At 36.5% G+C, this 72,089-nt stretch overlaps 3 protein-coding genes across 5 annotated transcripts in view; all 3 read right to left on the bottom strand.

The window, feature by feature from the left end:
- The window catches only part of LOC127256740 (F-box protein SKIP24), a 5,580-nt gene extending 1,428 nt beyond the window's left edge, over positions 1-4,152 (bottom strand). The window contains exons 1-5 of one of the 2 annotated variants that reach the window (XM_051282888.1): positions 3,790-4,143; positions 3,522-3,695; positions 2,876-3,038; positions 2,633-2,773; positions 2,385-2,527 (exon numbers count right to left, since the gene is read on the bottom strand). In XM_051282888.1, the coding sequence (XP_051138845.1) occupies positions 2,513-2,527; positions 2,633-2,773; positions 2,876-3,038; positions 3,522-3,695; positions 3,790-4,043 (747 nt within the window). In that variant the 5' untranslated portion in view covers positions 4,044-4,143 and the 3' untranslated portion in view covers positions 2,385-2,512. Of the gene's footprint in view, positions 1-2,384; positions 2,528-2,632; positions 2,774-2,875; positions 3,039-3,521; positions 3,696-3,789 lie in introns of those variants that run through there. The other variant, XM_051282889.1, reaches the window with a different exon arrangement.
- Positions 4,153-25,931: 21,779 nt separating this feature from the next.
- Positions 25,932-29,082, bottom strand: LOC127256800 (F-box protein SKIP24-like). 2 transcript variants are annotated; one of them, XM_051283002.1, is made up of 5 exons: positions 28,701-29,082; positions 28,412-28,582; positions 27,128-27,248; positions 26,925-27,025; positions 25,932-26,271 (listed from the first exon to the last, which is right to left on the bottom strand). In XM_051283002.1, the coding sequence occupies exons 1-4, from the start codon at positions 28,952-28,954 to the stop codon at positions 26,954-26,956; spliced, it is 618 nt and encodes a 205-aa protein (XP_051138959.1). In that variant the 5' UTR covers positions 28,955-29,082; the 3' UTR covers positions 25,932-26,271; positions 26,925-26,953. The 2 variants fall into 2 exon arrangements, with proteins under 2 accessions (XP_051138959.1, XP_051138958.1); XM_051283001.1 differs by having other exon boundaries at positions 25,933-26,271; positions 26,918-27,025.
- A 10,636-nt stretch (positions 29,083-39,718) lies between these two features.
- Positions 39,719-40,189, bottom strand: LOC127256631 (uncharacterized). The gene has a single exon (XM_051282740.1). The coding sequence runs from the start codon at positions 40,187-40,189 to the stop codon at positions 39,719-39,721; it is 471 nt and encodes a 156-aa protein (XP_051138697.1).
- Positions 40,190-72,089: the final 31,900 nt, after the last annotated feature.

Here is a 72,089-nt window from a genome sequence, read left to right on the forward strand (position 1 = left end):
ACCCTGAACGCTGTTTGCCGCCATTTTTCGGCCATCGCCTCGTCTCGCAGTCCTCTACGTTGTGGTCTGATTGAATTTTATTTTCGTCCCATACAGTAATATTTTTTCTTGGTTTGGTTCGCTGTTTCTTGCGCCGTTCATCATCTTGTGATCTTAATATCTTGTTTTGCATATTTTTGATATGGAGCATATGGATGCCTACTCTCCCACTACTATTATTTTGTCCGGAGACAATTATGATATTTGGATGCAGTTTATGAGAAATTTTCTGATTGATAGGAAGTTATGGCGTATTGTCACTGGCGATATCCGGTCACCAGTCTCTCAATCTCCTATTGTGAATATTAATCCTACCTCTCGGAAGAATGCAGATTATGTTGCCAAATTGGAAGATTGGAATTATAAGAATTGTCAAATCCTTACTTAGTTACGCAATACATCTGTACCTGCTATTCAACTACAATTAACTCCTTTTTATACCGCAAAGGAGGTATGGGATTTTCTTGCTGCTTGTTTTCTGACTAAAGATCTTGCTCATTATTATCAGCTTTGGACCACGCTGAGCTCCATCCGATAGCAACCTGGTCAGTCCGTCAATGAGTTTCTTGCATAGGTTCAGCCTATTCGCTATCGTCTTCGACAAGCACAAGTTAGTCAAGACCATCTTGACCTTATTCAGATCCCGATGGCTCTTCGACCTGAATATGAGGCTGTTCGTGCATCACTTCTACATTGACACCCATTGCCTACTCTTGATGCTATTATTCAGGAGATTATATTTGAGGAGACCCGACTCCAATTGGCTAAGACACCGAGTTATGATTCTGCTCTAGCTGTGTTTCGCCAGTCCCGATCTCCAAATAATAAATGTCGAGTTTGCAAGACTTCTTATCACACTTTTGCTACATGTCCAAAGACTAAGTGTCACTTCTGTCGTTTACGTGGCCATATTGCTCTGGCTTGTCCTACCAAATCTCAGCATTCAGGTAGTTCTGCTTCCAGATATTCCGATAGTTCTGCTCCCAGACATTTAGATGGTTCAGCTCCCAAACCTCAGGAGCCCAGTGGCCTTCTTCGACTGCTTCTTCTTCAGTTACAGCTGCTACTACTAATGAGCCTCAGCATTCATCTTACACTATTCACGATATAGAAGCCATTCTTAGACAGGTTATCCAATCCAATTATGCTCTGTTTACCACTTCAAGTACATCTACTTGGTATTTTGATTCTGGTTGTTGTCACCACATGACCTCAAACCCTCATAACTTGTCATCTATGTCTCTTGTCTCCCATTTACCACATATCCATACTGCCAATAGTACTACTATGCAGATTTACCCACAACGGCCTTGCGTGCTCCTTTTCTCTATATCTTCTTGATACATATTGCATTCTCACGTAGCCTTGAATTTTATCTTTGTTGGTCAAGTAGTTAAATAAGGCCTTCCTATTACATTTTCTTCTTGTGGTGTGCAGGTTCAGGTTTCTCATAAGCTTCTCGGGACGGGCTGCAAGGCCGGTTGTTTATTTGAGCTTGAGTCTTTTCGTACCTCTCGCACATATCCCCACTCTGCAGCTCTCACCTCTGATTCATCCTGTCTTCATGGGCATCTTCGTCTAAGTCATGCGTCTTTCGATAAGCTCCGGTCACTTCATACTAAAGGTCTTTTTAAGTCCAGGTCGTTTTGAATCTTTAATTGTGCCGACTGTAAACTTGCAACACCCTACTCTTAGTTTTTCAAAGAGTTCATCTACTGCTATTAAACCTTTTTCTTTAATGCATTCTCATATTTGGGGCCATTCTCCTATTGTGTCTATAAGTGGTTTTCAGTATTATATTCTCTTTATTGATGATTTAACAGTTTACTTAGATTTATTTTTAAAAAAATCGTTTGAATTGCCCACTATATATACTCAGTTTGCCCATATGATTCACATCAATTCTATTTCCTATATGCAACCAGCATATTGAGTTTGATTGTCACTTTATTCGATAGCATGTTGTCAGTGGGGCTGTCCATCTCGTTCCGGTCTCCTCTGCAGATCAGATAGCAGATATCTTCACCAAGTCTCTTATTCTCAGCCGCTTCTGCTTCCGCTTGCTCTGGGACAAACTCAAGTTTGCCTCTACTGTCCCACCCTTATTTTCATAATACAATTTTCATAATTTTCTCTCAAATTCTAACATCCCAAATCATAAATTATGGAAAAACTCAAAAGAAAACACATAATTTTGTTGTCTTTCTTATACATTGACACCCCTCATCAAAATAACATGGCATATATGCATTATCGAGCCCAATATCAAAGTTTTAAAACATAACCACCAAATAATTAGAATTACTGAAGGCAAGATGGAATTGGACGAAGGAATGATCATTTACCTGACTTTAAAAAGTTGACATGGACAGAAAATCTTTTCTTGCTAACTTCTTGCTCGTGATCTCTATGGGCAGTGATGTTTCGAGACATGCTCCACAGATATTTGACATTCACAACTGTTTAAAATTGTTTAATCCTCCTTTATCTATGTCCAAAATGTTGTAGGGGTAAAACATCAACTCGTGAATATAAAAATTTTGTTAAGTGTGTAAAATGTGAGAAAAACTGTGAAGAAAAAAGAAAAATTTACATTCGAGGTATGCTGAAACTTTTTACTTCTGACGATCCGTTCCATTGTCTGGAAACTAGCATTACGAAAATATTCCAGCGGGTGATATTTCACTGAAGCCAACTGTTCCTCAGCTTCATGAAGCCTTCTTTTTTCTAGGCGCTGCAATGAGGAATTGAGAAAATCAATCATTATTCTGTCGGAAGTTCAGTTTATATAAGTAGCAGCCTCTTAGAAGAATACACATGCTGCCTCATAACTTACGAGCGCCTTATCAAAACCTGCAATCTGTTGTTTGCAAAGACTGATCTCCATCTCAAGAGCATTAATCCGAAATTCAACAGGCACATTGCTTTGCTGAATCATCTCTTTTTGTTTGCCCCTAATAACCTCTGGCTGCCAAACGTTCATAGCAACCGAAGCTTGCCTGACAGTATCACATGTGTGTGTAAATCACAGGAAGACAGTCATGAAAAAGATATAATCATATTAGAATAACTATAACAACTGGAAGAAGGAAAAGGGTAAAATTGAATCAAATGAAATCATAACAAACTGCATTTGGAACAGCAGCCTCGGCACCCACAAAGAAGAATCGTTGGGTTCAAATTATTCCATTCAAAACCTCTTCAGAAGTTAAACTGAAATCAAATTTCAAAAACAAATTTCTAATATCATATCATATACACATAATAAGCTTTTTAGATACAATTTTCCTCCTTTCCTAGCAATAATTGGGAAAAAAATATCATGAAAATTTTCTCTACCATATACAAAATTCTCAATTCATTTCAACAAGGAAAATATGCAACAGCACCAGAAGATGTTCATATAAACATTTCACAACATCAGAAAGTACACAGAAATGCCTCCTGTAAAAAGTATATAAAGATAGACTTGTTGCGAATACCTGGCCTTACGCAAATTCCGTAACTCAGCAACCACCATATTCAATTTCTCTTTCTCCTCCGAAGACTGGAGCTCCAAATCCCGAATTTTCCTCAGACGCTCAGCTACTTCACTCTCCATTCTCAGAACAACTCTTCGACGCGCCAGGCGGTTTTTTTCCCTGTCCTTCTCATACCTACAGCAGTTGTTCTTTTAATCGTCGGGCTTCCGAATCCCCACTTATAACAACAATCCCTAAAAATAAAGGCGAAATCGAGCGAAAATATAACCTGATCTTGTAGAGGCTCTTAAACTTGCCGCTTTGAATTGAAGACGAGATGCTTCCGTTCTCCCTTTTTAAATCGTCGGCGGACAAAGAAAAATCGGTAAGGAGAAGAAACGACCAGAGAGAATCTTCGGAGGCAAGTCGACGGAGACGGCGGCAGCTTATGGAAAGCGAGCAGAGGTCTCTGTATTGTAGGGATTTGGTTTCGATGCCGATATCCATTACCGTTCTCCACATCTCGTCCGGCAGCGCCGACATAGCGTTCGGGATTTTTTGGGTCGACCTGAATCTTCGTTAAAGAACAAATTGACCATGTATTTAAAAATACAGACATATATGATGGGTTGGGAAAATAATACCAAAAATTTTGGTGTTACGATATCATATTTTATTTTGATTTTGGGTAATGATAAATGTATAAAATTTCGATATAGCCATATGCAATTATCATATCGTTTATGAAAAAATTAAGAATTGTTATATAATATATAATAATATTATATAGTGATGATAAATATAGATATATGTATGTATATATTATGTTATGTATAATATTTATATATATTAATATGGAGAGAGAAACAAGAGAGGGAGAGAGGCATTGATTGCTTGCATCCATCATTCAATTAATACATATGGGTATTTATAGGGAAAATAAAAGTACAAAAATGGCCACGAAGCATCCACACCATATGTACGTATATACTATGTAGTTTACAATACTTTCCCTTGGATGCTTTATACAAAGAATGTGTCTCGTTAAAACCTTATTATGAAAAAATCCTGCGGAAAAAAATCATAGTGAAGGAAAAAGAGTACATTATTCTTGTATTAATGTGCTCCCCCTGTTTTGGACTTTATTTGATGTCTTTCATTCGACGCATTCCAATTCCTTGCACCAGTTTGTTGAATGTTGCAGTCGGTAGCGCCTTCGTAAATAAATCTGCAAAATTTTCAGACGATCGAATTTGTTGCACATCAATTTCACCACTTTTCTAAAGATCGTGAGTGAAAAAGAACTTTGGAGATATGTGCTTTGTCCGATCGTCTTTAATATATCCTCCCTTTAATTGAGCTATACAAGCTGCATTATCTTCAAATAATATTGTAGGAGGTAATACACCATCAGAAATCAAGCCACAATTTTCTGAACATGATGAGTCATAGACCTCAACCAAATGCATTCATGACCGGCTTCGTGAATTGCTAAAACCTCAGCATGATTTGAAGAAGTTGTTGTTATCGTTTGTTTAGCAGATCTCCAAGAGATTGCGGTTCCACCACAAGTAAATAAATAGCCAGTTTAAGATTTTGCTTTGTGCGGATCAGACAAATAACCAGCATCAGCATAACCAGTTAATTCATTTCGAAATTCACTCGAATAAAATAAACTGAGGTCATGAGTTCCCTGAAGATAACGAAAAATGTGCTTGATACCATTCCAATGGCGCTTTGTGGGGGATACGCTAAACCTGGCCAGTAGATTTACTGAAAAAGATATATCTGGCATGGTACAATTTGCAAGGTACATTAATGCGCCAATAGCGCTGAGATATGGTACCTCGGGGCCAAGTATTTCTTCATTTTCTTCTCTTGGCCTAAATAGATCTTTACTAGGATCAAGGGATCTGACCACCATTGGTGTACTCAGAGAGTGAGATTTATCCATATAAAATTGTTTTAATACCTTCTGGGTATATTTGGATTGATGGATAAATATTCCATTGTTCGCATGATCCATTTGTAAACCCAGACAATATTTTGTCTTTCCAAAATGTTTGATCTCAAATTCTTTCTTTAGATATTCAACTGCAATTTGGATCTCTTCAGGAGTTCCAATTAAATTGAGATCATCAACATATATAGCAATAATGACAAAATTTGATCCATTTTTCTTTATAAAGACACATGGGCATATTGGATCATTAGTATAACCTTATTTTATTAAACATTCGCTCAGACGGTTATACCACATTCGCCCCGATTGTTTAAGTCCATACAATGACTTTTTCAATTTGATGAAATATGATTCCCTTGGGTTTAATTTGTATGCTTCGGGCATGTTGAATCCCTCAAGAACTTTCATATAAATATCAGTTTCCAATGAGTCATAAAGATATGCAGTGACTACGTCTAAAAGACGCATATCAAGTTTTTCTCGCACTGCTAGGCACACAAGGTATCTAAATGTTATTCCATCAACAACTGGAGAGTACCTTTCATCAAAATATACTCCAGGCCTTTGTGAGAATCTCTGAGCTACAAGACGGGCTTTATATCTCACAATTTCATTATGCTCATTTCTTTTTCGTACAACCACCCATTTGTATCCAACTGGTTTTATACCATCTGGTGTTTGAACAATTGGTCCGAAGACCTCTCTTTTGTTTAATGAGCCAAGCTCTGATTGAATCGCATTTTTCCATTTTGGCCAGTCATTTCTTTGTCGACATTCATAAACCGATTTTGGCTTTGAATCCTCGTTTTCTTCTATTATATCAAGTGCTAAGTTGTATACGAAGGCATTATCAATAATTGCCTCTTTACGGTTCCAACATTTTCTTGAAGTAACATAGTTAATTGAGTTTTCAATAATCTCATCATGTTCTTCAAGATCGTGCTCTTCTTGAGCAATTATTTCAGGATTGACTTCCTCATTAGATTGAAGTTTGTCAATGTCATTCCTGATATTTTCATGATTATCATCATTAATTCCTCTTTTCTTCCGAGGATGTTTGTTTTTGGAACCGAGTGGTCTACCACGCTTTAAGCGTGTCGCTGATTCATTAGCACTTGTAATTTGTCTATCAGGGACAATTATTTTAGCCGGAGCATTAGCAGCTTGGATATATGATCGAGTGACTTTGCTCGAGTCATTGAATGCATCCGGTAACTGATCTGCAATATTTTGCAAATGTATAATGCGTTGAACTTCTAGTTCACACTGCTTTGTACAAGGATCACAAAAATTCAATGGGATTTTCCAATTAATATCCCTTTTCGGTTCCTTTTTGTCTCCCCCTAATGTCAGAAAATATGATTCGTCAAAATGACAATCTGCAAATCTTGCAGTGAATAAATCACCCGTCATAGGCTCAAGATATTTTATAATTGACGGCGATTCATATCCGACATAAATGCCCAATCTACGTTGAGGACCCATTTTTATACGTTTGGGGGATGGAATAGGAACATAAAGAGCACACCCAAAAATACGTAGATGAGATATATTTGGTTCGTGACCAAATACTAACTGCATTGGGGAATAGCTATGATAGCTTGTCGGCCTCATTCTTATAAGTGTTCCTGCATGTAAGATTGCATGCCCCCAAGCTGAAACGGGCAACATAGACCTCATCAGTAATGGTCTAGAAATCAATTGCAATCTTTTAATAAGTGATTCTGCCAAGCCATTTTGTGTATGAACATGAGCAACTGGGTGCTCTACATTAATTCCAATCGACATACAATAATCATGAAATGCATTCGATGTATATTCACCAGCATTATCCAGACGTATAGTCTTAATTGGATTATCGGGGAATTGTGCCCGTAATTTAATAATTTGAGCAAGCAATCTCGCGAATGCCATATTGCGAGTAGATAATAAACAGACATGTGACCATCTGGTAGATGCATCAATAAGCACCATAAAATATTTAAATGGCCCACATGGTGGGTCTATTAGTCCACATATATCCCCGTGTATTCTTTCCAAAAATGTAGGTGATTCAATCCCTACTTTAGCTGGCGATGGCCTGTCTATCAATTTTCCCTGAGTGCAGGCAACACATGTTAACTCATTTGAGTTTAAAACTTTTTGATCTTTTAATGAATGGCCATGCAAATTCTCAATTATTCGCCTCATCATTATACTGCCAGGATGCCCAAGGCGATCATGCCATATTTGAAAATCGGTAGTCTTTTGATCTACCGTGAGGTGTGTTTCAACAATTCCTAATCTGGCATAATATAAGACAGTAAAGAGTGAGGATAATCTCTCAATGATGCATTTCCTTTTATCAATGATATTGGCGATCAATAAAAATTCACCATCGATATCACTCATAGTCTCAATGTGATAACTATATTTCCGAATGTCATGAAAGCTCAGTAGATTTCTTTGAGCTTTAGTAGCCAACAGTGCATACTGTATCACAATTTTCGTCCCCGCGGGGAGAAATATAATGGCTTCTCCAGAGCCTTCAATTAATTTTGCACTGCAACTTATTGTATTCACATTCATTCTTTCCCTTTTCAAATGGGAAAAATATTTTTCGTGTTTCAATATAGTATGTGTCGTTGCACTGTCAATGAAACACATATTTGCATCATTTTGATTGGCATCCATTTAACCTTCAAATATAAATACCGCAGTATTAATAAACGCAGATATAAGTATTACAAAATGCATTACAAAAAGGTAATATGCGATAATTTAAATATTACAAAACATAATGTAAAATGACATAATATGTCTATCACTGGGAGTTTGCTAGATCTACGACAAAATCCGCTATATCAAGATGCGTTGTGTCGTAATCCAAAAGATCATCATCGGGGTCGTCATCGTTATCAAAATGATTAGTCTCGACCTCCTTCCCCTTTTTCTGTAGTGAGGCTTGATAAAGATCGGCTAGGTGTTTGGCTGTTCTGCAGGTATTGGCCCAATGGCCTTCAATGCCACACCGATTACAACTGCCGATTTGCCTCTTTCCCTGTTTAGCCTTTTCGGCTATATCCCCATGTTGGGGTTTACTCTGCATCCTGTTAACGTCAAAATTGCGGCGATTTTAGGGGGTATATCGACCGCGTTGACTCTCACGACCGTGACCACGTCCACGACCTCTACTACGTCCTCGGCCTCATTCAGAAAATGTCACGTTCGCTTCAGGGAACGGACTGGAACCAGTGGGCCGGGACTAATGATTTTTCATCAGTAACTCATTATTTTGTTCAGCTAATAAAAGACATGCAATGAGCTGTGAGTACTTTTGAAAGTTTTTCTCACGATACTGCTGTTGCAGCACAACATTCGAAGCATGAAAGGTAGAGAGAGTCTTCTCTAATTTATCATTCTCAGTAACATTTTCTCCGCAGAGTTTCAACTGAGATGTAATCTGATGGATAGCAGAGTTGTACTCTGTAACAGTTTTAAAATCCTGCAACCGCAGGTTAAGCCAATCTTGTCGGGCTTTAGGGAGAGTGATATATTTCAAGTGCCCAAATCTCTCCCTCAATTCATTCCACAAATCAAGTGGATCTTTCACCGTCAAATATTCAAACTGTAGAAGAATGTCCAAATGATGACGGATGAAAATAATAGCCTTAGCCCGACCTTGACTTGTAGCCGTATTTTCACTGGCAATTGTATGAACAAGGCCCATTGAAACCAGATGCATTTCTACATCCAGGGACCAAGTCAGAAAATTGTTGCCGGTGAGAGATAGAGGTTTAAAAGAAATTTTGCAAGATTTTCCATAGTGTAGAAAATAGATAATATAGATAGTATAAAAATAAAACTTACCAAAAATAAAATAGGCAAGAGCCCTCGTGCTGATAAAATGTTATATAATATATAATAATATTATATAGTGATGATAAATATAGATATATGTACGTATATATTATGTTATGTATAATATTTATATATTAATATAGAGAGAGAAACAAGAGAGGGAGAGAGGGATTGATTGCCTGCATCCATCATTCAATGAATACATATGGGTATTTATAGGGATAATGAAAGTACAGAAATGGCCACAAAGCATCCACACCATATGTACGTATATACTACGTAGTTTACAACAAGAATCCATTAATTTTATTTCCAAAAAATCAAACGAAATACAAAATATTTGAATTTGGGAGGTTAAGCCCCAAATTACCCATAATATACAAAATCGATACAAACACAAGTAAATGGCGACAATCACAATCGAATTGGCTTAAAACCTTGACCTAAACCAACAAATAGTCCCCGCAGACAAGAATGGAAAGACTCGCAAAAAATAGTGGAAAAAAAAGTCTAATACAAATAATTATATATTAAAATTAAAATTACTAATTAACTTAATTAAAATTAAAAATTATTAAAAATTAAAAATATGATTATAGTGAATTTTTTAAAAAGAAAAAAAATATATGAGATGTGAAATATATTATGGTGTGTTTGTTTGGGGACTTGGATTTTTTTTCCACTATTCATTCAATTTTTTCCTCCGAAAACATCAAATCAAACATCTATTTTTTATTTTTTTTATTATACTAAAAATCAATTTTATATTCAAAACATCATATCAACACCTATTTATATCACATCATACAATTATTTAAATTTAAAATTTTTACTATTTAAATCCAAACTCAAAATCCGAACCTCCAAACAAATGGAGAGAGTGATATAATACTAAATATATGTTGATATATATATATATATATATATGTGTGAGAGAGCATAATACATATATATTAATACAGTTAATTCTAGCAGGGCTGTCATGCAAAAACATTAAAAAAAAAAATTAATAAAATGTTAATATTAATAAAAGACTTTTAGACTTTTAATTAAAACATTTTATTTATACTATCATAAATAATTGGATTATCATTGATATATTTTATTAATAATAATTAATTATAAATAAAGATATAATTATTAATATGGGGAATATTAATTCTATAGTTTATTAATATGTTATTGTATATATAGGGTGTATTTGGTTATGAGATTCTACTCAAAATCTATTTTTTTATACAATTTTTTTTTTTCAAAAAACATCTAATTAAACATTTATTTTTTTATTTTGTTATTATATTCTTATGTTTCATATAATTTGTTTTTATTTTCTATTTTTGTTCTCTGAAAATATAATTATACACTTTAATCTCATTTTTAAGTTTAAATTTTATATATATATTTTTTAATTTTAAGTAAACTATTTAGTTATCTTAAATCTTAATCTACAATTATTTTTACTATACAATAATTATTTTTACTAATACACTTCTTAATTACTTACTAATTACACTTTACCTAAATTTTTGTATTTGCAGTAACATGCCCATATTACATGGGACAGATGAAGTACTAAATATCAATTTTACATTTAAAAAAATCACATCAATGTCTATTTATATTATGATATCGTACAATTATTCCAATTCAAAATTTTTACTTTTCAAATTTCAACTCAAAATACAAACTCCCAAACAAACACACTCATAGTTTATTAATTCATTATACATCCACAGCGACAGCCGCCCACACAAGGTTTTTCTTCCTCCCTCATCTTTTACCCACCATCCCCACTTCCACCTTGTTGCTCCATCACCGTCTCTACTCTCCACTAGGTTAATATATATATATTTTTAAAATAAATAATACAATCTATCGGTTCAAACCGAATACTCTCCATTTTCGATTTTATTACAGAAAGGACAGATTAAGCTATATGCTATCTCAATAACAATTTCCATTTTCAATTTTCTAACCTACAAAAATCTTACTTAAAAATTTGAATCCGGATGGCTTAAGACCGATTTTACTTCAGTGAAAGAACAAAGTTCAAAATAACCGTGAAAGTAATGTTGTTTTTTATGCTATCAGAGTCTTACCATGTTCTAATGACTAAGCATCTTGCTTTTATTCACGAATGTATAATTTTATTTTCATTGAAGAAGAATAACAAAACATTTAATAACAACAAATTTTATTCATAATCACAGGAAAACGATACATTGTCAGAAAATAAACACAAGAGAAAAGACATCAGGAAGCTCTTCCAACAAATCTTCATAGAACATCATCGCCATAGATAGAAATTTCAGAAGTAATACTGGTGAAGAACAATAACATGAATTTTTTTTTTTCTTTTCTTCAACAACCTCCAGATATCAATCATTTGCATTAATCAGCGGTTCTTCTTCCAGAAGAATTTTGCTCACAGATTGCTTCCCATAGTATGGAATATTCCCGCTTCAATAACTCTAATATATATTTTTTAAAAATCAGCATGTTCAATCCTCGAGTCCTCGTACATGGTTTTTAAACTCTTTGGAGAATGAAACACTGCCCATTCTTTTTGAAGGATGAGTTGTTTTCTTGGAGTACCGGCCATTATTTTAGAAAATAAGATTAATTATTATTGTTCACAAAATAATGAATTTATAGACATTTAAATTTTTATTTTTTATTTTTTTTTAAATTCATATTGACACCTATTTTCATGTTCACACCTATTTGCAAAATTGAAATTCGATTTAATACTATACAAGTTCCTATGGTTGTATTTAATATGTTATGTATAGTTTCATAAAACATTAGATATTATGTGGAAAAAATTGAACAGTTGTATTTAATTTATAATTTTGATATTATTTTTTTCAATCAATGGATAAGTTTTTATTTAACAAAATATTTTATATATTTTAGTGAAAAAAATGCTATTATATAAAATATTTAATTGAATATGTTAAAATATTTAATATTAAAGTATCATACTACATATATGTCTTAATCCAAAAATGGCTACTAAAAATGACATAAATACCCATATGTTATAATAACCAGATACGAGACACATAAATGCTATGTAGTGTGTATGCTTTTATTTCCTTCAGCGTAGGGTTTTTGTGTATAAATACGGACAAGAATGAAATGAATTGTAGACCCCCTCATTCTCTCAATTCCTCTCTTACCTCTCTCTAATTAATACTCTCTCACACACACACATGCCTATACATCCATACACACACTGCTTACATTATACATATATCTACTGCAGTTATATATATATAATTTATATACACAATATATATAATATAATATACAATATAAAATAGTGGTTAGCGATAGAAATAATTAATATTTCTATTAGTTAATCCTATAATAATATTACAACACGTTATGAACACGATTATATATTTTATTTTTCGCAAGGTAATATTTTATATTTTATCTGTTTATTATGTCTAACTTTGCGAAACAGGAATTTCTCCCTCTCCTCGTTTCTGGCCAAAATTATATGGCATGGGTTCGCGATGTTAAAATGCATCTGGCATCAATGGGTTTGGATAATACCATTGCCCGGGATAAAAACTCCCCGAGCCAAGATCGTGCAAAGGCCATGATCTTTTTGTGTCATCACATCGATGAAGCACTGAAAATGCAGTATGTCACGCTGGAATCCCCACTTGAATTGTGGAAGTGATTGAAAGAAAGATATGATCATTTGAGGTTGACATTGTTGCCAAGGGCACGAAACGAATGGCAAAGCCTACGGCTTCAGGATTTTAAAACAGTTCAAGAATATAATTCTGCCATGTTTAAAATAACATCACAGTTGCGCCACTGTGTCGAAAATATATCTGAATCTGATATGATGGAGAAAACTTTCTCCACTTTTCATGCATCTAACATGGTTTTGCAGCAGCAATATGCAATACAACCGGCAAATCTGGTGTGTGGTCGTGGGCAAATCAGAAATCAACGAATTGATCACGATCGAAATCAGAATCGCGGACGGGGCCAGACAAACGCATACAGTCACAATAATTATCAAAACAGGCCCCGATATGTGCCAAATCGGCGTATAATGACAGAAGGCCGTAGACCTCAACAAATGTTCAACACCGGGAGAAACAGAAACAATGACGAGGAATGCACCCGGTGTGGAATCAAAGGCCATTGGGCCTATGTTTGTCGCACAGCCAGTCACTTGGCTGAACTGTATCGGGCCTTAAAAGAAATGCAAGGAAGAATTGCCCCCGAAATAAATAATGCTGCCCACGATGACACATTTGACAATGTGATGGATGAAAATATCACGCACCTGAATGCCGATGATTTGCTTGACATAGCTGATGATGTTAAATGATGACAAGTTGTTGTATCTCTTTTGTTGTTTTACTACTTGTTGCCCCCTTTTTGTATTACCCCCTATAATATAAGTCTATTTTTATTATGTTACTAATACATGTCTTTTATTATTTTTACCTTCTTGCAAAAATATGGATGCCAAATATTTTGGAGCCAATAACATCTGCCTTATCGACAGTGCTACGACTCACAACATTCTGAAAAACAAAAGTTATTTCTCCTATCTGAATATGGGAAAGACCACAATTGTTACTATCAGTGGTGTATAAAAAATTATTGAAGGCTCAGGAAAAGCTACTGTATTTCTCCCAAAGGGGACAAAATTGGCAATTGAAAATACCTTGTTCTCAAGCAAAGCTCGAAGGAATTTACTGAGCTTCACTGATATTCGGAAAAATGGGTATCACATTGAAACATTAAATGAGGCAGAAAATGAGTATCTCCTGATTACTCAGATTGTGAATGGCAAAAGAATTGTGAAAGAAAAATTGCCATCATTTTCTTCCGACTTATATTATTCAAAAATCAGTGCCATTGAAACATATCACCTAGTAGACAAAATGACTACTATCGAATTTAAAACTTGGCACGATCGACTTGGGCATCCTAACAATGTAATGCTGAGGCGAATTGTTGAAAATTCATATGGCCACTCATTGAAAAAGAAAAATATTTTAAGTCCGAATGAATTTTCTTGTGCTACCTGTTCCCAAGGGAAGTTAATAATCAGACCATCTTCAACAAAGGTTGGATTTGAATTCCCAACTTTTCTGGAAAGAATTCAGGTGATATTTGTGGATCAATAGATCCACCTTGTGGACCCTTCAAGTACTTTATGGTACTAATTGACGCGTCAATGCGATGGTCACACGTATGTCTGTTATCTACTCACAATCTAGCTTTCGCTAGACTACTTGCACAAATAATTAAATTGCGAGCACAATTTCCAGATCACCCGATAAAGAAAATACATCTAGATAATGCTGGAGAGTATTCATCACATACATTTGATGATTATTGCATGTCAATTGGGATTACTGTGGAACATCCTGTTCCCCATGTACATACGCAAAATGGCCTCGCTGAATCCCTTATCAAAAGATTGCAATTAATTGCTAGACCATTATTGATGATGTCTAAACTTCCTGTATCATGTTGGGGACATGCTATATTACATGCAACAACCATCGTTAAATAAGGCCGACAAGTTATCACTGTTATTTCCCTACTCAATTGGTATATGGAAAAATACCAAATATATCTCACCTGCGAATATTTGGGTGTGTTGTTTATGTGTCAATTGCGCCACCTCAACGCACGAAAATGAGACCTCAAAGAAGGTTGTGTATATATGTCGGGTATAAATCACCCTCGATTGCGAAATATCTTGAACCAACAACGGGTGATTTATTTACTGCAAGATTTGCATACTGTCATTTTGATGAATCTCATTTCCCGATATTAGGGGGAGACAGTAATCAACTGAACAAAGAAATTTCATGGAAAATACCACTTGAATTTGATCCTCGTACGAAACATAGTGAACTTGAAGTTCAAAGAATTGTGCATTTGAGAAAATTGCAAACTAATTGCCTGATGCTTTCGATGATACTGCCAGAGTTACAAAATCATATATTGCAGCAATAAATGCACCAACTAAAATAAATATCCCAGAAGCGAAGGTGCCGAGTGTTAATGAGCATAATGCCCGCGTAAAACGTGGTAGACCGTTGGGTTCAAAGGATAAGAATCCACGAAAGAAAAAATTGTAAATACTGGTGAAGAGATCAACAATGATCAGATACTTGAAAAGGTCAGTACAACCCCTGAAGAGGTTGATACTAAAAATTCTGATGAAAGTGTGGATGAAGTTACAGGAACTTCTGTTAACTATACCGCCAGTGGAAAATATTGGAACAAAAAGAAAACGAATATTGATAATGCATTTGCATATTCTATAGCACTCGATATAATGAAAGATGACGAGGATTATGAGCCAAAATCAGTTGATGAATGTCGGCAAAGAGATGATTGGGCAAAATAGAGAGACACAATTAAGTCTGAATTGGACTAATTGAATAAATTGCAAGTATTCGGACCTATAGTCCAAACACCTGAAAATGTGAAACATGTTGGCTACAGATGGGTGTTTGTAAGAAAAAGAAATGAAAATAAAGATATCACAATATATAAAGCATGGCTTGTAGCCCAGGGTTTTTTCCAGAGACCGGTGTGATACCCGAGTTTCTCACTACTCATTGGCCAATATATATTTCATATTTTAGTTGCTGGTAAATTACTTATATGTTAATTTGTGGTAGTATAAATATACTTCATGAGTTGCATACATTAGTTTATTTGAGTATTAATTGTTTAATTATATGTTCTATTTATATTATTTAATGTGTTAATTTATATTTAGTTGAGTATAATTCATAGTTTGAGTGTACTTTGTATTATTTATATGTCACTTGTGATGTTAGGTTATTTATTTTACTATTGAATGTTAAATTGTTTATAATTTGGTATATGTTTTACCTGTTTATTAATAAGAAAATATTATTATAATTTATCTGAGATTCTCGTAGGATACAAATAGGTTGGGTAAAATATTTGGATATTAGTGGTATAAATTAAATATAGATCACTTGAAAATTAATTGTAGTAATTAAATAAAAAGTAAAATAAATAGAATAAATAAATAAATAAATAAGTAAAATAATAGTAATGATAATAATAATAATAATAATAATAATAATAATAATAATAATAATAATAATAATAAAAAGTAAAGTAAGGCGATGGGGCGAGGTAATAATCCCCACCCCCACCTCATCCATATCAATTCAATTGCAGAAGAATAGGGAGAAAGGCAATGCGAAGAAAAAAAAAAAACCTTTTTACGTCGAATTCGTTAAAAGCCTACTTCAGGTATTTTTTTTCGTATTCACGAATTATTGCTATTTTTACTAAGTAGATGAAGTTTTGAGTATAAATAATTATTTAGTAAATTGGGGTAATATTTGTAATTAATTGTTGTTAGATATGATACTGGAATCGTGAAAAGGGCTGTAAGAGTTAGGTTATTGATGTTTTTGGCGAATTTCAAGTAAGTAGAAATTCATTTGCAACTACAATGCATAAATATATTATTTTTTGAGTTATATATGTTTGATTGATAATATGTGAATATCAGAAAACTGCAATATGTGATTAATATTCTGTGATTATGTGGTTTGAGCCTGCGAGCTCCGTATATAAATTAGTTTCAGCCTGTGAGCTCTGTATGTGATATGGTTGAGCCTGTGAACTCTATATTTGATGTTGAAGGAGTCAGTGAGCTCCAAAATTGATGTGGTTTGAACCAGTGAGTTCAATAATATCTGTATATTGTGAAATATGTTACATTGCATTTTCATTAAGCATGCATATAATGCATTGAAATGATATAAGATGGTTTTACTACGTTAGACCATTGACTATACACCGAGGGCGGGAGAGGCGACCTGGGAAGAAGCGACCTGAGGAAACCTGGTGTAGGCCAGCGTCTATTGTGATTTTACATACAATGCATAAACAATGCATAAACAATGACAAAGAAAGATGCAGAAGAAAATCCAGTTGTCACCGGTAAGCTTTCTATCTTCGGTACTTTGACTTATGTGTTATTTAATTCTGGGGCTACACATTCTTTTGCATCCACGGAGTATGTGAGAAAACTGGGTAGAACACCTAACTTAATTGAGGCTAAATTCGATGTAATGATTCATTCCGATGATACAAAACAAACAAATCAGATCCTGCGAGGATGTGTTATTCCTATAAAAGGTAGAGAATTATATGCTGATTTGATCGTGTTGGACATGAATGATTATGATGTGATATTTGGTATGGATTGGTTATCGAAATATGGTGCTACAATCGACTGTCAGAAAAAGAGTATTGTATTTCAGTCTAAAGGTGAAGAACCATTTTCTTTTATCGGGATGAAGAAGCGTTTCAAATTTCCTATAATATCAGCTGTTAAGGCACAAAGATTACTGAAAAGTGGTTGTGAAGGCTATTTGATAAGTGTGATGGGTGTCGAGGGGAAACAATGTCCTACTGTTGGTGATGTGCCAGTAGTGCGAGAATATCCTAAGGTATTTCCAGATGATCTTCCAGGGCTACCACTAGATCGCAAAATTGAATTTCTGATTGAGCTACAACTTGGAGTGTCACCTATTTCTAAATCACCATATCGCATGGCGCCAAATGAATTGAAAGAACTGAAAGTACAACTGCAAGAACTACTAGATAAAGGTTTCATTCGTCCTAGTTTCTCACCTTGGGGAGCACCAGTCTTGTTTGTTTGAAAGAAAGACGGCACGTTGAGGATGTGTATCGATTACCGAGAATTGAACAAAATCATGATCAGGAATAAATATCCTTTACCCCGAATCGATGATTTATTCGATCAGCTACAAGGTGCGACTATCTTTTCGAAGATTGATTTGCGATCTAGGTATCATCAATTGAAGATAAAGGCAGAAGACATTCCCAACACAACATTCAGTACGAGATACGGGCACTATGAATTTCTAGTAATGCCATTTGGACTGACAAATGCCCCAACAACGTTTATGGATCTAATGAATCGGGTGTTCAAAGACTTTCTAGACAAGTTCGTTATTGTATTTATTGACGATATTTTGATTTATTCCAAGACTGAAGAAGAGCATGCGATGCATCTGAGGAATATGTTAGAAGTTCTGAAAGAGAAACAGTTGTATTCAAAGTTCAAGAAATGTGAATTCTGGCTAGATCGAGTTGTATTCTTGGGACATATGATATCGGGAGCAAGAATTTCAGTTAACCCAAGCAAAGTTGAAGCCATTAATAACTGGCCACAACCTACAAATCCATCAGAAGTACATAGTTTTCTCGGACTGGCAGGATATTACCGTAGATTTGTGGAAGGCTTCTCTAAGATTGCTTCTCCTATGACACAATTGACCAGGAAGAATGTGATATATAAATGAACAGAATCATGTGAACAAAGCTTTCAAGAATTGAAGAGACGATTGACATCAGCTCCTATCTTAGCAATCCCAACCACGACTGGAGGTTTTAAAGTTCACAGTGATGCTTCGAAGAATGGTCTCGGGTGTGTATTGATGTAGAACGATAAAGTGATCGCTTATGCCTCTCGACGGTTGAAAGAGTACGAAAAGAACTGCCCTACACATGATCTGGAGTTAGCAGCCGTAGTGTTTGCGCTCAAAATCTGGAGACATTATTTTTACGGTGAACGTTGCGAGATCTATACCGATCAAAAGAGTCTGAAATATTTCTTCACTAAGAAAGAATTGAATATGAGACAATGGAGATGGTTAAAATTTGTGAAAGATTATGACTGTGTGATCAACTATCATCCTGGTAAAGCTAATGTTGTGTCAGGCGCATTAAGTCAAAAATCAGTAGAAAGAATGGCAGCTATGACTTTAATTCTGAAACCTGAACTCCTTGACCTACAAAGGATGAACATCGAACTTATTAAACCTAGACTTGTAACAGCAAAACTTGCAGCTTTAACACTCAGACCGACATTGCTAGATCGAATTCACACAGGACAATAGCATGACGAGTACTCTGCTAAGGTGAAGAAGGATATCACTTTAGGTAAACCCTCTGACTTCCAGTTGACAGAGAATGACGTACTCCGATACAAGAATCGATTATATGTCCCAGATACTGATAAAATTCGTGAAGATGTGATGGATGAAGCACATTTGACACCTTATTCCGTACATCCATGAGCCACTAAAATGTATAGGGACTTGAAATTGCATTATTGGTGGCCAGGTATGAAAAGGGACATTGCTCGATATGTAGAACAATGTTTGACTTGTCAGCAGGTCAAAGCAGAACATCAGAGACCAGCAGGAACTTTACAGCCCTTGTTTATTCCAGAGTGGAAATGGGAGAATATTACAATGGATTTGGTTACAGTGTTTCCCAAGACAATCAAGGGTTATGATGCAGTTTGGGTAATTGTTGATAGATTGACTAAATCAGCTCATTTTCTACCGACCTGCACTACATATTCTACGGACTGTTATGCTCAGATATATATACAAGAAATTGTTAGACTTCACGGTGTACCCCTCACTATCATTTCAGACAGAGACTCCAGATTTTTATCTAATTTCTGGAGGAGTTTGCATAAAGCATTAGGGACTCAGTTATCTTTCAGCATTGCGTACCACCCACAAACAAATGGACAGTAATGATACAAATTCTAGAAGATATGCTCAGAGCTTGTGAGTTAGATTTCCAAGGTCAGTGGAGCAAATTCTTGCATTTGATTGAGTTTTCTTACAATAAAAGTTATCAGTCTACTATCGCAATGGCACCATATGAAGCACTGTATGGTAGAAAGTGTCGATCTCTAGTACATTGGGATGAAGTTTGGGAACGAAAAATTTTGGGTCCAAATTTGATTCGAGAAATAAGTGAAACTGTAGTGCAAATTCGGGAAAGAATGAAAGCTGCTCAAAGCCGACAAAAGAGTTATGTTGATAAAAGAAAAAGAAAGCTAGAGTTTGAAGTGGGTGATCAGGTATTTCTAAAAGTTTCTCCAATGAAAGGGATAATGCGGTTCGGAAAGAAAGGAAAACTTAGTCCAATATACGTGGGTCCATTCTCCATTAGTGAAAGAATTGGTGAAGTGGCCTACAGACTTGATTTGCCTACATCCATGTCTCAAATACACAATGTGTTTCATGTATCAGCATTAAGGAAGTACATAGCAAATCCATTACATGTTTTGAAAAGTGAACCTACAGAGCTAAAATCAGATCTGAGTTATGAAAAAGTTCCAATATAAATTCTCATAAGAGAAGTGAAACAACTTAGAAATAAAGAAATTTCATTAGTCAAAGTACTATTGAGAAATCAATCAGTAGAAGAAGCTACTTGGGAAAGAGATGATGAAATGAGATCTAAGTACCCAGAACTCTTCAGGTAAGTTAAATTTCGAGGACAAAATTTTTATAAGGAATGGAGGATGTGATACCCGAGTTTCTCACTACTCATTTGCCAATATATATTTCATATTTTAGGTGTTGGTAAATTACTTATATTTTAATTTGTGGTAGTTTAAATATACTTTATGAGTTGCATACATTAGTTTACTTGAATATTAATTGTTTAATTATATGTTCTGTTTATATTATTTATGTGTTAATTTATATTTAGTTGAGTATAATTCATAGTTTGAGTATACTTTGTATTATTTATATGTCACTGGTGATGTTAGGTTATTTATTTTATTATTGAATGTTAAATTGTTTATAATTTGGTATATATTTTACCTGTTTATTAATAAGAAAATATTATTATAATTTATCTGAGATTCTCGTAGGATACAAATAGGTTGGGTAAAATATTTGGATATTAGTGGTATAAATTAAATATAGATCACTTGAAAATTAATTGTAGTAATTAAATAAAAAGTAAAATAAATAGAATAAATAAATAAATAAATAAGTAAAATAATAGTAGTAATAATAATAAATATATAATAATAAAAAAAAAAGTAAAGTAAGGCGGTGGGGCGGGGTAATAATCTCCACCCCGCACCTCATCCATATCAATTCAATTGCAGAAGAATATGGAGAAAGACAACGCGAAGAAAAAAAAAAAAAAAACTTTTTACGCCGAATTCGTTAAAAGCCTAGTTCAGGTATTTTTTCGTGTTCACGAATTATTGCTATTTTTACTAAATAGAGGAAGTTTTGAGTAGAAATAATTATTTAGTAAATTGGGGTAATATTTGTAATTAATTGTTTTTAGATACGATACTGGAATCGTGAAAAGGGTTGTAAGAGTTAGGGTTATTGACGTTTTTGGCGAATTTCAGGTAAGTAGAAATTCATTTACAACTACAATGCATATAAATATATTATTTTGTGTGTTATTTATGTTTGATTGATAATATGTGAATATCGGACAACTATAATATGAGATTAATATTCTGTGATTATGTGGTTTGAGCCTGTGAGCTCTAAAATTGATGTGGTTTGAACCAGTGAGTTCAATAATATCTGTATATTGTTAAATATGTTGCATTGCATTTTCATGAAGCATGCATATCATGCATTGAAATGAAATAAGATGGTTTTACTACGTTACACCGCTGAATATACACCGAGGGCGGGAGAGACGACCTAGGAAGAAGCAACCTGGGGAAACCTGGTGTAGGCCACCGTCTATTGTGACTTTACATACAATACATAAATAATGCATTCGGAAGAGGCGACCCGGGGAAACCTTGCGAGGAAACCCGGTGTAGGCTACCTGATGTAGGCCACCGTTTGATTTGAATATGTGGCTATTGAGCTCTTTCCAGTTTATAGCAATGTGTCTAGGGGCCCTGGAGAGTATTTTATAAATAAATTGGTGATTTCAAACGAGAGCACATTCTGCATATTGAGAATTTTGGGATAAACTTCACATCATGCATAATTTATACTTACGGAGATTTATAAATCTCACTCAGCTTATGCATTGTAGGTAATCGAGATAATATATGACTTGATGGTCAAACTGGAGTAGCTGGGGGGCTCTTACAGGCATTTTGAGTTACCGTGTACATAGATGACGACCTGCGGGCAGGACCGTGGCTTGTTTTGCTTCCGTTGTTCCATATTACGTCTGTTTTAGAAATTGTATGGTGTTGTTATAAATAGTATGTCGATTGTGTAGTTTTTGATATGATTTGAGATCCTTTTGGTGAATGTTAATAGGCTACTGTTGAGTTATGTTATGTTTTGCTGAGAAAAAATTTATAGCAGGTTAACAGGTTGTTATATATGTAAGTAATTAAAAGGGATTATAGCATGTTTATCGTTTACTTATATGTGAATTGGTGGTAGTAGTATAGTGTAAGTGTGGTCGTGTCAACAGGGTATTGATTTTGAAGAAACATATTCTCCGGTCATGGATGGAATAACATTAAGGTATCTGGTGAGCATAGCAGTACACAATAATCTTGATATGCGATTAATGGATATGGTTACTGTCTATCTTTATGGCTCCTTAGACAATGACGTCTACATGAAAATCCCAGAAGGGATTAACATACCTGAATCATTCAAATCAAAGCCAAAAGAATCATATTCCATCAAATTATAAAAATCTTTGTATCGGCTCAAGCAATCGGGCCAAATATGGTACAATCGTCTCAGCAAAAGCTTAACCAAAGAAGGTTATATAAATGACCCTATCTGTCCATGTATTTTTATAAAAAAAATGGGTCTAAATTTGTAATCATCGTTGTATATGTCGATGATCTCAATTTGATTGGAACTCCTGATGAAATCCAGAAAGCTGTTGAATATCTGAAAAAGGAGTTTGGGATCAAAGATTTTGGAAAAACTAAATTTTGCCTTGGTTTGCAAATTGAGCATTTGGAAAGTAGAACATTTATCCACCAATCAAATTATACCAAAAGGGTACTAAAACAGTTCCTGATGGATAAATCACATTCGCTAAACACCCCAATGATCTTCAGAGCACTCGATCCAGCAAAGGATCCTTTTAGACCAAAAGAGAAAAACAAAGAAACAATTGGCCTTGAAGTTCCATATATGAGTGCTATAGGCGCATTAATGTATCTTGCCAACAGCACCCGACATGATATATCATTTGTTGTAAATTTATTGGCAAGATTCAGTTCATCGTCTACTCGACGACATTAGAACGGGATTAAGCACATTTTTCGCTATCTCCAAGAAACAATTGATCTCGGGTTATTTTACTCGAAAGATTCTCGACATGAATTGATTGGTTTTGCCGATGTAGGATATTTATCGGATCCCCATAAAGCCAAGTCGCAAACTGGCTATATATTTACTTGTGGCGAAACAGTGATCTCTTGGAGATCGATGAAACAAACTTTAACTGTCACTTCTTCAAATCATGCTGAAATATTGGCAATACATGAAGCTAGTCGAGAATGTGTTTGGTTGAGGTCAATGACTCAACATATTCTGAAAAATTGCGGGTTAATACCTGACGATAAAATTCTTCCAACTACATTGTATGAAGATAATACAGCTTGTATAGCGCAATTAAAAGGGGGTTACATTAAATGAGATAGAACGAAACATATTTCACCAAAATTCTTTTTTACTCATGATCTGCAACAGAATGGTGAAATTAATGTGCAACAAATTCGATCAGATAATAATCTGGTGGATATATTAACCAAGGCATTGCCGACGACAACATTTGAAAAACTGGTGAAGAAAATTGAGATACATCGGTTAAGGGATCTCAAATAATGCTCAGATCAGGGGGAGCGAATCGATACAAGAATGTTGTACTCTTTTTCCTTCACTAGAATTTTTTGTCCCATAGGGTTTTTTCCTAGTAAGGTTTTAACGAGGCATATTCTTTATATAAAAGCATCAAATGGGGAGTGTTATAATAGCCACGTACGAGACACATAAATGCTACGTAGTGTGTATGCCTTTATTTCCTTCAGCGTGGGGTTTTCGTTGTGTATAAATACGGACAAAAATGAAATGAATTGTAGACCCCCTCATTCTCTCCATTCCTCTCTTACCTCTCTCTAATTAATACTCTCTCTCACACACACACACACACACCTATACATCCATACACACACTACTTACATTATACATTATGTACTTCAGTTATATATATATATAATTTATATACACAATATATATAATATAATACAAAATATAAAATAGTAGTTAGCGTAGAAATAATTACTATTTCTATTGGTTAATACTATAATAATATTACAACTCCATATACTTAATTATTTATTTTTTTTATCTCTATTTATTAACATAAAAATTTAATAGATATAACTATATATTTTATTATACTAGTAATTATTTTACATAACAATATTAAATTTTGTTTTGTTCTATTATATAATGATATTACATTTATTTTATGTATAAAATATAATTAATTTTATATTTAGGGTGTGTTTGTTTGGGAATTTGGATTTTGAGTTGGGATTTGAATAGTAAAATTTTTGAATTTGAATAGTTGTATGATGTGATATAAATAGGTGTTGATGTGATGTTTTAAATGTAAAATAGATTTTTAGTATAATATAAAGAATGAAAAATATGTGTTTGATTTGATCTTTTGAAGAGAAAAAATGGGATGAATAGTGGAAATCTAATCCACTACCCCAAACAAACATATCCTTAATGATTTTTTTTTTATTAAAGTACAAAAATTATAGAATTTTTCTATTTTAAAATTATTTTTTTACGGTTTATATAATACAAAATTAAAGTAAGTAATGCATTTTTTATTGTTTGTTTTTGTTTCTTTTGCTTTTCATGACCGTATTATTATTAAAATAATAGACAATTAATTGAAAAGGAAAAAAAATTAGGTTAACTTATATGTAAATAATATTAATACGTCTCTCAAAGTATAATTGAACTAATTATTTGTATAAATACTATATATTCTGAAATTAATCTAAAATATTTACTTACATTTCTTCCTACATATACAATATAGAAAATATTTATATTTACTTTTCGCAAAAGTTATATCTAAATTAATATTTGCATAAATATATTTATTATTATTTAATTATTCGTGCTCTAAGAAAAATTAATTAATTATATCAGATGCACATTGTTACTAATTTTGAAATTTTATTTTTTAAATCTTAATTTTTTATTAATAAATTTTTAAATTTAATTTTATAATATCTTTCTTTAAAATGAGTCAAACATATTATAATAAATATATTACCATTTTATTTTTAAAAATTATTTAAGCAATATCTGACCCTATCTACGTAGGGGTTGAAATTTTTTGTATAGTATTAAAAATTTCATAAAATTGGTAATATAAATTTTAAATTAAAGTAAATTGAAGATAGAAGTACATGAAAATCATGCGTGGCAACAGTATAAATAAATACTAATAATAGGAGTGTGACTTGCATGATATTAGATTCGGCTGGAGATTTACCTAGTGCGCGACTGCGGGTTCCCACGTCATATTAAAAAAAATACTAATAATAGCAAATAATTTATAGAACAATTGAACATTTTGAAGAATTTTTTTTTTTAATATGAGATATAAAAAATATGATAAATAATATAAAAATAATGAATGTGTATAGAATATTAATTTTTTGGAAAAATATGTTGAAAATTTTTTGTTAAAGAAACAAACTAGTATGAATACACTTTTAGAAACAATAGACAAACTCAAATAATAAAACATAAACATTTTTTCTCTTAGACAAGAGAGTAATATTTGTGTATCATTGTTAACAAGTTGTCTATCTAGCTCATCATCCATTAAGTTGTGAACACTGACGACTGGTCCTTTCAAACAAGGTTATGATGGGCTGTGAGCTAACTCGCACCAGAAACAATTCTAATCAAAACATCTGAAAACAATGAAATAAGTGATTCCGATCAGCTCAGTTCTCATCGAGCATCGGTTCGTGAATTATACAGCATCCATAAATGAGAGCATTGTCGATAAGAAATTCTGTGATATCGGTAGCTATTATGTTCAGGATTGGCCATTACAATTATGCACCTGCGACAAGAGTGTCGGAAGTTAGCATGCCTGCAACCTTTGAAGGTCAATCGTCGTGGAATTATAAGCAAATTCAAATTTAAGAGATTGGGAACCATATAGACATGGTAGGTAAACGAGTTTGTTCACTTTCACAAAATAAAATACTACGATTGTTCCTAATAAAAATACACTACATTTTACGGTACTGTAGCAAACAACAAAATCACCAAAAATTCCTAACCACTAAAGAACACGACAAAATGTAATAATTTATGCTAGATGGTTGTTCACGTCTTTAAAATTCCTTGGTTGCAAAACATTTTTGTAAACGCTCATGATACCCAACTACACAATTCACAAATACATCCTCCCTCAACAACTTATACATAGCAGCAGTAGTGATTATGACAATTATCATGGTCGACACACAGAATCAGATGTAAGCAAACAATTCAGAAACCATTTGTTAATGGCGTACATATACATGTAGTTTTGAATGCACGAATATATATATATATATAATTTCTACTGGGGGAATCCTCCTAGGATTAGGATTAGCAGAAAAACTAAAAAATCAGCTAGTTGAGGATGTCAAATGCAAAAAACAACTAAACAATAAAATACAAAAATATCGATAGAAATTGCACTGAAGGTATGCTACAACCTTTTACCTCTGGCCTTGCATTCAATTGTCCAGAAACTAGCATTTCCGGTGATATTTCACAGAAGCCAACCGTTTCCTAATCTCATGAAGCCTTTGTTTTTCTACATGCTGCAATGAGACATTATAAAAATCCATAATTATCCCGTACATAGTTCAACAATATCTTAGTAGCAGTCTTTCAATGAATGCATAGGCTGCTTCACAACTTACAATATCCATGTCAACACCTGCAATCTGTTCTTTGCAACGATTGATTTCCATCTCAAGAGCATTAATCCGAGATTCAATAGGCACATTGCCTTGCCGAAAATTCACTGCAATAGAACCTTCCCTGACAGTATAATATGTGTTATATAGTGCAGTAAGAGAATCACGAAAATACCAGTAATAATTTTTAGGTAGAACAAGTATACGGATAAGATTAATCAAATAACAAATGGAAGCCATGAAAAGAAAAAATTTAAACAAATGCAAGCATGCATTCTGAAACATGCTCGGCAGCCAAACAGCCAAATCATTGGGTTCAACTTATTCCAAAAATCCTGTTTCCAAGCACAACCTCTTCAGAAACTAAACTGAAACAATCTTTGAAAACGAAATACTTACAATCAAAGATCACATACACATAACAGGCTTTCTAGATACAGAATTTTCCTCCTTTCTTAGTGTTAGATTTTGCAGAATTTCAGAGTTGTGTATTATTAATACTAAAATCAGGTGGTTATAAATAAGTGTGATACAAACTCAATAAAGTTAACTAACAACATATTCCAGATATAAGAAATTTAATTAAAACCATAAACCAAATATCTAAAATATCTCAAATATTCTCTTCAAACTCAAGAGATGTTGCAAAAACAATCTGAGTTTGGTAAGATAGATCGAAGATGGCATAACCTTAATCATCCCAAGTCAATGTTAGAAGTCGTTCTCAATTTAATTAAAGTCAGAAATATGACTCGATCACAACAAATTAAAGTCGAAAACAAGACTCTCAATACAATTAGAGTCAAAAGCACGGCGTTGAACTGAACGGAATCCGTACAAACAATCGAAGGTTGTACATAAACTCTATTGAATCTGAAAAACAAATTTGACAAAAAACCAAATTGGGCATACAGACAAATGCAAACATCTCAAAATCGAGAAACCTCAGGCTACATTCCGACTTGAGTGTATCTTTTAATATCATATTACATTTTGTAAGAATTTCAAAATTACAATTTAATCTAATAGATATAACTAACAATCTAATATAACATAACAAAAATATAATCTAAACCATAAACTACACATCTAAAATTATCTCAAACACTTAGAAACATTGGAGCGAGAAATATCACACAAAAACTCTCTACCACATACAATACTCCAATTCATTTCAATTATCTAACAGCATCGCAATATGTTCATAGAAACATTTCACAGCATCAGAAAGTAGACAGAAAATGCCTCCTGCAGATATGTATATAGAGATAGACAAGTAGAGATTACCTAGCCTTGCCCAAATTCATCTTTTCATCAGCCATCATATTCGTTTTCTCTTTCCCCTCTGAGGATTGGAATTGTACATCTCGAATTTTCCTCAACCGCTCAGCTAATTCACTCTGCATTCTCAGAATAACAATTCGACGCGCCAAGCGTTTTCTTTCCCTGTCCTTGTACCTACAACAGTTGGTTTTTTTGGGACCATTCAATTCATATCATCAAACCATTCAGCAGAAGAAACACCATTTCTAAGAACAATTGTATAAAATAAAGGCGAAAGCAGTTAAATTATTGCCTGATTTTGTAGAGGCTTTTAAACTTTCCGCTGAGTATTGAAGATGAGGTGCTTTCTTTCTCCTTTTTTGAATCGTCGGTGGAAGATGAGAAATCGGAACGGAGAAGGAACGACCAAAGAGAATCTTCGGAAGCAAGTCGACGGAAACGGCTGCAGGCTACGGAAAGCGAGCAGAGGTCCTTGTATTCTAGGGTTTTGGATTCGATCCCGGCTTCCATTATCGTTATCCAGAGCTCGTCCGGCAGCACCGACATGATGTTCTTTGTTCTGGATTTAGGGCCGACGGTCGGCCGTCGATGATTTCGCCTCTCGGTCTTGGGCTTCGCAAAAGAATACTCCCTCCTCCTTCACATATACTTTGTCCAAATTAATGTAATATTGGAAAATATAAAGGTAAGTATATTTAAAAAAACTGAAAATAACAAATTAGCACTTGTATAGATGCATATGATTGGAAATAGTGACTCGCCAATCCTATTAAAAATAGCATTCAACAACATCTCAAAGCTTCACCGTTGATAGACATGATAAATATTCTCATCTTCATCTTTTAGTATGGATATTTTTTTTTTTTTTTTTTATTTTTATGACGTGGTAATCCACAGCCGTAACCTAGCCGAATCTAATACCCTGCAATAGTGGTGACGTGAAAATTCATAGCCGCTACCCGAAAGTGCGCACTGAGTAAATCCCAAGCCGAACCTAATACCCTGCAAACCAGGCCCGACGAGATCAGTATGGATATATTTTTTTTTTGATCGGAGGGATCAATATGGATATTTTGATCCATCCAATAGTGGTTCATCCTTTGACATGCTTCAAATATGATTTCTCTGAGCTAATCTTTTAAAAAGTATGCTCTAATGTCAATTGACGGTAGCATAATATGTATATCCAAGTAACTAACTACACTAGATCTGAGCAATACTAAAGTATTCGCAGTGGATAAATCAATCATCAAGGGTGAGTGAGAGCTCATATCAATTGTTCGTGTATTATTCAGACGATCGATGATCAGCAGTGAAAAAGTGCAGAAATTATAAAAAAAATTGAACACAAATTTTATTTATCCATTTTGGTCACCAACATGACCTTTATCTCGGAGCTTCCATCCGAAGAAATTCCACTAGATGGTAGGCAAGAGCAAGCAAGTTATATATTTCTTTTAAATTTTAATAATAATAATATAAAGTGAAAAAAATGCTATCAAATATGTTACTGAAATTTAAGTTATAATTTTGAAAACAAAACTAAATATATTTAATAAATAATAAAAATATATCAAATTATATATACATATTATATAAAATAAATTATATTACAATAATTTATAATAACATTATTAAGGATATTTTGGGTAAGAAAAAATAATTATACTATATAATAAAATAAAGTAAATATAATATAATTTTATCTAATATTTAATTATGCAAAGTAAATGTTATATTAATTAGTCCATTGATTATATAATTCATTGAAATAATATAGATATTATAATACAATCCTTCAAATTAAAAGCACTCTAATTGTACCTAAGGACTTTGATCAAACAATGCAACAAAACTTCTCAAGTTTTCACCAAAGCAATTCAAATTCTGAACCAAATTAAGAATATGAAAACCCTTTCGAGTTTAAACTCACTATAACTATATGTTCTACACCAAGAATATCTCACAAGAACCATGTATCTTTCAACCCGTGAAAACAGAAGATAAGAAATCAATATGATGCACAAATTAATCCCATCTTGATTTTATCCACAAATTCAAAATTTTCCAATAGGTGTAATATATAATCCTCTTGAAATTTCACAAAATCTTCCCCAAAACTCTATCCATTAGTTTCTCAACAAACTTGGAAACTTTCTTCCTTATCGAATTATATATCTCAATCCATAATAAATCTCATCAAATTATGCCATAATGACTTTATGCGGGTATTCATAATTTTTGTCAGTATTTTCAAATTTTGTTCCTCTAATATTAATTTTGTAAAAAATATCTTTAATTTTTACTAATCATACTAAAATATAGTCCAATTATCAATTACAAAATAATTATTGAAGAATTATGAATTTCTCTCTTCTCTCTCATTATTAATGTTTCTCTCATTCTTTTTTTTTTTTTATTATATATATATATTTAAGTTTATATTATTATAATAATTATTATTATTATAATATTAATAGTATATAGTAATATATTATTTATATGTTATAATGATATTTTTTTACAAAATAATTTATATCAATTATATTTTTATAAAAAAAATTGTTTTAAAATTATTTAAATATATAAATTTCATTAGAGTGATTTTATTTAATTTTTACTATTTATGAAAAATTTTCCCCCAATAAATATAAAATCACACACTTATTTTTAATTTTTATATTACACTAAAAACTAATTTTATATTTCAAATATCACATTAATTCTTATTTATATCATATCACAAAATTATTCAAATTCAAAACTTTACATTCAAATAAAAATTTTGAAAGTCAAAATCCCAAACAAATACACAATTTTTTTTTTTTTTTTCAAATGTATTAAATACTTAATCAATGAATATTGGTTATTATATCATAGTCTCCCTAAAAAAACAACTAAACATTCAAATATATTTCTAAAAAGCAAATCAAAAAATTCAAATTTTAAGTTATGCTTAGTTGCTTTTAGAAATATATTTGAAATGTGAAGAATTTTTTAAATTTAAAATTTTTTAAAATAAAATTATCAGAAAGTTGGAAAGTTTGAAATTATAATAATTATAGTAACGAATATTAATTGATGATATAAAAATAAAAATTGTATTTAATATATTCGATAAAAAAAATTGTGTTTGATTACGATTTTTGTTTTTGATTTTGATTTAAATAGTACAATGTTAAATTTGAATAATTGTACGATAAAATTTAAAATTAAATCAAATTACACAAATGAAATCAATGTATTTAATTATTTTAAAATATAGTATTTTACAAAAATATAATTAATATATAGTATTATTCTTTAAAAAATATCGTTATATTATACAAAAAAAATATATATACTATTAATATAAACTAATGCATATAATAATAATAAAAACAAAGAAAGAGATAAATATTAATACGGAGGGATGAAAGAGAAACTCATAGCTATTCGCTAATTATTCACTACTTGATAATTAGACTATATTTAACATTGATTAGTAAAAGTTAAGAATATATTTTACAAAATTAATATTAGGACATAATTTGAAAAGACGGTCAAATATAAGGACATAAATTGAGAATATCCTGACTCTATGCATATGATCATATGATCATATCGAAATTATTCAAATCTTATTGAAATCTTTAACTTTATTGTCAACGCAGTTAGATCGCCGGATGATCGTTCGGATAACATTCTCTCTCAAGTATGCTAGTCATCTGATGATCTTGTGGATTACCATATATCTAACAAAAGAACTTTCAACAATAGGAATAACAAGTAAGAGTGTATTCGTTTGAACAATTTCTCCAAAATTCTATTATTCACTAATTTTTTTTTTTTAAAAAAAATCAAATCAAATACTTATTTTTTATTTTTTATATCAACAAAAAATTAAATTTACATTCAAAATATTACATTTTATATCATATCATATAACTAATCCAGTTCGAAATTTATACTATTTAAATCTCAATTAAAAATCCAAACCCCTGAAGCCGAGAATTAATTATTCTTACAATTAAATACTATTATACTATATATTAATAATGTATATATATATATGTGTGTCTAAATATATATTATATAATATAGATAGATGTATATTTATGCATATATATAGATTATATTATTCGTTGCAAAATGTAATATCATAGCAATTTTTTTATTTTTTTTATTTTTTTTATTTTGCAACGAAACGAGCGTATACCACATTAGTAAAAGTCTTTGGTGATGAATATGACTTTCATAACAAAAAATAATTTTTTTGCAATAAAATTTAAGAAAATATATATAGCTACGAAAATATGATTTCATAGCTAAAGTTTTTTTGCTATAAAATTAAAATTTATATTAAAAGAGTTTTAGCAACAATATATGATTTTTGTATCCAAATGACTTTAGCTATAAAAAATAATTTTGTAGCCAAAACATTTTTGCTATAAAAATAAAATTTTCTATAAAAAATATTCTAGTGATGAAATTATTTTTGTAGTACATAATTTACTAAAAATATTATAGCTAATTAGATATTTTTATTGTAGTAGTTTTGTATATTTAGATATGTAATTAACAGAGAGACGGAGAGGAAATGTGCGAGATGTAAGAAAATTGGTGTATCCTTATTTTAGTAGCATTCAATATATTTATAGACATTTACATTGCCTCAATCAATGAATATAATCTAACTATTACTTCAGCATATGAGATTGTAGTATGTCTTTCAATCGGTAACATCCACGTAGTCTAATACACAACATATAGGTGTAGTCTCTATATGTATATTGTTGTATAATATTCTCCTTGGATGTTTTTAGACGAAAAAATATATCTCATTAAAACTTTATTAGGAAAGATTTTGTGAAAAAGAAAATTCTAGTGAAAAAAAGTATATCATCTTTATTCCGATTTGTTCATATGTTTTATGCATCATTTGAGATCTCCGAACCGATGCATTTCAATTTCCTTCATCAATTATTTGAATGTTGTTTTCGGTAAGACCTTGATATCTATAAAATTTTCAGATTATCGAATTTATTATACATCTATTTCATCATTCTTTTGAAAGTCATGAATAAACAAGAATTTTGATGAAATATGATTTGTTTTATAATATTTGATATATCCCCATTCAATTAAGCAATGAAAATTGCATTATTTTCATATATGGTTGTTGGATAATAATTATTTTCAGACATTAACCCATAGTTCTTTCTAATATGTTGGGTTATTGACATAAGTTAAACACATTATCAACTTACTTTATGAATAGTCAATACTTCTACATGATTTGATGATGTGGCATTTATTGTCTGTTTGGTTGATCTATAAGAGATCATAATATCATCAAATGTAAATATATAGTCGGTTTGAGATTTAGCTTTATGCGGATCAAACAAATATCTGACATCAGTGTAGCCTAACAAGTCATGTCGAGAATTACTCAGATAAAATACACCAAGATCATTTCTCCCTCGGAGATAGAGCAAAATATGTTTAACCCCATTCCAATATTATTTAGTATGAGATGAACTAAATCTGACCAATAACTTTACTGAAAATTCTATATCTGGTCTTGTATAATTATTTAATCTGCAAACCAAGACAGAACTTTGTGTTCCATATTTTTTTATCTTAAATTATTTTTTCGAGATATTATTGTTGATGCCGATTTTCAACAATTAAAAATAAAATCCAAAAATAGAAATTATCTTCGAATTTGATAAAATAAATGCCTGAGATTAAGAATCTCTAGACACTGTACGATACATAAATAAACTAGGAAAATAATTACTATAGAATGAAAAAGTAAATGGTGATCCCCAAAAGCAATTCACGGAATTTGATGTCGATTGAAGATGGTTTCTTTAGGTCATGAACAGACCTATTTAAAACCTATGTCAACCGCCACAACCAGGTCGTGCTTTCGTATCCGCTTGCCAGTTGTAGCTTTTTCTAACCGCCTTAGAACTGCTTCTCACCTGACTTGCATATCCACTGCTACGTCTCTTCTTGCCCGCCTTCCACTTGTCCGATCCGTTCGCCGGTTGTAACTTCTCAACCGTCTTAAAACTACTTTTCGTCTGACCGGCACACCTGCTACTATGTCTCCTCTTATCCGCTTTCCACTTGTCCGACCTCCGCGTCCGCCATCTCATCTTTCTTCGCCCGACCTTCTTTTGACCAACCTCCGTATCGGCCGTCTCATCTTTCTTCACCTGACCTTATCTTGTCCGACCTCAGTGTCTGCCCTCTCATCTTTCTTTGTCCGACCTTCTTTTGTTCGACCTCTGTATCGGTCGTCTCATTTTTCTTTGCCCGACTTTCGTATCGGCCCTTATCTTTCTTCGTCCGACTTCCTGTTGCCCGTCTTCCTTTTGCCCGACCTATATGTCGCCCAACCTGAGTGCATATTGTTTTCCCCTTTTCATCCGACTTTCTCTTGTCCGACCTCTTAATCACAGTTATCTCCCGAGGAGACCTTTTTCTTAATAGCGCTTGGACTTATATTTGGACCTTTTTTTAAGGTCCTACTACTATTAACAGGCCCATTAGATTCTACATTAATCCTTAACCCAATTTAATAGGCCCATGCTCGAAAACCCTACACATTGATTTTTTCTTGCTCAACAACTTGCCTCTTCCCGCCCGACTCCTAAGTGTCACTTCTCGGACTGCGCGAGACGTGACGTTTAGGGGTTTGTAACATAGTGCTATCATTACACTGTTTATGTCACATCGCGGGGTTTATGTAAAACCCTTCTCTTACTTTTCCATACTCATGCACTCAAAATCCTGAAACCCTCTTTTCTCTTCCCAGCGATCATCTTCCAAAAACCCCTGCTCATTCGATCTCGTTATTTCCTTTGAAAATGGCCAATCAATATGTTCCCGCTCTCCCTTTTGACGGAATTGACCCCTCGGTGCCATTTGTGGTTTCAAGGGTTCTCACCCCCATCGTTCGGCCTTATTGTACCACAAGTGAGTATGCAGATCGCATGAAATCTGTTATATCTCAAGTTTCTTCGATAATCATCAATGATGTGACGTTTAAGCCGGAACGTCTGCTGGACAACATCAGGACCCACCTTACTGATCCTAAAGACGCCTATCGTAGGTGGCACGCAAGACTTCTCCCTCATTTTGAAACGCAGTGGAGGAAGCAGGGCATAGACAAGGCCATCCTACTGTCAACCCAACCTCTTTACCTCCATGATAAAGCCCTGTTGGCGATGGCAGCTCTCTGGAACGCACATACGGGAGTTTTCTTTCTCCCTTCTGGTCCCATTGGTCCGACCCTTATGGACGTGGCCCTCGTCGCTCACTTACCCATAGTGGGCGATGATCCTGTTCTGGTCTCTTTCGAGGGTCGGAAGCGCTCGCCCAACCATGCTGGTTGGGCTCTCGCTAAACTTGCTGAGAAGGAGAGAAGCTGGACCAACTTTGTCTCCAAATTTTTGGGCGAGGAAGGCACCCCTGTGTCCGAGTTGGAACACACAGCGTTTCTCCTTTTTTGGCTATCCAGGTACATTTTCTTTCCCTTAAATTTTTCTATGTAAACTTGAAGTCAAATCTTTAATTGAGCTTTTCTCTCTTCACAGATATATAATTCTTTCTCCTTCCAAGCTTGTTCTTTCTTCCCAGGTTGATCTAGACATTCATCTGGCCAGTGGCCAATTTTTCTTTCTAGAAACCCTATTTTTAGCTAATCTTTTTTAGGGTTTATCCCGAGTGAGCACCAGCCTAACCGACACCAAGAAGGCGGACACAGCTGCTTCGGGACCATTTTGGTTCCTGGAGCTGTGGCTCCGCCTTTACTTCCCAAATGCCTTTTTTGGCCGACTACCTATCACCCCGAACCCCTAGAGGTCTATAGGTTACGTCTTGGCCAGGTTAACTCCTAGTTCCTCTAACCTCCATCCATCTGACCCTGTCATCAACCAAATTTTGACTGAAAACCGTAGCAATTCTCGCTTTTACGTATATGAAACCCTTATACAGTATGCTACCGAACTTTTTTGGCTTTTCCCTGACGCACCATATCCCCGACCTTATCCTGATCCTCTTCCCCATCCGACTTATCCCTTCTCCTGGGATTCCGCCATGAAACCCCGATCTCTATTTTCTGGTAAGAGGTCGGACAAGAAACATCATAGATCATTTTATACCTTTAATTATCAGCCCCAATTCTTGGCCCGACAATTTGGTTGTTGTCAGGGTCTGCCGGGACCACTAGCCCGACCTTACCTTATACCTCAGAACCCAGAAGGCCTGGTGATCCCTGAGCTCATCCCGACCTACCTTTCTCAACTCACTGACTACATTACCTCTAACTCTTACTTGCCCTTTCTCTGTAAACCCTCGGCGGCTGAAGCCTTCCTGTCCTGGTGGTCGGCCACTTGGTCCCTAATTGCTCCTTCAATCAACCAGTTGGTTGGGAAACTTGTCCCGCCCCAAACCTTGGCGTTAGGTTCCCCTCGATTAGCCGTTACTCCGAGAAGGAAAAGGCAGGCACCTGCCGCAGGCGGGTCCGGAATGAAAAAGAAGAAACAGAAGGCCGCCCCTGTCATCGACAGACAAGCCATCGAGGAGTACCTGGCGTCTCTTCCAGTAGACAGAAGCGGACTACCAAAATACTTGAGGGAGCAATTTGGTAAGTCTTTTTTCTTTCCATGTTTCCTTTTCGATGTATGCCCCTTTTAATTTTAATGGTTCCTATTCCAGAGGATCCTTCATTGCCACCGACCACGGCCCCGACTTTCTCCCAGCCGACCGAGACTCAGCCGACCACGGCTCAACCGACTGCGGCGCAATCGCCCATCACTCTGACTTCCTCCCAGTCAGCCGCGGTCCCGACCGCGGTCCGTAGTACTGCCAATGACCTGTCGGGGAGAGGACCCGACTGTGAGGCAAGTATCCTCATCAACTTCTACCCCGACTGCCAATCAACTGATAGCTGCACCACCGACCCCGGCCGAACAAGTACCCGCTTAACCTGTCGGTTCTCCAGAAAACCCCCCGACCGCTGGTTGACCGACCATCGCACAACCGACCCCTCTGCTGGCTGAGGTAAGTATTTCCTAATACCTTTAAGAAAAATAAAATACTTACCCAACCACTAATTTCAATTCCCCTGTAGGTCAACTTGAGTTTTTCGTCGGTTGCTCCTCAACCGACCCCCATTGTCGCAGAAGGGGAACTGCCAATGATCCACCGGCCGGAGGAGTCGGCGGGAAGGCAAATTTCTCCTCCAGTTTTGCCTTCACCTGCTCTTCCACTACCACAAGTAACTGATGTGGCAGCGGTGATGCCCGACCAACTTGTCGCCTTCCCCGACCAGGTTGCGGAACTACTTGCCCTAGTCGTGGCACTGCCCGACCCCGCTGCTGTGTTGCCTTTGCAGCCAGCTGCTCAGCCTGTGGGCGAGGTTCGTCTGGTCGCTCCTCAACTTGTCCAACCGATCCCGCCGCCTCACGACATAAAGGAGATTTCTTCCTCGAAGTCGGGCGAGGCTTCAGTCAACTTTGCCCTAAGGGGTTCGGTTAGTATTCTCTCACCTCTGCTTTCTAACTTTTCATCCTGCTCCGTAGTTTAATTTTTTCCTTTCAGGGCATGGAGCTGGCCGTCGCCCACCGTCTGCAACCGGGAGACGAGTCGGTAGCTGGTCCGACGACTCGTCATGGTGTCCCCACGATATTCCGACTCATGGCCCCTTCTGAAGCCACGGCCGCTCTAAATCAGGTAAACCCCATCTTTATATCGTAATGAGTTCACCACGTTTTTCCGTACTTGACATTTTCCTTTCGTCTCAGGCTGCCCAAGAGATGAACATTTTGGCCTGAGTGAACCTTCCGACTCCCGCCCGATCTATCATAGAATGCTGCGCCAACCTGTCTTTTGCCGACCTAAGTTTAGCTGACCTCGAAGCTCTAGTTCAGGTCGCGATAGACTTGCTAGTGCAGCCCACACTAGATTCAGAAGCTTCCCCCGTCCTCGATCCGATGATGGCAAGGATCACCGAACTTCGAGCCGAGCTGCCTCTGATCCGACCTCCATCGTCCGAGGCCACGTCATCTCAACCGACCGCTGATCCAACCAATCTTGAGACAACCTTGAAGAAGGTCGATCAAGACCTTAATCTTGCCAAGGCTACGCTAGAAGAACTCCGACAAGCGCGACACACGCTGGTGGCTGAGATTTCCCAAAAAACGGAAGAGCTCAGGCGCCTCCAAGAACAGTTGAAGTCCCTGGATGACAGCATCCAGGAAGGGATTCGCCTATTGGAGGCACATTGCCAGACCCAGATGAGTCTCTGTGAGCAACTCCAAACAGCCATGCGAATGCGACTCGTCCGGGGACACCAGGAGGCCTACCAGTGTCGGCGGGCCACAAAGTCAGAGCTAAAGTGGGCCGACCTCCAAACTGCCCTTAGGGGCCCTACTTTTTCTGTAAATCTAATGTAGTTTGTATATAACTCCTAAACTTAGTATATATATATATCCTACTTTTTATAACACAGATCCATGTTCTTTGCACTTTTACTAAGTCAGGAATTATACACCACAACACCTATATATACTCTATTTTCTTACTGCAAACATCATCTGCATCCACCACATCACACTCAAAAATGGTTTCTCCTCGTATTCGCGTCCTTTCTTCCAACTGGGAAGGTTCTTTGCAACCATTCCTTGTGGGAAAACACCCCATAGGTCATCATGCCAAAGACATGATACAGGTGCTCAAACAACTGGACTTTAAATTTAAATTTTCTGGCAGAGGAAGAAGAACCATACATCGCACAATCTGTTTAATGGAACGCGTATCTACCAGTTATGAACCCTTTACTGATATACTTACTCGCGTTTCCGATCTCGACCATCATCTAGATATGATAGACCATCATGTCTCGGTCATTCTCGCATACCTCAACTGGAACAACATTTTCCACCAGCAAAGATCAACACTCTCCAAGCTGCATGTTCTTGTTGAAAGAGAAAGCCAATCTCTGCAAGACATGAAAGTCCGCACCGAACAAGACCTTCAAGAAATGCAAGATCACTGGGATCGCTATTGCCTTGATCTAGACGACCTCTTGGATGAAGAACCCGAAATGGTCTCTGCGAGTCGGGATGAAACCTCTGATCCAGAAGACGATATCCCTTGTGTTACCTTTTCGGATGATGACTAAAGAACCCTTTTCAGTAGGTTCGAACCCTTTGAAGGGGTTCCTAGATTTTGTAATAAGATTTAATGACAATGTTCTGAAAAGGAAGGGTAATACCTTTTCAGATACTTAGCATCAATATTTTCATATACCAGCTATCGTTCTTGATTTACAATAATAAAAGCTCCATTTCCGATTACTCTGCGAACGATAAAAGGGCCTTCCCAATTGGGGAACCATTTCCCTAATTGGTCCACCTTCTTATACGTAGGCAGAATTGTTTTCCAAACCAAATCTCCTTCTGCAAAAACCTTTGGAGACACTCTTTTTCCATAATATTTTGCTCTAATCTCACTCTGTCTAACCACTTGATCCAGAGCATTTAACCGATCTGTGTCCACATCCTCCAGTTGTTGCCACATCCTTTGTGCATATGCCTCATCAATACATGTTGTTGTATTAACCACCCTGGGTGAAGATACAATAAACTCGGCAGGAAGCACAGCATCTTGCCCGAATGTTAATTGGTAGGGGGAGAATCCAGTAGAAGTATTTCTACTATTTCGGTGAGCGTACAATGCCTTTTGTAGCAATGTGTGCCATTTCCTTGGATTTTCTTCTACCATTTTCTAGATAATGCCGATGACAATTTTATTTTCCGCTTCGGCCAACCCATTAGCCTGTGGGTAATACGGTGAAGAGTGATGCAATTTGATGTTGAACTCGGCCAAAAATTCAACAAATTTCTCCCCTGTAAACATCAAACCCTGATCGGTTGTAAGGGTATGGGGAATCCCAAATCGATAAATAATGTGATTGAGTACAAACTCAATCACCTCTTTTTGCGTCGCATTCTTCAAAGGGACTGCCTCTACCCATTTGGTGAAGTAATCAGTTGCTACCAGAATGAATGAATGTTGCTTCAATGACGCTGGATGAATTTTCCCTATCACATCCAACGCCCAAGCCTTGAATGGCCATGGTTTAACTATCGCCTGGAGTTCCACCACTGGCAGATGATTTAATGGACCATGCCTCTGGCACTCCTTACACCCTTTAGCAAATATGATACAATCATAAAATATCTTTGGCTAATAAAACCCCATACGGTGGATAGCCCATTGCATGTTTAATCCTGCTCGGTGTGCTCCACAAATCCCGCCATGAACTTCCTCTATTACTTTGATGGATTCTTCTGGCCCCAAACACCTCAACAATATTCCTTCAAATGCTCTCTTATACAGAACCCCTTCAATAAACTGGAAACGTAATGCTTTCAGTCGAACGCTCACATGAGTCATAGAATTTGGTGATTCCAGATAGATCATAATTTCTATTCTCCAATCAGTATCGGTATCGATGCTACCAATCATTTGCTAGTAGGCATTCTGAGCCAGATTATTTGCTAGCCGATTCTCTGTTCTCGGTACACGCTCAATAACTACCTCCGCAATTTTATATAATAGGCGATATACCAAATCCCGATATTGACGCAAATGAGGATAATTACAAGCGTACCGTCTTAACACTTGATTGATGACCAGCTGCGAATCTCCACAAATTAGAACAGAAATCAGCACTTCGTATTCCGCAGAGTTATGAGTCATCTCTTCCATTTGAAGCTGCACTGGTCCTTCTAATATTACCCATGCTCCTGACTTCCCTTTTGAACGAGAACCATCAAAAAACATTTTCCAAGGACTAGTGCTTATATACGGCACTATTTTATTTTCCACTGGTTCGTCGTCAGCAAATTCAACCAACAAATCGGCCACAACCTACCCTTTCACCGCTTCGATAGGTCGATGTTGCAGCGCGAAAGGAGCTAATTTGATGGACCATTTCATTAACCTTCCCTGCATTGTAGGTCTCTGCAGAATTAATGTGATCAGATCCACTTTGGAAACCACCTCCGTTTCTCTTGGCAGAATATAATGCTCCAGCCGAGTACACGCAAAAACTAAAGAATAGCACATTTTCTCGGGCATAGTATAATTCAACTCTGGTCCTGCCAGAGTTTTGCTTAAATAATAAATAGCCCTTTGCTTACTCTCTTCCCATTCTTATGCTAACAAACTGCTCACTACATCAAAGTTGTTCGCTACATACAGTCAAACGGGTCGATCTCCTCTTGGGGGAACCAACACAGGTGTTTTGGTTAATGTCTGCTTGATTTCTTCTAATGCTTCTTGCTGCTCCAGACCCCAAGAGAAATCGGTTGCCTTATTCTTTAGCAACTTTGTGATGTGTTTTAACTTCCCTGCAACATTTGATATGAAACGCCTTAGGTAATTTACCTTCCCCAACAAGCTTTGCACTTCTTTGACCGACCGAGGTGGCCGCATTGTCAAAATAGCCTTGGTTTTGTTTGCATCGACCTCTATTCATTTTTCATGCACTAAAAAACCTAGGAGATTACCTGCCGAAACTCCAAAGGCACATTTCGTTGGGTTCATTTTCAGGTTGTACTGCTTCATCCGTAGAAAAGCATTTTTTAAATCAACCAGATGTGTATTAAAGTCAGTAGACTTAATAATCACATCATCAATATATACCTCCATGGACCGCCCGATTAGATTATGAAAGATAGTATTCATTGCCCGCTGATAGGTTGCTCCAGCATTCTTTAAACCGAATGGCATAACTGTCCACTCGTATATTCCCAAAGCTCCTGGGTATCTGAACGCGGTTTTGGGTATATCTTCTTCCGCTAGTGATATTTGATTATACCCTGCATAACCGTCCATCAGGCTCAAAATTCGATGCCCTGCCGCCGAATCGATCAACATATCGGCTATGGGCATCACATACTCATCTTTCAGAGTGGCTAAATTGAGATCTCTGAAATCAATGCAGGTCCGAATCTTTCCATTCTTTTGGTTACCGGAACAATATTGGCTAACCATTCTGCATACCGACAGGGTCGAATGAATCCCACCTTCAACAATTTCTCAATCTCTTCTTTGATCTGGGGCAGCAATTCTGGACTAACTCTTCTTGGTGGTTGCTTACATGGCCTAAACCCTTTCTTAATAGGCAACCTATATTCTATCAAATCGCGTGCCAATCCGGGCATCTCGGAGTAATCCCATGCCAGACACTCCATGTGGTCCCGAATTAGCGTTACCATTTGCTCATGCTGGTTTTTAGACAAAAAACCACTTACCTTGACCATCTTGGTTATCTGTTCGGTTCCTACATTGTATTCAATGAGAGGATCCTGAGTTGACAAGGAAGGTTCTGTCTTTTCCAAGAGATCAGGCCAGCGAAAACCTTGTCCTTCGTCAACATTATTGTTGGAACCCTCCATATTATGTAATCAAACCATTAATTGGTTTAAATAAAACTGCCTAATCAGCTCATCATATTTACTTATTTCTTCCATAATTAAACTTTAATAAATGTAAAGTTTTTTTTGGCTAACAACAGAACCATAAGACAGAAGAATGTTTCTAATGAACACATAACCCTGCGCAGTGAGCTTACAACCCTTCCAGGGATATTCGTCTACCATAGCTGTTTGTGAAATCGGAGGTACATACTCTGAATAAAGTACCGATTCTTCCACAATTTCTGTGGAGCCGAACGGATTAGTAATGACATCCATTCTGAATACCTGATCTCCTTCCTAAAATATGATCTGCTGATGGAGAGAAGAAGACAGCATTTGGAAGCGTGAATCCAATCTCGCCCCAACAAGACCGAATAAATGGTGTTGGCATCTACCACAAAGAATACCGTTGAAATCACCTTCGGTCCAACTTCAATGGGAGCCACCATAATCCCTTCTGGTTTCGTTGGTTGCCCCGTAAAACTTGTCATCTCGATATCTACTGGAGACAGATCATCAACTCATTTTCCCAACTTCTTCAGAGTTTTGAGAGGCATGACGTTGAAGACGGCTCCATTATCAATGAAAACCTTGTTAATTGGCTTACCACAGATGTGAGCGTTAACATATAATGGTTTCAAGTGTGGGATTGCTTATTCTGGTATAGGCGGAAAAACCATAGGTGGGGGGCTGCCAACCATTGCTGCCCATTCAGGTTCTTCCTCTTCCAGCCTTGCCCAGATGGGTTCATCTTCTTCATCGAACCTACGCATGCCAGTCATCCTGACCTCGAACCCGGCTTTATCGGTCTTTACTATCTTGCTGTGCAATGCCTTCGTTTCTTCTGGAGCAAATGTCCCAAAAACTATCTCAGGGACCTCTTCCTCGGCATCTCCTACTTCAGGATCAATGTTGATCCGTCTGCAGAATTGACACCGAAAGCACCTAGCCTTCTTGATAGGCCTTTCGATCTCCCCGTGCTCCTGTAGTCGGTCGCTCGAGCTTTTCCTTTTGGGTGACGCCTCCTCATTCTCCTTCCCTTTGTCTGCTCGCTTTTCGTGCCGAGCCGCATACCTGCGCTTAGCATTACGGATTTGTGTACGATTCATACGTGGAAATCAGGGATCTATATCTATTGGCAGAGGCTTTCTGTTCCAGCTCCACTTATCATGGGTTGGTTGTGGCTTGCGCGTTGGTCGATCTCACACTACCGCTTTATCTTTGAACTCCACTTCAAAGGAACCATTCTTTTTATCCCATTTCTCTGCCACTCTGGTTTCACAAACCTTGAACTTGTCTTCCTGATCAAGCTCCCGCTCGTTTGGCTTACGCTCCTTCACTTGGTATCTCCTTCATCATCTCTTTGCGTGTCTTGTGAAGAACGCACAGAGATTACAACAGTAGTTACCTTTGGGAAAGTCTGCTGCTTTACTCCCGTTGTCACGTACTTGAATCTCCCTGCTTTGATAGCCTTTTGTATTTCCTTTCAGAAATACGTACATTGATTAGTGTAATGCTTAAAAGAATTATGCTACTTACAGTATGGCCTCCCATTTATCTCATCTTTCGTTGCTAACCGTTGTCCTTTAAAGATGCGAATTTGCCCATCCGCTAGCACAATATCAAAGATTTCATCAAAGGTCGGTTGTTCCCGCTCTTCTGCCTCTGGAAGAGGCTTCAGTTTGGAACACACAAAAGGCTTGCCGTTTACAATTTCAGCCGCCATTTCTTCATGCTACTTCCCTGCTTATCATCTGGCGCATACATTTCTGTATCGGCACTGGCCATCTGCTGGACCCTGTTCCGCCGGAAGTTGTGATCTTTTTCTCTAAACAGAGATTCTAACCTTTCTGCCTTGGATGCCAAACTAGCCAGGTCTTGAACATCGTGGGCTGTTAAAGCCTCCCGCAGTCGTGCATGCATATTCCTGACCACCAGGTTGGTCATCTCGCTCTCCTCAATAACTGTCGGGCATCGTCCCTTCATCAGACGTATCCGCTCTATAAATTGATAGGCGGTCTCTCCTGACATCTTCCAGATCTCCAAGAGATCTGTGAGTGAGACCTTCGGGAGAGGATTAAAGAACCTTGCATGAAAAGCTGCTTCCAAACCTTCCTAAGTTTGCAACTGTCCTGGTGGAAGACTGACGAACCAAGAAAAAGTGGTTCTTGTGAGCGATAATCCAAAAAACTGTAATTTGTGAAACGGATTATTGCTTACTTCCCCCAATTGAGCCGTGAAGCGTCCCACGTGCTCAATGGTTGAGGCTCTATCTTCTCCTGAAAAAGAATGAAAATTTGGTGGCCTGTAATTCCTCGGGAGAGGGTGCTCATTGATGATTCTTTCTGGAAATGGCCTCTGATATGCCGGCCTGTTCACCGTTTGAGGATTCATTCCAAAATGCACCCACATAACTTGAGCGATGTCTTCCGGATCCACTTTAGGTAGAATAGGATCAAACACCGGAATGGGATAATGAGCCTGACCGCATAATCTTTCTTTTCTGGAGAAGGCTGGCTTGGCTGGGATGGGATTATAAGCCTGTCCCCCCAACCTCTCTTCCCTAGAGAAGGCAAGTTCGGCTCTAACTCCCTATGGAACATTATTTGGGTATGTTAGAGGAGTTTTCCCTCTATCCACCCTAGTAGTAGTAGTACTTGGAAAAGTGATGTCTACATATGAAGGCCCTGCAAAATTTGCTTGTAATTTGAATGGTGACAATCCTGGCGGTGATTGGGTGGGTTGCAGAGTAACCCTTGATAAAGCTTGATTTAGCATATTTTGCATAAGGTTTTGTTGCTCACGCAACATGTTTTGCATAGCCAGAGTATGCTGATTGTTCAATTGTTGAACATAAGACACCCAATCGGCAGGTGCTTGTGGTGCTTCCCCTGCATTTGGCATGGCAGGTGGTGAAATGGTTTCTCCCACTAGTGTTGAAGATACTTGGGGCTGTGAGCCTGCCATATGGATCCTTCCGATGATTCGGCCGGACCTTAGTCGTATGAGATTCTCTGTTGACGTAGGATCAGCAATCTTGCCTTTCTCCCACTGTGGTCGCCAATTGTTGATGCCGATTTTCATCAATAAAAAGTAAAATCCGAAAAAAAAAAAATTATCTTCGAATTTGATAAAATAAATGCCTAAGATTAAGAATCTCTAGACACTGTACGATACATAAATAAACCAGGAAAATAAATACTATAGACTGAAAAAGTAAATGGTGATCCCTAAAAGCAATTCATTGAATTTGATATCGATTGAAGATGGTTTCTTTAGGTCATGAACAGACCTATTTAAAACCTATGTCAACCGCCACAACTAGATCGTGCCTTCGTTTCCCCTTGCCAGTTGTAACTTCTTCTAACCGCCTTAGAACTGCTTCTCACCCGACTTGCATATCCATTGCCACGTCTCTTCTTGCCCGCCTTCCACTTGTCCAATCCGTTCGCCGGTTGTAACTTCTTTCAACCGTCTTAAAACTGCTTTTCGTCCAACCGGCATACCTGCTGCTATGTCTCCTCTTATCCGCTTTCCACTTGTCCGACCTCCGCGTCCGCCATCTTATTTTTCTTCGCCTGACCTCCTTTTGACCAACCTTTGTATCGGCCGTCTCACCTTTCTTCGCCCGACCTTATCTTGTCCGACCTCCGTGTCTGCCATCTCATCTTTCTTCGCCCGACTTTATCTTGTCCGACCTCTGCTCTCTCATCTTTCTTTGCCCGACCTTCTTTTGTCCGACCTCCGTATCGGTCGTCTCATTTTTCTTCGCCCGACTTCGTATCGGCCCTTATCTTTCTTCGTCCGACTTCCTGTTGCCCGTCTTTCTTTTGCCCGACCTATATGTCGCCCAACCTGAGTGCATATTGTTTTCCCTTCTTCATCCGACTTTCTCTTGTCTGATCTCTTAATCACAGTTATCTCCCAAGGAGACCTTTTTCTTAATAGCGCTTGGACTTATATTTGGACCCTTTTTTAAGGTCCTACTACTATTAGCAGACTCATTAGATTCTACACCAATCCTTAACCCAATTTAATAGGCTCATTTTCGAAAACCCTACATATTGGTTTTTTCTTGCTTAACAATTATAAAACTGATTGAAGCTCTTTAAGAGTTCTAATCATTAAGATTATCAACATATATTGCAATGATCATAAATTTTAATTTATTTATTGTTTTTATGTAAATACATGGACATATTGTGTCATTAGTGTAATCTTATTTGGTTAAACAGTTAATGAGACAATTATACTACATGCGTCCAAACTGTTTATGTCCATATAATTTTTTTTTGCATTTCAATGAAATAACGTTGTTTAGAATTTGATTTGCATATTTTTGACATATCATATCTTTTAGAATTTTTTTATATAAATATTATTTTTCAGTGAGCTATAAAAGTACGAGTGACTACGCTCATAAGACGCATATCAAGTTTTTCATGCACTGCTAGACATACGAGGTACTTGAATGTAATACCATTCATAACTAAAGAAATGTTTTATCTTAATCAATTTCAAGTCTTTTTTAGAATCATTGGGTTACAATCTTTATTTTGTATCTAACAATGTCATTATTTTTATTTCTTTTTCTTACCAATACCCATTTGTACCCAACTGCTTAACACCTTATGATGCTTGAATTATAAGTCAAAAGATATTTCTTTTAACCATTTAATCTAATTCAAGCTGGATCACATCTTTTTATTTTTGGATTTTTTTATTTTCAACATTCATCAACTGATGTTGGTTTTGAGATCCTTGTTATTTTCTATTACATCAAATTTTACGTTATATTCAAAATCATTATCAATAATTGTTTCCTTTCGGTTTCAACTTTTTGTAGTAGTGAAATTAAGTGAATTTTTAATAACTTCATTTTCTTTTGAGATAAGCTCTTTAGAAGCATCATCTTTAAGGATTTGTGTCTTGTCACTGCAATTTATTTGAAGGATTAAATCATCAATCAATACATTTTTCTTTTGAAAATTTTTATCCTGCTACGCTTCAGGCGCGCAAAAGATTCATTGACACTTTTTATTTGACCTTTTTGGACATTAAATTTTTCCGGGGCTTTTTCTGCAAGCATTTATAATCTGGTGGCTCTATTGGGTTGTGTTTGGTACAGAGAAATGAGACTAGAGAAATGAAAATAGTATCATTTCTCTTGTTTGTTTGAGTAAGAGAAATGAAATTTGAGAAATAAATCATTTCCATTTCTCTATTTTCATTTCTCTCCCATATGAAGAGAAATGGAGAGAAATGATGTTGTAGTATATATTTTTTTAATTTTTAAATTTTTTTGTACTATTTCATTTTTACAATTTTTTAAAATTATATTATTTCAATTTTAAAAAATACAAACTTAATTTATTTTTAAAGTATTCAATTTTTACGATATTTTAAGAAATTGTACTAAAATATAATCTTAGAAAACACCGTATATAATTTATAATTTTCTTAAAAAAAATTTACCAAAAATATTTTTCATGAATTTTCATTTGTTAAAACTCTCTTTTTATCCAGTTAATTATTTATTTTTGTTTGATCATTCATATATCTGCATATTTTTTTTATATTTTTCAACTGAATTCTCTGTTTTATCAAACAAGAGAATTAATTCTCATTCTCTACTCAATTCCATTTCTCTTCAATTCCATTCTCTACTCTCATTTCTTTGCAATTTCATTCTCTGTACCAAACGCCCCCTTGGAGTCATTAAATATGTCCAGTAACTTATTTGTATTTTGTTGCATGTATACAATTTTTTGTACTTCTAATTCACATTTTCGTGAATGAAGATCAAGAAAATCCTTTTTCAATTGATTTTGTTCTCCCCTAATGTCAGGAAATTTGTTTCGTCAAAATAACAATTTGTAAATAACGCAATAAATAATCACCCATCAATGGTTTTCAAGGTATTTATTTATCGAGGATAATTCATACCCAACATAAATTCCCCAATAACATTGGGGGATCATTTTGGTACGATGGGGTGGTGCAATCAGCATGTAAACTGCACATCTACAAAATTCTCAGGTGGGGCCAAAATTCTTTACTGGAAGGGTCCCACCAAGGGCCTCTGCTCTTCCAGGCCCATCCACGTATTGTTTTTGTTTTACGACCCGTAACTCTTCCTCAAACAAGCGTATTAATCAATCCAATTTTTTGGATAAATAGTATTTCATATAAATAGAATTGGAAAAGTAGAAATACAATGATCACAAAGTATTCTCTTCATCTTGTTGGGGCCTGCAGCTAGGGAAGAAACCAAGAATCTTCCTAAAAAAATTTTTAAAAAAAGGACATTGGGTATCGTTAAAAGCCCAATTTTTAGTATGTCGGTATGAATGATCAATACCAGTAAATAGGATAGAATAGAGGTAGTATTTTTGATAGTTAGTTGGTCTAATGAGCACAAGTGTTGCTGTATATAATATTGCAAGTCCCCGAGAAGAAACACGAAGCTTAGATTTCATTAATAATAGTTTGAAAATTAATTACAGTCTTTTGATAAATGATTCTATTAGACTATTTTTGGTGTGAACATAAGAAATGGAATGTTAATTATCCCTTAAGTCATACAATAATCGTCATAGCATAATTCAGAGAACAACGAGAGCAATTTTGCAATTGTACATTTCTTTCCATGAATGATTTTTGTAATCACAAAATATTCATTATTTTAAATTATTTATTGTTTCAATGTGATATCCGATTCTATGGATATCATTGAAACCCAATAAATTTATTTGAGCTTTGCTCGAAAATAGTGTATTTTTTTAATTTTATTTTAAGTCTAATTCCTTCAAGGAAATAGATAATGGTTATTTCAGAGCATTCAATTAGTTCTGCATTGTCACTTATTATGCTGACTTTAGCTTTTTCTAAGTTTAGATGGGAGAAATGTCTTTTGTATTTCAATACTGTGTGTGTAGTCACACTATTAATAAGTTAAATATTTTCCTTTTTGTAATATGTATTTTGGCACATGACATCTGATAACTCCAAATAGGAGCATATTCTTAGCTTGACAAAACTATGTATTACTCGAATTTCTGTATAAAACAATCACAATGATTCATCAATGGCATACATTATTGATACATATCGCTTGGCATGATCCAGAATTTGTTGTTGAGATTATTAACGATTTTTGCCTTTTTAAGCGGTAGTCTGGTGCCAGAAAAGCTAAGGCAGACGCCACAAGCGACAGTCACCTCCTCTCGCAAGCGCCCAAAATACATCCTGAAAATACTAAGGCATGAGAGGCAAGCGGCAGCCTTCACCGCCCGCAAACGACAGCTCAAACTCCCACCGCTGCAGACTATCACTAGATTCCAACTAAGTGTTCCGACTGCATCGGTACAGCCATTCCATTTCCAGTCAGCACAAGCGAGCCTAGCTGCGCTGATGCCCTCCAGCCCTTCGGCAAGCGAGGAAGATCTGTACCCCTACATTTCAAGGCAATCAAAGCAAGCGCCCTGGGAGTTATGGCCAGCAACTGCCTCAACAGAATAACTAACAGCAACCGCCTAACTGTCCAGCGGTTGGAACTGCCCAACAACTGATTGCAACTGTCCCGTTTCACTTACTATAAATAGGGCCAGATATCTGTATGAAAGGGAGAACCGATACTTCGATTTTTAAACACTCTTAGCAAGTACTATGCAGCAAGTCGTCTTCCTGTTTTCGAGAGCTCCAACCCTATAAGGGAATTCTCCACAGGAATGGCCAAGGGAGTAGGAGTTCTCCTTCTCCCTTGGCCAAGTCTTTACAGCTTTCTTAGATTAGATTACTGCTTTCATTTTACAGCTTTATAGTGTCAATCTTTTCACGCTTTCGTAGTAGATAATAAAATATCATTCAGTTCTTCATCCTAAATTCTTCCACCATTTTTACACACTTATATAAAGTTTGAAATTAGAGAATTCCATTTCACCGGTTTAGAGCTAAAGAAGAATTGATTATTTGAGCCTTGTTATGCGCCAAAAGCGGTCTCAAGGTAGTTCAATGTAGTTAAGTACGCGGTAGCCTTGTCGACCTGCTTAACTGCTGTTCTGAATTCAATTTTGATTAAAAAGAGGTAACAGAAGGGTAAAGCCACTAATGAGGCAGATTTCGGGAAAATTAATTGGACATAGGCGGTGGTCTATTAGGTCTTAGAGATTCCTAGTGATAGTAGGGTTTCTTTCTTATAATATCTTGAATCTGCGTGTCATTGAAGTCTTGTTGTAAATCCCTTAAGGCCAAAAATTCCAGTGTTATGAATTCTTTATATTCAGTTTATATAATTACACTACTTCATTCTCACCGCTTCCGTAAATACATATAATTCCGATAACACAATTTCATCGCTCGCTCATTGCCTCCAGGGACATCTAGCCATTTAGTAACGCACAGTTCAGACACAACATCTCTCATTCACTCTCGGTCGCTCATCTATATATATATATGTATACATATAATGTGCCGCTCGCTCATGTCCCGTTCACTCGTTAACCGCCACTCACCCATGTCCCGTTCATCTGGTCCCCGTTTCCGCTCATGTCCCGATCATCTGGTTACCGCTAGCACTTCATCTTCCGCCTTCGCTTTGCTCACTCCTGCTCATTCTATCTTTACCGCTTTCCTTACCGCTTTGTATAGTCTAGTTATTGGATCCACTGTAAGCGGATCCCTTCCTGCATTCTCATCGTTTTTTTTCAAGATCTTCACCGTTGAAATTCATGACTTAAAATCCTTGTGTTCGACCTGGAAACTCACCAGTAAAAAGAGTATAAATAATTGTGATGACTACTCAGGGTCTACAACCACAAAAATTACTATATCTGAACGTTTTCTATACATTCCACTCACTGATTTTTCAAATATAAATTCCCTGTGAATTGTGTAAAAACAGCACACATTTTATACGTCATCATAATTTGGCGCCGTTGCCGGGGATTTTAAACTCATAAAAGGTATTCTGGTTGAGGATCTTTTGAAACACCATAAATTACTTTTAAATTCTTTGTAATGATTTTTGTATTTTTACTAATTTTGCTAACTCTTTCCTTGATGTGGCTATCATTATGTAGGGGTCCGAAGCGTTTTCAGCGTCCCACAAGTCCTACTCCTTCCGCTCGATCACAGAGACGTCTGTTTAGAGAGCAAGTTCCAGAAAAAGTTATGGCGAACCAAGGAAATGCTGCCGCTCCTTCTACTGTTGTCCCCGCTTTCGAGACTGTCTCCGGGACATCTTCCAACTCTGCCACATCTGCATCTTCGCAGGAGGTGCCGCTCCACATCCCCACTGTGGTCCCTGCTACCGTTCCCCATGCGCTCACACCGACTGAGGAGCAACTAATGAGAGCCCTTAGTAGCATCCAACAGGGAATGGCGGGGCTGCAAGCGCACCTCGCTCAGGTGGAGCAAGCTCAAGCTGCGCAGGGAGCGTTTATCACTTCCCAAGCGGCACAAGCTGCCAACACCGTTGCGATACCCGCTACCATCACTCCCCCACCACCTATTGCTGAGCCTAACCAGAGGGCTGAGGGACACAGGGCTGCTGAACGCCCGCTTGCTGAAGTCCCCATGGATGTTCATTACCAGTCCCTTCTGGATCATACATTAATTACAAGTTCTGCACCCAAAGGTTCTGGCCACTATGAGGTGAAACCAGCGCTCGTCAGCCTGGCGAGCCAGAGCCAATTTCATGGGCTGCTCAATGAAAGCTTTTATGAGCATCTACAGAACTTCAACAGGATCGCTGTCTCCTCCAAATCTCATGGCATCACGGAGGACGCTGCAAAGTTGATATTGTTTCCATTTTTGTTATCTGGAGAAGCCAGGAAATGGTTCGATAACCTTTATCCCATTCCTGGCTTTTTCAAGGAAGCAGCGCAGGCCTTCGTGAGTAAATATCATCCTGTGTCAAAGACCATTCACCAAAGGAATGAAATACTCACTTTCAAGATGGCGAGTGATGAGACCCTTCCAAAAGCCTGGAGTCGATTCAAACAATTGCTCCGCAATTGCCCTCATCATGAAATTTCGGACTTCATGGAGCTTCAAATTTTCTACTCAGGAATCACTCTTGAATTAAGAATGTCCTTGGATGCAGCGGCATGAAGCTCGCTGATGGGGCGCTGTGCCTCTGAAGCGAGGACTTGGATCGAGAAAATGGTGGACAATCAGTCAAGTTGGCCAGAGTCCAACAGGCCCGAGCCATCGAGGGATCTATACCAGGTTCCCGCTTCCGTTTCTCACGATGCAAGGATCGACAGTCTGTCGATCCAAGTCAAGGAGCTGTCTAAGCTCATGAAGCAAGACCAGCGTAATAAGGTAAAACAGGCGCTGCACGAGGCCGCGGAATGTGAGGAAAGAGCCGGAGGTCTACTATATGGCTGGCAGAAACGCCCCTCAACTCCAGCAGTTCCAAAAGGGGCAGGCTTAAGGCCCCGCTGGACCGCGTCCTCAGCAACAATTTCAGAGGTCACAACAGTTCGCTGCGCAACAATATCATCAAGGGGGATATTATCCACATCAACAGCAATACTTTAAAGCCCCCCACTTTCCGCAGCAGGCACCTGCATTCGCTCAACCTCCCACTGCGGGCCAAGCACCGCTGAGTCTGGAGGAGCTCTGGAGGATCACAAAGCGAGCGAATCAAGAGTTCCAAAGAAATACTTCTGCCTCGATCAAAATGCTGGAAATATAAGTCGGGCAGATATGTGAAGCTATGAAGCTGAAGCAGAAAGGAACGTTGCCTGGGACAGTCAAGACTGTCCTGAACCAAGCGAAGGCCATCGAAACAAGGGGAGGGAAGCGGACGCAATCACCACCGCTGCCAGACAGAGGTATTAATCATTCTCCTAACCCTTTTGTTGCTAACGCGCCTGTGCAGGATGAAGATGTACAGATTCCAACTGAGGAGGAAGGTCCATCCCAACCGCGAGCGATACCAGCCGCTCGGGTGCCTGAACTGAAGGAAAGGGTCCCGCTCAGGCTTTGGCTCGAGCCCCTTTCCCACACGACTTGGGAAAAAGGACAACTTCAAGGAATTTGATAAGTTTGTGCACATTTTTCGTAGTCTTCAAATTACTATACCGTTTGCTGATGCTTTGTCACAGATGCCACATTACGCTAAGTTCATCAAAGATATAATCAACCGAAAGCGGGCATTCCCTGACGAAGCGGCAGCGGTGCAGCTGGAGAGTGTGTGCAACGCCGTATTTAAGGAGGACCTCCCGAAGAAACTAAGCGATCGTGGGAGTTTTATTATTATTTGTACTATAGGAAATTTAGAGCCGATTAGGGCATTATGTGATTTAGGAGCAAGTATCAATCTTATGCCCTTCTCGCTTTTCTCTAAATTAGGGCTTTATGAATTAGAAGCATGCAGAACTGTAATTCAGCTTGCCGATAAATCAATAAGATTACCTAAAGGAATCATTCTTGATGTACTCGTGCAAGTAAACAAATTTATTTTCCCTGCATATTTCATTATAATGGAAATGAGTGAGGATCGTGAAATTCCAATAATATTAAGGAGACCTTTCCTTGCCACCGCTCAAGCCACAATCAATGTTGCCGTATGCGAAATCTCACTGAGCTTCGGTGGAGATAAAGTCACATTTTCAATGAACTCAGCATTGCGTCAACCTTAGGAAGAAAATTGTGATTTTGTCAATGAGTTAAATGAAATAATAACTTTTGAGAACCTTATTACACTTGAAAATCTGGAAGAAATTTCAGATAACGGGTCGCTTGAGCTGGAAGCTACGGAGGATTCAGCTGGGGCAAGCGCTGACACCAGCGCCCACTGAATCCATTGAATGAGCGACGAGGGAACCAGCCAGCGACACCAACATAAAGGATGAGCTGAAGAAATTACCTGAACACCTCAAATACATATTCCTTGGCCCGGAGGAGAGTTACCCACTGATAATCTCCGCCTCACTGTTGCCGGACCAAGAGGCTCAGCTCATCTCACTTCTCAGAAGAAGAAAAGCGGCGTTTGCATGGAAGATCACAGATATTAAAGGAATCAGCCCAGCGGTGTGCATGCACCATATAAGGCTGGATGCTGATGCTAAGCCATGCAGACAGGCTCAACGGCGATTAAATGAAAATATGCAAGAGGTAGTCAAAAAGGAGGTGATCAAGCTATTCGATGCAGGAATCATATACCCTATCAGTGACAGCCAGTGGGTCAGCCTAACCCAGGTGGTTCCCAAGAAAGGAGGCTTTGTCGAACAGACAAGCGACGATGGGAAGGTCTTCATGACAAGACTAGTCACTGGATGGAGGGTTTGCATCGACTACAGACGATTGAATTCGGCCACGAAGAAGGATCATTTCCCGCTCCCCTTCCTTGATCAATGCCTTGAGAAGCTCGCAGGTCACGAATATTACTGTTTCCTCGATGGCTACTCAGGCTACCATCAAATTCCCATCAAACCGGAGGACTGTGAGAAGACTACATTCACTTGTCCATATGGGACCTTCGCTTACAGAAAGATGCCGTTTGGGCTTTGCAACGCTCCGGCCACCTTCCAACTATGCATGTACCATATCTTCAGCGATCTCCTGGACTCCTGTATAGAAGTATTCATGGATGACTTCTCGGTTTATGGCAAGACATTTTCCAGATGCCTGAACAACCTGGAAAAAGTACTTCTCCGCTGCATTGAGACTGATCTCGTGTTGAACTGGGAGAAGTGTCATCTCATGGTAAATGAAGGAATTGTCTTAGGCCATAAAATCTCATATGCTGGTATTGAGGTGGATAGATCGAAAGTTAGTGTAATCGAAAAGATGCAAGCGCCCTCGAATGAGAAAGGAGTGCAAAGTTTCCTTGGACACGCGGGCTTCTACCGCCGTTTCATCAAGTGCTTCAGCCAAATCACGCAACCACTTACATCACTGTTGTGCAAGGATTCTCAGTTCACTGGTCGAGCGAGTGTAAGGAGGCTTTCCGAATATTGAAGGAGAAGTTGGCCTCCGCTCCTATAATTTCAGCACCAGTATGGAGTGAGCCATTCGAGCTGATGACGGATGCAAGCGACTATGCCGTCGGCGCTGTACTAGGACAAAGGGTGGAATCTAAATTGAACGTAATTTATTATGCAAGCAAATCACTGTATTCCGCTCAAAAGAATTACACTACAACCGAGAAGGAGCTGCTAGCTATTGTCTTCGCTTTCTAGAAATTTCGACAATATCTTATCTGGAGCAAGACCATTGTTCACACTGATCATGCAGCTATTAAATATTTGATGGAGAAGAAGGAGACAAAGGCCCGTTTGATCAGATCGGTTCTGTTGCTCCAAGAATTTGACATAGAGATCAGGGATAAGAGGGGGAAAGAGAACCATGTGGCAGATCACCTCAGTAGCATAAGGCAAGAAGATAACATATCTCCTGGAATCAACGAACAATTCCCAGATGAGAAGCTGTTCCTAATGCAAGCGAATGAGCCATGGTTTGCAGACCTGGCCAATTTCTTAACTAGAGGACAGTTTCCAGCACATACTATACAAAGGGAAAAGAAGAGATTGCTCAGTTTGGCAATGGACTATTTTTGGGATGAACCATTTTTGTTCAACATCGGCGCAGTTGGGATAATCTGTCGCTGTGTAGCGGAATCTGAGATCCCGCTGATCTTGAATGAATGTCATGGGTCCCATGTGGGAGGACATTTTGCTGGCCTGCACACAGCGGCCAAAGTTTTGCAGTCGGGCTTCTTTTGGCCTACACTACAGAAAGATGTTGATGCCTTTGCCAAATTTTGCGACAAGTGCCAAAGATTGGGATCTATCTCGAAAAGAGATTAGATGCCCCAAACTGGAGTCTTGTTTGTGGACATATTTGATGTATGGGGGATAGACTTTATGGGTCCCTTTCCGCCTTCCAATGGGAAATTATACATTCTGGTGGCAGTGGATTACGTAAGCAAGTGGGTTGAAGTACAAGCGCTCATCACTAATGATGCTCGATCAGTAATCCGCTTCCTAAAATATACCATATTCCCAAGGTTTGGGGTCCCCAGAACGATAATAAGCGATGAAGGCACCCACTTTGTGAATAAGGCGCTGCAATCTTGTCTTCAACAATATGGTGTTCGCCAGCATCTAACTACCCCCTATCATCCGCAAGCGAGCGGTCAGGTGGAAGTTAAAAATAGAGAAATCAAACTCATCCTCCATACCACAGTAAATAAAAGTCGCAAGAATTGGGTAGAAAAATTGGATGATGTACTGTGGGCATATCGAACAGCCTTCAAAACTCCAATTGAAATGTCCCTTTACCGGCTTGTATATGGAAAAGCCTGCCACCTACCTCTGGAATTCGAGCATCGCGCGTATTGGGCTATCAAGTATCTCAACTTTGATCTTCTCCCAGCACAGGAGAAGCGCGCCAAAAGACTGCTCGATCTGACTGAGTTCCGTTATCTTGCATATGAAAGTGCTAAACTCTACAAGGAAAGGATGAAATTCTATCATGACAAGAAGTTGAAGAAGAAGGAATTCACTGTGGGATCGATCCAAGGTTCTTCTATACGACACTAGGCTCCATTTATTCCCAGGAAAATTGAAGTCACGGTGGACTGGGCCGTATATCATCAGGCAAGTGCTGCCAAGTGGAGCCATAAGGATCAACAATCTGGAAACCCCAGGTGAAAGAAACTCCTTCTTGGTGAATGGAGCGAGACTGAAACAGTATATCGAAGGGCCTGTATTGCAGCAGGCCAGTGCAGATATTAATCTTATGGAGGTTCAGAAGCTTGTTCGATGATAGAATTTCGTGAAAAAATCCAGAAGCCTAATCTTATATCGCCAATTTTACGGCTTTCTTTTATCGCTTTCGTAGTTAGAATTTATCGCTTTCATAGTTAAAATATTCATTATATTAAATTTATAGTCTCTTTGGGTGGCATATTTTTGCCTGTGTGATTCCACTGTATTTAGTATTTTTTGGACAATTTAACTATTTTAATAAGTCCATAAATTAATTGTTGTTATAGCTTTCATATGTATTGGACATACATATTTTATTTAAGGTGAATTTAATTAGCAATAAATAATATAATATATTTTATGAATTGGTTGAAACAGTAATGTTGCAAAAGCAGCCTCTGCTATGTAGATCGGCATATTTTATATGTTAGAATGTTGTGTATGTAATTTATAAGGCTGCTGATTGATCCAAAGGCAAGTCAGCGATTAAGTAGTTATATGCATGTTTAATGACATTGAATGTGGTGATGATAATTTGGTTATTTGTGTGTGAACAATAGATTTGTCCAAAGATGGAGTATTGTTCAAGACACTACTTATTGTCAACTTTCGATTGTCAAAACAAATTTATCACTGGCGAGTCAGTAATTTGTTCAAAGACAATTGTTGATGTTGCTCGATAACTTGTGATAAGATTGCTAATTTATTTTATAAATTCACATACGGAGCACTCAATAGCTTATAGACATGTGTACTTCATATTATGTTCATGATGTTTGTGATTTGTTTTAAATTTTATTTAATTGGGGAATAGCCACAACATCCTCGATTAATTAAATATTTATTCATGATTTATTTGAAATCACATTAATAGGCATCGATTGTAATTATCATGTACAGTATGATGAGATCTACCCACAGGAGTCTTGTTATATTTATATGAGTAATTAGGATAAAATATCAAATTGTATTTCTTAATCTACCCACAGGAGTTAAGAAAATGGAACACAATTTGATAGTTTTTTTGTTAGATTTTGTTTTAATCTAATTGAGTAAAACTTTAGTCCACAGGCAAGTCTTATGTCTTTAGATTCATGTCTTAACATGTTTACATGGGTAGAACATGTAATTTACATGTCTCGTTTATTGATGAGCATGTATATTTAATTTTGGAGCGATTAATCCTATAAATTTCTCTGACATTAAGTGTGATGTCCCCGAATTGACTGGTGATAATTACAAAATCTGGAAGGAAAGGATCTTCCTTCATTTAGGCTGGATGGACATTGATTATGCTAGTCATTCAGTTCTCCACCATGAGATTCACGGGTGTGAGGGGTGTGCGCGAACACATAATGCGGATGCGGGACATTATCCTACAACACATATAAAGATAAATGGTCCATCAATGAATTGATGACCATGTGCGTTCAAGAGGATAAGAGACTATTGATGGAGGAAGGTGAGCAAATTTAGTCTGTAAGCTTAATAAATCCATATATGGATTGAAGCAAGCCTCCCGCCAATGGTATTTGAAATTTTATGATGTTATCTCTTCATTCGGCTTTGAAGAAAACGTCATGGATCACTGTATATACCAGAAGGTTAGTGGGATTCGTATTTGCTTCAAGGTACGAAGGATTTCATGCTCATGTATAGACAAACTGATGTCTTGGAAGTGATTGGCTACTCCGATTCGGATTACGCTAGCTGCATTGACACTCGGAAATCCACATCGGATTATGTGTTCATGTTGGCTGGTGGAGTTATCTCTTGGAGAAGTGCAAAGCAGTCTATCATTGCTACTTCCACTATGAAGGCTGAGTTTGTTTCATGTTTCGAGGCTAGTTCGCATGGTGTATGGTTGAAGAGTTTCATATCCGAGCTTAGAGTCGTTGACTCTATTTCTTGACCGATCAAGTTGTACTGTGACAACTCTGTTGCGGTGTTTATGGCTAAAGGCAATAAGAGTGGGAGTCGAAGCAAACACATCGACATCAAGTATTTAACCTTAAAATAATGTGTCATGGAAAATAAATTGGTCATTGAACACGTTAGTACAGAGTTGATGCTTGCTGATCCCTTGACTAAAGGCATGCCACTAAAGAATTTGAGGGATCACATAGCAAGTATGGGACTTGATTCTACAATGTAGTTTATTTGCGCACATTGTTATTTGAGACTCTTATGCAGTTTGATGTTTTCTCGCATTATTGTGCACATATTTGTTTATTATTGAGAAAACTCGCTTAAGTTTAACCCGGAATAAATATATGATTTATTCATTAAGTTGTGAATTTAGTTTGAGATGTTTGATATGTCGTGATACATGGAAGGTAACATTCATTTATAGAAGACATACCGCCATGATTCGTATGTAAAGTTTCTCGTTATGTTGTGATGGTTTGAGTGGGCCAAGTGGGAGAATGTTAGTTTAATTAATTATTTAATCATATTTGAATTTTGATTATTTTTTAATTATCTTATATAATTAAACTAACCTTAAATTGTGGCTCACTTTTCTCCCATTAAGTCTATCACATTCAAAATATACGTGAGAAGTGGCAGAAAAATCGTGATGGATGGTTTTTCTTTTTTCATAAATACTCTCACATACGGGTTACTAAACTACTATCAGAAAATTAGAATACACCATCGCTATTTGAGAGCCAAGGTTTGGCAACATCATCCTAGGGTTCCAGGATCTGGCAACATCTGGGTTCCAAAGTTTGGCAACATCCTCCCAAGGGTTCCAGAGTTTGGCAACACCATCTTCCCACAGTTCCAATCTACCGTTTGCTTAAAGAAGAGAGTATCGAGAACAAATTTAATTTTTAGCAATGGCTGGAGGTTTGTTTAAATTCTGCTTCCGCTAACATATTTGCTTATATGTTTATTTTCCAACACTGAGTGTCGTTAGGCATTACTTACAAGTTCAATCAATGAGCAGCTCTCCGCTCATTTAGGATTGATTAGCGCTACTTCGCTTGTGAATACCTGGCGATGCCTTTGTTGCTGCATATCGGACCAGCACTTGAGATTACCGCTTGTTTGGGACGGACCGGCCGGTTCGCTTGCAGACGCCGCTGGCTAGACTGTTCCGCTTGCTTGGGGCAAACGCCTCTCCGCTCATAAGAAATAGAGATGGACGCTGATCTACTGGCTAGCGCTGGTTTGGGGGACTTAAAATAATTTTGTGGCATCTTCATCGCTGCTCCACTCGGCTAAGAGCGACAGCCGCTGCTGGGCTCGAGAAATTCGTGCTTGGCTTGGGCCTGACTGGATGGACAACCCTCGTAGCCTCGATCAACGCTGAGCGGTTCACCACTTGGCTCACAATTCCACCCGCTTGACTTATAGTCGCCGTTGTTTTGAAGTAGATCGGCTTGGGCTGACTGGCTGCTCACTGCGGAGAAACTTCTCCGCTTCGATTTTCTTCGATGCAGCGGCGGCTGGGCGTCTTCAAGGTCACCGCTTGCAAGCGGTCACAACTCAGTTCACAAAGACATACGCCAGTTTTATTTGGACTTCAATTTTCAATACGAACGAATCCGTCGCTTTAAAGCCTGAATGAACCAAAATAATATATATTATTATTAATATATTTATTATTATTTATTTATTATATAAATATAGTAACTTGTTATAAAATATATAACATTAGAATATAAAATTGTGTATATATATATAAGTATGGCCGTGTATGTATGTATGTGTATTTATAAATTGGGTGATAAATATATAGATATATAGAGAGATAGAGAAGCGTAGACATACAAAACGAGAGAGTGTGTGCTGGTGTTTTTAAAGAGAGAGACGATAGAGAGAGGGGGTAGATTATAGAATGCCAAAAACCTATTTCATTCATTGGCAATGACAGATAGTTATACACATGAATAATGTGATTAGTCATCATTATTACACTTGTCAAATACATATAAATGACACCTATAATTTAGGTGTCATTAGTTGCAATGAATACGCCTCATTAAAAATTTACTAAGAAAAAATCCATTGGGATAAAAATCCTAGTGAAGGATAAAGAGTACGATATTCATGCATGAAAAATACTCCCTCTGATGTGGACATCACTTGAATTCGCACTCCCCTAATCTCAACCTCACTTGAAATCCCGTAGCCGATGCATCTCGATGTTTTTCACCAATTTTTCGAACATTGCAGTTGCTAAAACTTTGGTCAATAAATCTGCTAAATTATCATTTGATAGAATCTGCAGCACATCTATTTCATCATTTTTCTGAAGATCATGAGTAAAAAAAATTTCGGTGAATTATGTTTTGTTTTATCTCCCTTGATATATCCCCCTTTCACTTGCGCTATACAAGCTGCATTATCTTCATGTAAAATAGTAGGAGGATTATTTTTTTCAAATTTTAAACCACAATTATGTAAAATGTGTTGAATCATTGATCTTAGCCAAACACACTATGTCCTAGACTCATGAATTGCTATTATTTCTACATGATTTGAAGATGTGGCGGTTAATGTTTGTTTAGTGGATCTCCAAGATACCACTGTATTGCCACAAGTAAACATATAGCCAGTCTGAGACTTGGCTTTATACGGGTCAAAAACATACCCATCATCTGCATATCCAATCAATTCATGTCGAGATCCTTTTGAATATAATAGACCAAGATCAATAGATCCTTGGAGATCACGGAAAATATGTTTGATTCATTTCCAATATCGTTGTGTTGGCATTGCACTAAATCTGACTAATAAATTTACAACAAATGTTATATCTGGTCTAGTACTGTTAGCCAGATACATTAGTGCACCAATAGCACTTAAATATGGTACTTCATGACCAGGTGTTTTCTCATTCTCCTCTTTTGGTCTAAAAGGGTCCTTGATAGGATCGAGAGTTCTAATGACCATTGGAGTACTTAATGTATGTGCTTTATCCATTTTAAATCATTTCAATACCTTCTGGGTATATGCATATTGATGTATCAAAATTTTATTTTTCAAATGTTCAATTTGTAGACCAAGGACAAATTTTGTTTTCCCAAAATCTTTAATTTCAAACTTTCTTTTCAAATATTCAATAGCTTCTTGGACCTCTTTAGGGGTTCCAATTAAATTCAAATCATCCACATAAACAACTATTATCACAAAATTTCTCCCAATTTTCTTTATAAAAACACATCGGCATATCCTTTTTTCAATAATGATTCACTGAGACGATTATACCACATGCGACCAGATTGCTTGAGCCCATACAAAGACTTTTGTAATTTAATATAATAACATTCTTTTGGCTTTGATTTGTATGTATCAGGCATACTAAATCCTTCAGGGATTTTCAAGTACATATCATTGTCCAACGAGCCATATAAATAGGAAGTTACGACGTCCATCAAACGCATATCCAATTTTTCATGTACTGCCAAACTGACAAGATATCGAAATGTTATTCCTTCAATTACTGGAGAATATGTTTAATTAAAATCATTTCCAGATCTTTGTGAGAAACCTTGGGCAACAAGTCTTGTTTTATATCTGAAAATTTCATTATTCTCATTTCTCTTTCGAACAAATACCCATTTATAGCCAACAGGCTTAACACCTTCAGGTGTTTGAACGGTGGGTCTAAAAACTTTCCGTTTTTCCAGTAAATTTAATTCAGACTGGATCACATCTTTCCATTTTGGCCAATCTATTCTTTTCCGACATTCATCAACTGATCTAGGTTCTGGATCCTCGCAATTTTCCATTATATCAAATGCTACATTATATGCAAAAGCATTATCCATAATTGTATCATTTCGATTTAAATGCTTTCCAGTAGTAACATAATTTATTGAATTTTCAATAATTTAATTCTTTTCAGGAGAAATTCTATTAGGATTAACATCATCATCAAGTTTATCAGGATCAATTTCATGAGAAATCTTATTCATGTTACTATTTGTTTCCTTAGAATTTTGATTAATATTCAAATCCTCAACCCTTTCATTTGTTCCTCTTTTCTTTCGAGGATTTTTATATTTGGAACCTACAGGTCTCCCACGCTTTAGCCATGCATTTGATTCATTAGCACTTTGTATTTTTTATTCAGGAATAACAATTTTAGCAGGTACATTTTCAGCACCTATATAAGATCTAGTGACCCTGCTGGCGTCACAAAAAAATCAAGCAACTGATTTGCTATTCGCTGCAAATGTAAAATTCTTTGCACCTCTAATTCACTTTGGCTTGTACAAGGATCAAAAAAACTGAATGGTATTTTCCAAGTAATTTTTTTTCAGTTGATTAGTTTCTTCCCCTAATGTCAGGAAATGTAACTCGTCAAAATGACAACAGCAAAACAAGCCGTAAATGAATCACCAGTTAATGGTTCAAGATATTTAATGATAGATGGTGATTCATACCCGGCATATATCCCCAATTTCCGTTGGGGGCCCATTTTTGTACGTTAGGGCGGTGCAATTGACACATAAACTGCATACTCAAAAGTTCACAAATGTGAAATATTGGGCTTTTCATTGTACACCAATTGTACTGGGGAGTAGCTATTATAGCTTGTCGTTCTTAATTTTATCAGTGTTACTGGATGCATAATTGCATGTCCCCAAGAAGATACAGGAAGTTTGGATTTTATTAACATAGTTTGCAATTCATTGCAGTCTTTTTATAAGCGATTCAACTAGACTATTTTGAGTATGTACATGAGATACATGATGTTCAATATCAATTCCAATAGACATGCAATAATCATCAAATGTCTTAGATGAAAATTCACCAACATTATCAAAACGAATTTTCTTTATTGAGTGATCTGGAAACTGAGCTCGTAATTTAATTATTTGAGCAAGTAACCTTGCAAATGCCAAATTGCTGGTGGATAATAAACATACATGCGACCATCGAGTGGATGCATCAATAAGTACCATAAAATATCGAAATGGTCCGCATGGTGAATCTACAGGCTCACATATATTACCCTGAATTTGTTATAAAAATGCAGGGGATTCATTTCCCACTTTTGCTGGTGATGGTCTAGTTATTAACTTCCCTTTTGAGCAAGCAACACATTTAAGCTCATTTATATTTAATACTCTTTGATCTTTCAAGTTATGGCCATGGGTATTTTCAATAATTCGTCTCATCATCGTATTACCGGGATGCCTAAACTGGACATGCCAAATCATAAAATCTGTAGACTTCTGATCTACCAAATATGTTTCAACCACATTAATCTTTGTGCAATATAATCCGGAAGACAATGAATACAATTTCTCTAATATATATTTATGTCCATCAATGAATTTTGTAATCAACAAAAATTCATTATTTGTCTCACTTGATGTCTCAATATGATATCCATTTATGCGAATATCATTAAAACTCAAAAAATTTCTTTGGGATTTACTAGGATATAGTGCATTTTGTATATCAAGTTTTACTCATTCGGGAAGAAATATTATTGCTCTTCCAGAGCCCCCAATTAATTTCGTACAACCACTTATAGTATTCACCTCAATTTTTCCCAGCTTCAGGTTGGTAAAATATTTCTTATATTTCAGAATGGTGTGTGTTGATGCACTATCAACGAGACATGAATTGTTTTCCATATTATTCATTATAGCGCGTTCAACATTCATATTTCTTCTTCAGGATTTTCAAAATATAAATCATCGGGAATTTCAAATATATATTATCTCATTGCACCTTCAGGGTGTCCAAGATATAATTCATTGAAATTTCAAATATTTACCTTCAAGGTACGTAATATATAATATTAAGAGATTTCACAATATGCATCTTCAGGATGCTTAATATACATCTTAATATACACCATCAGGGGTTTTAAAATTTGAAACTTAAGGTTCTCAATATACACCTTCAGGGTATTCAATATACATCATCAAAGATCTTCAATATATAAACCTTCATGGTTATCAAAGTATGTACCTTCTGGGTACATAAAAAAATCACATATCTTTGTGTGCTAATAAAATTATCACCATCACTCGCATTATTTTTAAAAAAATTCATTTAATAAATATTGACATCTTCGGGTGCCATTTTCTCTATAATAGCTGGTGAAAATTTGCAAATTTATGTTAGTAATATTTGTATTGAAAAAATTAATTAAATAAATACCTCAAAATTTTGGCAGAGTTTTGACAGCACTTTGATATTTTCTAATTGTATCCGGGCAGAACTTCGAGATATTTTTTTTTCTTCGAACACAAAATTTTGCAACCTGTTTAAATAACTTAAACAAAAACATAAAAAATACACTATCTTTACATTAGCACTTCCTCGACAAAGCCTCGTGCTTATAAAGTGTTATAAAATATATAACATTAGAATATAAAATTGTGTATATATATATATAAGTATGGCCGTGTATGTATGTATGTATGTGTATTTATAAATTGGGTGATATATATATAGATATATAAAAAGAGATAGAGAAGCATAGACATACAAAGAGAGAGAGTGTGTGTTTGTACTTTTAAAGAGAGAGACTAAGAGAGAAGATAGAGAGCCGATAGAGAGAGAGGGAGTAGAATATAGAATACAAAGAGAGAGAGAGTATGTGTGTTGGTATTTTTAAAGAGAGAAAGAGACTAAGAGAGAAGAGAGAGACGAAAGAGAGAGGGAGTAGATTATAGAATGCCAAAAACCTATTTCATTCATTGGCAATGAGGATATTTATACACATGAATAGTATGATTAGTCATTGTTATTACACTTGTCAAATACATATAAATGACAACTATAATTTATGCGTCATAACATTATTATTGTCGATGGAACTAGCCTCTAAGTCGATGTACCAGTCAAAGGCGTTGCCCTAGTGACCGTACAAATTGTTTGACTATGAGGTCTCCATATGTTTCAGCATCGTTCCATGTCTCGACAAAGTGCGATATATGTTGCTTTGGGTTGCCTTTGCCGTCAAATTATTGAAACTTTGGTGGTTGATAGCCCGTTGGAATTTTAAAGGCGTCAATCCTTGCAGTGTAAGGCTTGGCATAAGTGTGCGTCAGCCTTAGACTTCCTTCGAATTCTCTTTTATTTGCCCCCTTAATGTATTCGTCAAGTTGGGATATATGGATGAAGGAGTTGGATGATCCTTGAAATGGATTTGGTTCCGCCACTTTTTCTTTACTATGGCGTTGATCTGCAGATGTTGCCGCTTTATTTAGGACCACTAGGGAAGATTGTTGCTTTTTGGTTACATGGCCGGCTTCTTCAAGCTTGTCCAACTTTGTGAGAATTTTTTCGATGAGGGTGTCTTGTAGTTGCATGTGTTGAGACATCCCTTCAACGATTTTGGCCAATGCTGCAAATTGATCTTCTATATTTGAAGCATTGATAGTCATCACCAGAGCAGAGTTTGATGTGGTTGAATGACTTGAAATTGGCCGATGATTAGGTGGCATGAAAGTGCCTTTGAAGCTTTGTTCTTCCTTGCAGAGCAGACTTTGATCCGCGGTCTTTGGGTCCTCAATATTTGAAGCGTTGGTAGTCATTACCAGAGCAGAGCTTGGCGTGGTTGAATGACTTGTAGTTTGTTGAGGGGTGAACAGTGCGGCAGTACTCTTGAAGTTCTCGTATTCTTTATAGAGTGGACTTTTCTCTATGATTTTTGGAGAAGTGTCTTCAGAGAACGACAATGCTCTTTTGGTCATGCGTCTTGTTGTCATTCCAACATTTGTTGCAACGCTTGAGTTTTTTGATACAGTGGATGCAGCGACTCCTTTGGCAGCGACAGCGGCTTGAGCAACAAATTTTAATGCAACATTCGAAGTTTTGATCTTGAAGGAAGCCATTGGTTGTTGAAAGTTCTTCGGAAGGAGAGATGAAAGGTAGAGAGGTCTCACTGGGCGTGCCAAAAATCTGTGGACAAAAAATTGTGTTATTTTTCAATAAACACAAAATTTGTACAAATTATATTTGATTTGGATTTAAAGCGGGTCCTATTCTCTAAATGGGTCCTTTGATTCTCCTTCCGGGTCGATTTGTTTTCTAACTTCATTTTCTATGGCTTCTTTGATCCGAAGAGATTTTATCTTTGTTTTGGCTTTGCCGCTGTTCAGAGAGCTTTGGTCTCCGTTTGGGCGACTTGATCGTTGAGTTTGGATTTAATGTCTCATTTGGATGTTCGTGGCTTTGATATTTGAAGAGATAGATTTTGTGATCCATAACACTTTCGGTGGCATGTCCCTTTGACTTTTGGATCGAAGAGGGCCGAGTTGATGCTTTGGTGAAGAACGCGATGAACACCTCGAAGCTTTGGGATAAACTTTGGATGTTCTTCCTTGGCTTTGATGGATTCTTCAACGGCTTTTGGACCTATGATCCTTAAAGAGGTGGATTTGGTACTCCAAAACACTTTTGGCAGTGTGTCCCTTTGACTTTTGGATCAAAGAGGGCCTAGTTGATGCTTTGTTGAAGAATGCGACGAACATCTTGAAGCTTTGAGAGGAACTTTGGAGATCCTTTGTCTTTGAAGAATTTCTCAACGGCTTTGGGAGCTTTGATCCTTCCTCCGGCTTGGGCATACGACGAAGAACATTAACTCTATCAATTCGTCAACCAATATTGGATCATTTGTCCAAATCAGTGACTTTCGATGAAGAACACTTCAAAGGACACGAAGAATAAAAAGAACAATACTGAGAGAGTTTAGAGACTTACCCCTTTGCTTGAATCATCGATGTAACTTCGGTGTCTCAAATGAATTGACTATGACTCCTATTTATAGGGGGTGACATCGGCTTCCTTTTTTAATGGTGCCACGTGGCGCGTCCTGATTGACCAATAGGAATATTTTATATTCTTTCATTTTCCATCAGATGTTATTTTCCATTGTTGAAGGATTTGATTGTGTACCTTCCTTTCTCGCCAATATCTTTATATCATTGCATTTTTTGGAAGATTTTAATTTATATACTTCCTTTATTGACAAGATTAATTTATTTTGCTGCCATATTTATTATGGCTCTATTTATGTACATAATATTTGTACGATATCTTCCATATTAAGCAGATTTTTGCATTAATGGTTGATATTTATTGTATAAAAATTAACATATCTGAATAATTAAATATCATATATTTATTTTATTGGAATTTTATTTTCTTTCAAAATAAATGATATTTAATTTAATTTAGGTATTTAATTTTTAATGCCTACATATATATAAATAAAATGGCCGTGATGGAGACTTTTTCTGTCAAACTTCTGCCTCTTCACTTCTGTTAAAATTACAAAATAGTGATTAAAATCTTCGGGTTTGATTGTTTATCCTCGTTTCTAGGAGATTGAATAAAGTTTATCCTCGTTTCTAGGAGGCTGTAGAAAGTTTATTCTCGTTTCTAGGAGATTGAAAAATGTTTATCCTCATTTCTAGGAGGTTGAAAAAAGTTTATCCTCGTTTCTAAGAGGCTATAGAAAGTTTATCCTCATTTCCAGGAGATTGCAGAGTTTATCCTCATTTCTAGAAGGGTGAAGAAATTTTATCATCGTTTCTAGGAGATTGCAGAAGGTATGATTGCCCCCACTATTTCAAGTGTTATATTTCTCGTCATCTGAGAAATCTTCAGTATGCGGTCCATACATCCCACTAGACATTATGCTCAATTACATATCATGAGCGCGAGTGGCGAGTTCTTCAAAAGTATGGGGTCGGATCCCTTGTAGGATGTATTTCAAGCCCCACTGCATTCCTTGAATGCAAATTTCTATGCCGGAAGACTCGAACAGACGGTCTTTGCAATTGAGGCTTAGACTTCTCCAGCGGTTGATGTAGTCGATTACTGACTCATATTTCCGTTGGCGGGTGTTGGTGAGTTCGGTCATGCTGATGGTTCTCTGTGTGCTTTAGAATCGATTCAACAACTCGTACTTTAGTTGTTCCCGATTGTCAATGGAACCAGCCTCTAAGTCGATGTACCAGTCAAAGGCGTTACCCTTTAGTGATCGCACAAATTGTTTGACTAGGAGGTCTCCATATGTTCCAGCATCGTTGCATGTCTCGCCAAAGTGCGCTATATGTTGTTTTGGGTTGCCTTTGCCGTCAAATTTTTGAAAATTTGGTGGTTGATAGCCCGTTGGCATTTTGAGGGCGTCAATCCTTGGCTTTGACGAATTCATCAACGGCTTTGGAAGTTTTGATCCTTCCTCCGGCTTGGGCATACGACGAAGAACGTTAACTCTATCAATTCGTCAACCAATGTTGGATCATTTGTCCAAATCAATGACTTTCGACGAAGAACGCTTCGAAGGACACGAAGAACATGAAGAATAATACAGAGAGAGTCTAGAGACTTACCTTTTTTGCTTGAGTCCTCAATATAACTTTGGTGTCTCAAATGAATTGGCTATGGTTCCTATTTATAGGGAGGGTGACATCGGCTTCCTTTTTTAATGGTGCCACGTGGTGCGTCCTGATTGACCAATCATAAGATTTTATAATATTTTCTTTTCAATAAGATATTATTTTCCATTTTTGAAGGATTTGATTGTATACCTTCCTTTCTCTCCAAGATCTTTATATCATTGCATTTTTCGGAAGATATTAATTTATATACTTCCTATATTGACAAGATCAATTTATTTTTCTTCTAAATTTATTATGGCTCTATTTATGCACATAATATTTGTACGATATCTTCAATTTTAAGCAGATTTTTGCATTAATGGTTATCGTACAAAAATTAACATATGTGCATAATTAAATACCATATATTTATTTTATTGGAATTTTATTTTCTTCCAAAATAAATGATATTTAATTTAATTTAGATATTTAATTTTTAATGCACATATATAGGAGTGAGCATTCGGATTTTCGATTTGGATTTAAATATGAACCAATCCAAAAATTTGAAATTTTTGAAAAACTCAATCCGAACCGAACCGAAATAACTGAAATCCGAAATCCGAAAATCCAAAATTTGAACTAAAAAATCTGAACCAAACTGAAAATTTTGAAATTTAAATATTTTTAATTATTTTTTTAATTTGTAAATTTCTTTTTATTTTATTATTATTTATAATATTAAATATATATAAAAGTAAATATATTAAAATATAATTAATAATTTTGAGTTTTTTTATATTAAAATATAATATATATAATAAAAAAATATATTAAATGTTATATTTCGGATTTGGGATTGGTTCGAATTTTAAGTATATCGATCTGAAAATCCGAAATTTGTCAAAAATTCAATCCGAATAAATTCGAAAATCCGAAAAATCCGAACCAAATTTTAAATTTCGATTTGATTTGAATCGGATATTTGAATTTCGCATATTTTGCTCACCCCTATATATATATATATAATGGCCATGATGGAAACTTTTTCTGTCAAACTTTTGCCCCTTCACTTCGGTGAAAACTTTTTCTGTCAAACTTTTGTGCCTTCACTTCGGTTAGAATTACATAATAGTGATTAAAATATTTGGGTTTGATTGTTTTTTATATGGATTAGAATTATTTAGAATATATGTGATAAATAAATAGCAGTTTTCGAGAGAGGAATGAAATTAAGAATTGGGATGACAATTGAAGGTACTTAAAATGGATTCAGTAACGGGTTAGCTTTAGACGACGGAGGCAATGTAAGAGGAGCAGCCGACTACTGGCTAAGGGAAGATGTCGAGGGGCAGGTAGTAGAAGGAACAGCACAGGTAGACCATGCCGAGGCTTCAGCTCGGGATTCGGAGGAATCCTCCGAAGATGATAGTGCTTAGGGCAGAATGAGGAGAGCGGGCATTTTTGATAGTATATTAATATAGCTTAATGAACGCCCCGATTTTGATGGTTTGGCAACCACACAACCTTTTGGAGTTCACGGTTCAGAATAAATTACCCATCTCAACAAATGGTCATTTTTGTTAAGGGCGTTGACGATTCAAGTACGTAATAGGTAACCTTTTCATGACACGCATGTCATTTCACAAGCTCTGTTTTCGATTTCCGTATGCTGAATCACTTTACATGCATAAATTGCGGTATCTATGTTTTGACTTCTTCCTAATATGGTGTTCCAAACAGATTCCTGACGCTTGTCCTTGCAGGTTATGGGAAAATCTCAACGTGGTGCTGTAGGAGGGTCACAGGATCTGGCTGCCTCTCCCGTAAGACGGTTTACTCGGGCATCTACACGCAACAGCCCCGTAGAGGCAACTATCCGGCTAGTAGAAATCCATCACCTATCCGCAAAACCACGAAGAAAGCAACAAAACCGAAGGGATCTCGGGTATCACCATTGCTCCAGCGACTTCGCTCCATCACATCAGAGTGGGAGAAAGAGCGTGATGCTCGTACTCAAAGCAACAAAACAACATCTTCCACTCGACGGGCAGTGCTTTAGGATTCGGAGGGGATTTTGGAGGTAATGTGGCTTCTTTACGGAAGCTGGTCCCTATTTGAACTATTAGTACGACACTGCTATAGGCTGACGCTATTAACCCCA

Source organism: Andrographis paniculata, unplaced genomic scaffold (assembly GCF_009805555.1).
Source record: "Andrographis paniculata isolate CXL003 unplaced genomic scaffold, ASM980555v1 Contig56END, whole genome shotgun sequence".
NCBI lineage: Eukaryota > Viridiplantae > Streptophyta > Magnoliopsida > Lamiales > Acanthaceae > Andrographis > Andrographis paniculata.

What these genes read in the sequence shown, in the direction of transcription:
- LOC127256800 (XM_051283002.1), bottom strand. Translation starts at nt 28,954, where the DNA reads ATGTCGGTGCTGCCGGACGAGCTCTGGATAACGATAATGGAAGCCGGG. An exon ending in AAAAGCCTCTACAAAATCAG is followed by an intron (nt 28,583 to 28,700) that starts GCAATAATTTAA and finishes CAACTGTTGTAG; the next exon opens with GTACAAGGACAGGGAAAGAA. An exon ending in ATGAATTTGGGCAAGGCTAG is followed by an intron (nt 27,249 to 28,411) that starts GTAATCTCTACT and finishes TTATACTGTCAG; the next exon opens with GGAAGGTTCTATTGCAGTGA.
- LOC127256631 (XM_051282740.1), bottom strand. Translation starts at nt 40,189, where the DNA reads ATGGTAGAAGAAAATCCAAGGAAATGGCACACATTGCTACAAAAGGCA.